General features: G+C 38.8%; 5 protein-coding genes and 1 non-coding gene across 9 annotated transcripts; 1 reads left to right on the top strand and 5 right to left on the bottom strand.

Moving 5' to 3' along the window:
* The first annotated feature begins 5995 nt into the window (after positions 1–5995).
* Positions 5996–7982, top strand: LOC103708930 (transcription repressor OFP3-like). The gene has a single exon (XM_008794043.3). The coding sequence runs from the start codon at positions 6453–6455 to the stop codon at positions 7617–7619; it is 1167 nt and encodes a 388-aa protein (XP_008792265.2). The 5' UTR covers positions 5996–6452; the 3' UTR covers positions 7620–7982.
* A 5011-nt stretch (positions 7983–12993) lies between these two features.
* On the bottom strand, positions 12994–19409 carry LOC103708883 (probable serine/threonine-protein kinase WNK5). Of its 2 annotated transcripts, none has more exons than XM_008793985.4 (8): positions 18710–19409; positions 17578–17615; positions 17199–17426; positions 15860–16083; positions 14829–14986; positions 14430–14739; positions 13978–14331; positions 12994–13711 (listed from the first exon to the last, which is right to left on the bottom strand). In XM_008793985.4, exons 1-8 carry the CDS (start codon positions 18788–18790, stop codon positions 13221–13223), a joined length of 1884 nt encoding a protein of 627 aa, XP_008792207.2. In that variant the 5' UTR covers positions 18791–19409; the 3' UTR covers positions 12994–13220. The 2 variants fall into 2 exon arrangements, with proteins under 2 accessions (XP_008792207.2, XP_038988321.1); XM_039132393.1 differs by having other exon boundaries at positions 17578–17623; positions 18710–18783.
* A 13174-nt stretch (positions 19410–32583) lies between these two features.
* Positions 32584–46955, bottom strand: LOC103708884. 2 transcript variants are annotated; one of them, XR_005514343.1, is made up of 11 exons: positions 46478–46955; positions 46119–46349; positions 39888–40073; positions 38260–38352; positions 37891–38073; positions 37662–37764; positions 37391–37576; positions 36026–37254; positions 35131–35558; positions 32871–33086; positions 32584–32757 (listed from the first exon to the last, which is right to left on the bottom strand). XR_005514343.1 is itself a non-coding variant. In XM_008793987.4 (10 exons), exons 1-10 carry the CDS (start codon positions 46499–46501, stop codon positions 33029–33031), a joined length of 2721 nt encoding a protein of 906 aa, XP_008792209.4. In that variant the 5' UTR covers positions 46502–46955; the 3' UTR covers positions 32663–33028. The 2 variants fall into 2 exon arrangements, 1 of the variants encoding a protein (XP_008792209.4); XM_008793987.4 differs by having other exon boundaries at positions 32663–33086.
* Positions 46956–52200: 5245 nt separating this feature from the next.
* LOC103708885 (40S ribosomal protein S26) lies at positions 52201–55618 on the bottom strand. Its single transcript, XM_008793988.3, has 5 exons — positions 55475–55618; positions 55298–55390; positions 54932–55016; positions 54708–54838; positions 52201–52542 (listed from the first exon to the last, which is right to left on the bottom strand). The coding sequence occupies exons 1-5, from the start codon at positions 55475–55477 to the stop codon at positions 52477–52479; spliced, it is 378 nt and encodes a 125-aa protein (XP_008792210.1). The 5' UTR covers positions 55478–55618; the 3' UTR covers positions 52201–52476.
* On the bottom strand, positions 53558–53660 carry LOC113462842. Its single transcript, XR_003386029.1, has one exon. It is a non-coding gene; the product is annotated as a small nucleolar RNA snoR99 (small nucleolar RNA).
* A 1084-nt stretch (positions 55619–56702) lies between the features above and the next one.
* Positions 56703–65481, bottom strand: LOC103708886 (UDP-xylose transporter 3-like). 2 transcript variants are annotated; one of them, XM_008793989.3, is made up of 9 exons: positions 65180–65481; positions 65026–65099; positions 64727–64870; positions 62081–62265; positions 61439–61506; positions 60157–60289; positions 59152–59313; positions 58798–59070; positions 56703–57138 (listed from the first exon to the last, which is right to left on the bottom strand). In XM_008793989.3, the coding sequence occupies exons 3-9, from the start codon at positions 64836–64838 to the stop codon at positions 57025–57027; spliced, it is 1047 nt and encodes a 348-aa protein (XP_008792211.1). In that variant the 5' UTR covers positions 64839–64870; positions 65026–65099; positions 65180–65481; the 3' UTR covers positions 56703–57024. The 2 variants fall into 2 exon arrangements, with proteins under 2 accessions (XP_008792211.1, XP_026661129.1); XM_026805328.2 differs by having other exon boundaries at positions 65208–65481.
* Between the last annotated feature and the right edge of the window lie 6076 nt (positions 65482–71557).

Raw genomic sequence — 71557 nt, 5'->3', positions numbered from 1 at the left:
ATGGACTATTCTCTTCTTCCTCCTGTAAGTTCCTGATACACGGAGGCATAAAATGGCCTCTTGCAAAAGTGGTTTGAAAATCTCCTATTCCCTCAAAAATTAAGGGTTTTCTCTGGTTGGCTCTTTTGAATAGACTCAAAACTCGAGACATCTTACCGAGGAAGCTTGGTAAAGACTCTGGGATCTGCCCCCTCTATGATGAGTCCCCTGAGTCAATTTACCATCTACTCATTTCCTGCCCCTCTGCACTTCACATTTGGACGCATTCTTGTGATTCTGCTAGCGATTCATCTTCTCCAAGGGCTCTGAAAGACTTTTTTACCTCATGGCATAAGATCAGCTTCCCCTTCGGTATGCATGCTGCAGCACTGTCTCTCTTGGATGCAATCTATTAGTATAATTTCCCCATAAATCTTCTACTCCTCTTATTACAGCTGCAATAGAAATTGTTAGTATAATTTTAGGGATCACATAACAATCTGTATCTGTTCATAACATTTTTTTTTGTTAGTGTAATTCTGTATTAGCATATATTATTTTTTTTGTTAGCATGATAGTGATTTCAAGGATCATATAATAACCTATATTAGCCTGTATTTTTTTTTTTTTGTTAATGTGATCCTATATCAATTTATATTATTTTCTTTATATATAATTGTACACTAGCATATAATATTTTAAGATGTACCGAATGTAATAGAACAAAGATATAATTTTTTTTTTCTTTCTCTTTTTTTCGAGACCTGCCTATCCTAGCCAAAGGAAAAGGATACGCCAAGCTTTGCCAAACTAATCTCTAAGACGAAGCATTCCCCCCCTAGATTTTCTTAAAGTTCCCATCCAGCAGGCTGCTCCTCGTGTTACCTGTTTTTTTTTTTTTTTTTTGAATTTGATGGAGACTATGATGGAGAAACTTGCAGCTCTGATCGCTCATGGGATCTGGCACCTAGCTGCACTCTGGCTGCTTTCAGATTTTCCTTCTCCTGAGTCTCCTCATCACTGTTTCTCTTCCTAAGGAGTGCTTCTCGTGTGCTGGAACAGCCCTTTTGTAACTCTTTTAACCCCATTAGTCTCCTTATTTCTCAAAAAAAAAAAAAGAAAAAAAAGAAAAGTGTATGCATCGGCTTCATGCTTCATTACACGTGTTTCGGCTTTCATGCTTCATTACACGTATGCCGTCGCGCCAGCCCGTGCATTGCTGAAATATGAGGACATAAGAGTCACGCTGCGAACGATCAACTCCTTCCTTTCATACGCACTTGAAGCAGTCAAACATCGTTAGGTTTCCTTCCACTACTCGCCTCTAAAACCCCCCTCCGCTCCACCGGCCCCCTCAAACAAACACTCATCTTTCAAACCTCTCCACTTTGCCCCCCCCTCTCTCTCTCCCTCGTTTTCAGCAAAACCTTCTTCTCTTCCCTTCACTTACACAAGCCTATCTACTAACAAGTCTTCAGACATCCTCCTCTCTGCGGATGGCAATCCACCACCAAATTCACCCTTCACTCCTCTTCCTTTTCCTCCTACTCATTATTCCACAATTATCGACTTCGAGACCTATAGATGGATTTCACTCCACCAGTACACCGGCCACAGATCCACGATTAAATATCCCCCTCCCGAAAGAAAGCCACCACCAAATTCCGCCTCATGAGTCCAATCCTCTGAATTTTTCTCCATGCAGCATGGCATCACCAGTGATCCCTAGGAGCTCAGCACCATTAAAAGTGGAGCTCAAGGAGAAGTATAAGCCACTCTTGCTCAACCTCCTTCCTAGAGGGAAGGTGCCGCCCTCCGGCCCGAGCAAAGGTACCAACGACCACAACGGCTAGAGGAAGCAAGATTGCAGAACCTTTGATCTACAGCTATACTGCCAGGAAAAGAGATGTATATATATATATAATATCAGATTAGAAATCCTGATCTGATTTTCTCTTATACGTATTTTTGCTCAGTGTCACTGTTTTCGGCATATTGATTTTACGTTCCGAGAAAAAAAAAATCATTCAATATGGACATTTCTTTTTATTAAAGCTAGCACACTTCTAACACAATGATAATAAGAAAAAGTAATATTGTTTTTTTAACAATATTGGCCTGAAAACTTTTGTGAAATTGCTTGAGATCTTCAGGCAATGAATGCTTCTGCTTATAGGTCTGAATGGGGTTCTTTTCTTCACTGCTTCTTCTTATAAAGATCATTATTTTCTGTCCTGATTAGCAGATACTTGGTTTGAAGCCATTTAGCTTCTTTTTATAGTATTTGTTTCTCTTCTTCCTCGACAATATAACTCATCTCTGCTCCTCATCTCTATTGTAAATATGATTAATCTTCAATAAAAATCAGATATCTCCTTTTTTGCCTCCTTTTACATCAAAAAAAAAATTGTATATATTGAGCATAGTTTTCTCTCATATTCCAGTAATTACAACCTTCCTGAATAGATTTTGAAAATATTCTATGAGAAACTATGGAGACGAAAGGACGAACACCAACAAATAGAAGGGATAGTATGGGAACAAAGAGGGACATTCTGGGAAAGAGATTCCCGGACCGTCCGGTCTTCGGGCGGCCGTTAACTATATCCAAGTCCAACCGTAAATTTTTAACCTTTTCCATGCTTCGGCCTCCTACCAACGAATTCGGGTATCAGGGCCCACACGCCTTTCGAGTGGGAGCCGGTTGCGTTCGAGCTTCGGATCGAATTAAACACCGTCGACGCGTACTCATTTAATTCCGGGCACTCAAGTTTAAATAAGAAGACCATCCGTATGGACTCTTCGTATATATATTATATGGATGGAATGCGCCCCAAAAGGTGACTATGATCTGATAATTTTAACATTCTTAACCTCTCTGTTCCATAATGCTTTTATTCGAGTTTTAATATACTAATTCATTTTTTGAGGTGAAAGGGAAGCATAGAGCCACCCGAATTTATTAAAACAAAAGTATATATACAGATTATTTATAAGGAAAATATCAGAACGTAGAAAGGGAATGCAAGTTATAGTGGACAAGAGAGCCAAAAAATAGCTCAGATGGTTGCCATTTTGAACGTCAGCATAACACTCATTACAGCAAGGGTCAAAAGCAGTTCATTCTGAGGATTGAAATTTTGGTGGTCAGTAAACTTCAGGAGTTGGAGTGGAAGCAGCATGATAACGTACTACATCATGGTTGAAGTGTTAGGCCGGTTTCTGAGCCAAAACACTTGTAATAAGGCTTAGGCTTGACTTGAGCATTGGTTATGGTAGGCCCGGTTACACCATGGGCATCATGTGAGAGCGAGACGAGTCCTGGCCAACCTAATAGACCCTGGCCCTGGGTAGGCTAATCCCTCCTCGGCCATGTCACCTCTTTGGGACCGCTTCAATCCGAGCAATTTAGGCCTTGGACAATGTGTTCGAGAAGTCTACCGAGGACCACTTGAGGACGAAATCGGGAAGGTCGTAAGACGTGAAAATTCTGAGATCTATCTCGAGAATAGCTCAAGCATATGCACAAGTTGGTGCTATAATCTTCGTATGCTTGGTCCAAGTCTGAAGCACATGGCGTTGTCTGTTCTCATATACACGCATCAAACATTTGCGTTCTACGTTAGCAATCATCTAATGATCATTCTCTAGAGAGTGTTATTATGTTGGTATTCTGTTCATATCATTCTTTTTTATGGAAGGTATTCTGTTTGTATCATGACAACAAACTATTACCATACCATTCTGATATTGCAGCTGAAGAGTAGCACCCAGTGTGACAAGAGTAATAGCAGCCATAGCATTTGCAGTTGCTTAGAACGAAGGTCTTCCATGGGATACTTGAGTTCCATGAGTATGACTTCTTATGGTTTATCAACTCGTACAAGTTTGGGGCTCATCCATGCAAAAAGGATTGTTCTTAGCCTGATAAAGATCAGACCACAGACAATATCTTAGAGCCCGAATCTCTTTTTTTTTGGAATAAAGGAGGTCAAAGACCACCAAAGTTTATTGACAGCCCGAACCAAACATATTTATGTGGCTGTTCCAATGCCATGTGTAGCCAAGGCATTACCTCATGCTTGCTCCACGACCATTTCTGGCCAAAGCTATAAGCCGGATGCTCTCTGTTTCCGTTTTAAAATAAGAAAGCTGAGCTTAGCGAACCAGCACAACTCTTCTGGTTCCTGCCTGCATGCACACGGTGATCCATCCGACCAGCCCGGATGATTAAAGCCATCCAATTGAGCTGGAGGGTGGCCGTCCCAAGGGAAACTGGGCCATTCCAATTGAGCTCAAGAAGGGCTCTCTCTCTATGATTAAAGCCTTGAAAAAGCTTATGGGTGCAGGCTTTTCTCTCTTTTTCCTTGGTAGATGATCCAAAGCAATGGTAGTGCATGGTTTATGGCAGCGAAGGATGAAGAAGCCTCAATGGAGGCAGCAATCCATTTTAGGCGACTAAGCTCTGGAGGGGAAAAAATGGTGACATGGGATTTAAAAGCATCTCAAAGAGACAGTTCTGATTTATATCTGTTCTCTCCTAAAACACTTTAAACACAGATTTAGTAATTATAGTATCGTCGAACTTAACTAGATTAATAGAAAATATTTTCCTTCGAGTATAACCCCGTTTCTTTTTTCAAGTAAGGATCGCCCCATTTCTATTCATGAATTGTGGAGAAAACAAAAGATCCAATCAGAGTGGGAGAGATGATTAATCGTTGACTCATGTTTTAATAGTTTAAACTTTGAGGGTCGAACCGTTTGCTAACGAGCATGGTAATCGAGCAAAGTTTGCTAAAGATCATGAGTTCATTTTTTTATTTATTTTTTAGATCACTTATTTATTTTTTAGATCACTTATTTATTCAGTTAATCCTGTCATCATTTCAATTCTTATTTTCACTTGCTATAAGGTTTGCTTTTATTCTTTTCTAGATAAAATCTACAAAAGGATGTCCCATCTTTCTTTTTGGTCATGGTATGGCTTCCCAATGAGATTTATTTGAGATGCTCTGTGGCCTGAAGCTCAGAATATGAAATTCTCCGAAAGTCACATCAACTAAACAAACAGAACATGAAAGTTACTTTCAAATCTTATTCAAAAGTTGCTACCAAATTGCAGAGCAAATCATGAAGTTTTATAAACCAAACTACAGAGCTAACTACAGTCCTACAGCCACTGAGTAGCAGGTAAAGCAGAGCAGACCTCCTTTACAATTGTTTGTACCTCTTCTTAGTATTTAAAACTGCATATATACCTCTGCTGCCATCTTTAGTTTCTCAGGGACTGCCATGTTGAGCTAATCTTGATTTTTTTTTCCACATCATCTACAGACCTATCCATTCTTCCACTTTGTAAATCTCTTGTGCCACTAAGCAAGAAGCACATTGTCACAAATAACAATACTCTATATACCAATTTAGCATTTACTTATCAAACCAATTCCAAAACTCCAAGGGCAGCATTCACAAACTTCTTGTCTATGGCTACACCGTATCGAAACAATCTTATGTGCTGATGGTCGAAACAGGATTGGCAGAACCGTGGTTGTTGGAGATGCATTGCATTATTTCCCCCGACAGCACCGTTAAGAAAACGGTATTTTGTGGACTCAACCCTAAGTTTTCTGTAGGTTATCTTCATTATATATATAAAAAAAAAGCATGGTAACAACCGAATTAAGTGAAATACCGGCAAGGTTTCATTAGGTATAAGAAGGGGAATTGTATGAAGAACCCAACCCACTGTTCTGTTTGCTTAAGGTCCACTTCTCTCTCTTCTATTCTCTTCTATTCTTTGGACCCTACCATCGGCTTGAAGACACTCCACGTCTCTTTCCTCTCCCTACCACCACCTTTCTTCTTCCTATTTATCACTCCCTCCCTCCTCCATCCCACCCCCTCACCTTCACAGAGCATTTTCACACACACACACACAGAGAGAGAGAGAGAGAGAGAGACAGACACACACACACACACACACACACACACACACACACACACACAGAGAGAGAGAGAGAGAGAGAGAGAGGGTTTCCTTTTACTTTGTTGTGTATATGACTCTAAAATAGCTTAGCCTTTTCGTGATCATTGTAAGTGCTTTCAAAAGAAGAGATTGGAATCTTTACAGGAATGGCAGGTTCTTTGGTCCTTAGCTTCTCCTTTCTTGTGTGTAGACCCTGAACAAAGGAGGAGGAAACAAAGCTAGAAGAACAACCACGAGAGCTTTTCTGCTTCCTCTTGTAAAATTGGTTTCTCTCATGGTCCTCTTAGGTCTTTCCTCGTGTCTGAATTAGATTGCAGTAGGTTAGCTTTTGTGTGGTTGTTGAGAGTTCTTTCCAAGCTTCAGCAGACGGGCGGGTATGCCAATGCTAGATAAGCAGACTTCCTAGCTTTTTCACTCTTGTGCGAGTGTCGACCCCCTACAGAAAGAGCTTTCTTATTTTGTTGGTGAAGTTGGTGTCTGAGAGATGGGAAACTATAGGTTTAGATTATCTGACATGATGCCAAATGCTTGGTTTTATAAGCTCAAGGACATGGGAAACAGAGGAAGGAAGAGCCAAAGCAACTCACGTTCCATGAAGAAGTGCTATCCTACTACAAGGACATCACCACCCACACCACCAAAGCCATCCACAACACCATCCCCCGAACCCAAACCGGCCTTTCTTCCCAGAAGAGCCTCTTACTACATCTCCAGCAGAGCTGAAACGGAGAAGCTCCCCAATTCTCCCTTCCACCTCAAGGCTTCCGAGACCCACTTCCTCATAGACCTTCCACGGAGATCCAAGAGAAGAAGCAGAAGGAAGGCCGTCAAGCCTTCTTCGCCCACCACCAAGCTAGTCACCTCCTCTGTCTCTGCTTCTCGTAGCTGCAGAGCGTGGAAGTCTGAAGCTGCGACCGACTTCCCAGTGGCCTCCCTCGAGAGCCCGCCGTGCGACCGCCGTCACTGCATCGATGGCTTCGGCAATGACCTCCACAAGCCCATTATCAGCAACAGAATCGAATTCGATGGTGTTGACGGCATCGCGTCATGGTCACGCTCTTGTAGCTTCTGGGTCACCACCTCTGCGACCGATATAATCATTGAATTGGGCACCAAGAGCTGCATCTCTCGAAAACTCGAAAAGGTCAAGGACTGCACCATGGTCTCAGAGCACGAACTCCCGCTGATTCTAACAAAGCCGGCGAAGAAGGAAGCCGGCGCTGTTAAACTTGATAATCCCAACATGTATGCAAAGCAGGAGATCTACCGCCATCGTTGTTCTGTAAAGGAGCGGAGCAAGTGCCCAGTGAAGAAGTCCCCGCCTGGACTTCATCGACTCAGGATGCGGGAAAGCTCTCCAAGGCTCGTCGGCGATAGGGTCCAGGCCCAGCGCAGCCGGTTGTCAACGACAGCGAGAATGCAGAGGAAGGCATTACGGGAGAGTTTTGCGGTCATCAAGTCATCATCAGACCCTCAGAGGGATTTCAGGGACTCAATGGTGGAGATGATCGTCGAGAACAATATCCGGGCATCGAAGGATCTGGAGGAGCTTCTGGCTTGCTACTTGTCGCTGAATTCGGATGAGTATCACGAGGTGATCGTCAAGGCATTTGAGCAAATTTGGTTTCATCTCACTAACATTAGATTGTAAAGAAGTAAGAAACAGAGTCCATCAGCATGGGATTTGTATTAATCTATGTTGAATAAGTTGCTATTACCATGAAACGGAATTCTCTCCAATCACAGGACTTTAATTTATTGAGATATTTTGGTTTGAGTGTGCTTTCTTTTGGTTTCTAATTTCCCAAGTTACAGCATTAGCCTTCTTGAGCTCCATGTGGCAGACAGAAACTCGACAAAATCAAATGAATGAGCTACATAGCAAGAAATAAATTTAAACTCTAGTGATTCCTAAAAGACAGTTTTTCCAAAATAGATTGCAGACAGATGTTAGAGCTCAATCCTGTGTACAGATTATTGACAAAATCTAAGCCTGCATTAGTGCTACAGTTCACGAAGGCTGCATTTAATTGAGTAGATCCTTCTCGTCAATACATTGCATCTGTCGCTCTCAAAATAGAGAGGTTCAATCAGGTTCATGCACAGAATACCAGTAGTTATTATGAGCAAGTTGTATATAGCGAAGGCTCAATGAATTTTCAAAATTGAAAAAATCTTGATAGAGTCGTAGACACCCATCTAGTAAATATGCATGGCAAGTAAAAAACTTTAGGGCTATTAATCCACTAACTTGCAAATAAGAACATATTTCTGGAGAATTTCTGTCTCCAGGATATATTAGTAGCTCATGTTTAAATGGAGTTTTATTTTTTTTTCCTCGCATATCTAATTTATCTAAATGGCCTCGGCCCAAGGCATGCGGTCATCGAATAACTTCTAACTTACCGGGATATCTCTAGTGCATAAAACATTTCATCAAAACAACTCATCTTTTTTGTCTCTATGGATGTCCATAAGGAGAGGCAATGACAATGGGTACAGAGACAAATATACTCTCCAAGGGTTCGTTTAGCTGTCACCTTAAGCTGTAAAGGATTATTTGTTGGGCCTACAAAACGTACCATGGTAGCTGACTCTCGTGTAAATGAATAATATACAAGGAAAAATCCCTAGTGTGCGCTAAGATGCATCTAACAATCCACTAATTTTAAGTAGATCCGTAATTTACTAGAAATCAAAATCTTCTCCTCGAGGTTCTTTGACCGGTGACATCATTTAAAAATAGCTAGCCAAAAGATTATTATATCGGTTCATAATTATTTTTATCCTGTATAGTCTATATTTGATGCAGGACTAAACATCTGGCTGCATAGGCCGTCACATATATATTTTTGTTTCAATTTTCTAGTTCTCTATAGATATCAAAAAATTTTCGGTGCAAAACCAGCGTCGAGCTAAACAAAAAAAAACCTAAATGAATTCTTAGACCAACACTATTCAACCATGTATTATAATTTAAACTCATCATTGAATTAAACTAGATTTGAAACATATAAAACCAATATTGAAAGGTTCTTCTCAACCACCGGCTCCAGCCACCATCCAAAAGCCCTTCTCCTGACACGTGAGGACCATTGCATGCATGGTATAGCTGGCGGCAAGAAGTCAGTCGAGATGGTCATTGCTCGCATCCTTCCATATCTCGTCTCCAACTACATCAATGGAAGACGCAAAGCTTGAACAACAACATAGCTATAGGTAGCCTTCGTCGTCTAACGAGTACGTGTACGAGAGATGTGGTCCAATGTCATCATGTGAAGTATTAAGACCTTGGAAACGGAATGAATGACAAGCCACGTTCACATGGAACCCCCCCGTCCTATTGAAGGACCCCAAGGTCACAGCCAAGCCGATCTGCTGCAATTTCGATTGAATGATAGCTTTGCACTTCCACATGTTGATCACCAATTGATCGGCAGAAGCTAGCTACACACGGAGGCTATTAGAGTGACAGTGATCGCTTGGGTCAATTATTATTATTATTTTTTTTTGATGAAGAGAGAGGCAAAGCCACCCGGCCTTTATTAGAAAAATAGAATTTACAGAAATTATTTATAAAGAATTTGCTAAAAAATAATAAATTTTTTTTATAAAAGAATAGATCTGTTGATGTTGAACTATTCAACAAGCTGAATAATCTCATAAGTGATTTGAAGGATCTCTGTATCTTCAATGTGCAACTATATAAGCTATGCATCCTGATGTGAGCCAGTATTTTTCTAAAAAGATAGATCAATATTTCTCAACGTGCGGCGCCAATACTCTGAGGTTATTCGATTAGGATTGCATTCTATGTACACCATACGTACATGTAAGTAAACATATCAATGCGATAAACACGCGCAAAGCTGTTTGATTGTCCCTTCTTATTACGTGGACTGCATCCAATTTAAGATAAGACAAGAAACATATGAGTAGCATTCCGTATTGTATTGCTTTTAACATTGCCTATATGGCCAGTGCTCTATTTCTAATTTCATTGGATTTCCTCAGGTTTAAAAGCGATTCTAATTGGACTACTTGATCATATTTTCATTAGGATTTTGGCATATTCTGTTCACTTGCCCGCATTGATATAGCAGTGCAAAAGCAATATTTTGGGATTCCAAAGCGAATAACAAAACTTCAAGGCACCGGCATCTTGCTGCAGATAAATAGGTGAAATATCATTATTAAAAAATTATGAGAGCAAATAATTTAGAAAAATTAAAAATTCTAGCTAAATGTGGATTTAAAAAAGTTATTATGATACTTCTGAGTGTAGATAAATATTAAAAAGCATAAAAAAGATTATAAATAGACAAAAAAAATATAATTACTTTTAATATTATTTTCCATAAAAATTTAAATTTTTTTTTCTCAAACTTGCATTGCATGTGATTGGTGCTAAAACTAATAGCAGAGAAAAAAAAAATCTAGAACTTGAGGATTAATAATATAAACAAAAAAGTAAATGTGTCTAAGGGTTTGAATCAATTTATGTACTAAGACAACCAAGTAAAACATAGTTGAACAATTATATTCTTCAGTTATCTCAGAGATTTTGGGTTCAAATCACAAGAAATCTTAGGCGTTAGGCTTAGACAATTTTCATATCATTTTTTAAAATTAATAAAAAATATTAGCCGATTCCTCTTTTTTTAGAAAGAAAATGGGAAGGGATTTATTAAAGCTACACTGAGATTGATTCGCATGCCCAAAACTAAACACGATCAAGAGCAGTAAACCCTATTTTTATCCCACTGAAAGGTAGTTTATGCCACCCAATTTATTAAGGGCCGGGGAAAAGATACTGCAACATCAAGAACAAATAAAAAAGAGAAAGAGGTCAGCTGGCCCTTCAATTTCAACTGCGCTGCCGTTGTTCCAATCTCTTGCACCATAATTTAGAAAAACAAACAAAATTAAATTCGATTACAGTGAATAGATCGGTCCTTGAAGACTTAACATGGATTTCAACATTTGTATAAATTCAGAAATTGGACCAAGAGCAGCACTAAGCTGTCATATTTGATATGCCTATTGATTGCCATTTGGCTATTGACGAACTTATTTACCTTTTAAAAAAAATCAAGCGGCCTAGGATTCCATTAGGGTAAGATTATTGGATTGAAACCCTTCGGCAGTTAGTGAGACATTGTGGAAGTCACGTAGTTATGAAAAACAGCAATCCAGCTGTTGTGCGAGCTCGGCTTAGCAATCCTTATGATTTGCTCACTATTCTCATGATAGTTGTGGAATAGAAAAGGGCCTACCATACCTTCTCCTCTCCCTCTCCTTGCCTATGTGGAGGTGTACAAAATAGCAACGGTCTTTAACTCGTGTGGCCCTCTAAATGTTGACATTCCACCAATCTTATGATTATTTAGTAGGGTCCAAATCTCCCTCTCCCTCTCTTCTATATCATGGGTTGGTTCTAGTTCCACTTATTAATTAATCCATGTCATGCAAAGATATGTATAGCAACATTCATTAAGTTTTGGGGTGAATTCAGTCATATTTTCCATTCAACTTGAAATTTAGATATATAGTCACATTACTCTAAAAAATTATGTACAAAGCGATAAAAGCCATATGTCGAAGAAATGGTCCATGGATGCAATATTTTCAAGAGATCTTTATTATAAATGTTTTATTAGTATAGATGACAGAAAAGACTTCTCATATTTTATAATAACTCCAAAGCAACATGTTTTCTGCTATAATATATAAAAAATGCAAGCATAAATGAGAGCTTTTAGATCTCTGTATTGTTCCAGTTTTATCGGATGTCTTCGAAGAGATATGAGAGCTTTTATGCAGATTTTTGACATAAAGTTTATACTGAGCCAGTCCTCTGTTTAGTTTTCAAACCAAGAAGTACCAAAGCTAATGCTACAAGGTGCCATCCTATTACTATTTTTTCTCTACATGCACCAATGGCCTGCCATGTGAAACAAGGGAATTATTGCAATTCATGAAAATGGTGGAGGTATTCGAAATGGATTTATTTTAATGCATTCATTAAAATAGAGGTTCCACCCTTTTACTTTTATTTTAATGCATTTGTTATGTCCGCAGGTAATTGCAACTACGGCCTTCCACGCTGTCTGTCTCCTGCTTCGTCTCATTTTGGGGTTTTACTAGCGTTGCTCAAACTATATACAAAGCACCAACCTTGCCATGTACCATTCTTATTTTTTTTTTTTCATTTATAAAATATATTATGTTAAAAAATTAGAAAATAAGCCGTTCGCGTGACAGAGGGATCCACCTTTCTCCGAAGTACCGTCGAATCGAGATCTTATGACTTGCCAATTAATTTTGGAAAAATAGGCAACGGAACACTGGTTTTTAATAAAACCAAATTTTTTAGATTCTATGACTCGCTGGTTTTGGCAAAAATAGATTTTATAAAAAACGATCAAACAATCATATTCACAAAGCTCATTCTTTTTTAAATTTTTTATTAACTTGGTTTAGTAGAACTTGTCAATCAAGCAACTTCGAAAAAAAAAAAATCTTAGGGCCTGTTTGAAAATTTCAAAAAAATCAGTTGGATCTTCTAGTTGGATTTTCTATAGGAATCAGACCTGTTAGCCCATTCAGAACAGTTTTTCTTAAAGGGCCATTCTAGTTTTGGCCTGTGTCCTATCTATGAGCATATTGGACTGCAGGATTAAAAAAAAAATTATGGAGGTTTTCTTTTTTCTTTCTATAGATTTAGGTTTAGAAAATATTAGGTTGATATGTGCTTTACTTAAATAGATTGTATGTGTAATTCATAATTTTATAGAAAATACAGTCCAATCTTGTTGAATTTTCGAAAGAAGCTCCTAGTGTATGAAGTTTACAAAAGTAACGGTGGTTGTATATCATTATAATGGACTGTCAATTTCAATGGGAGTCCGTTTTAATGGAAAGCCGACAACATTGAAATCTTGATCCATAGGAAGGCAATGCCTTGGCAATGGAAGAGGCTGAATCGAGGTCATGGTCTCATCAGTTCCCATGTACTGTTGAGGTTGCTAGAAGAGACATGCATTCTCTTATCCAATGGTGATCCACGTAACAAGCATTTTGCTCGACTAAAAAGCAATTATTTGTTCAAGCACCAGAAACGTGCTTGCTGCTAGATTTTCATCACTAGCACACTAGAGACTTATTAGTATCACCTCAGGTGTCAACTCCAAATATCATGAAACCATATCATCACAAGCTGAGCCAACAGGCCGTCCTCAACAAAGAGTTTTTAACTCCTTACCCATGTATGGCCTACCTTTTGTTTCCTGTGATCTCTTTTCGAAGATGATGAAATATTACGGGAGCCTTCTGTTGGATCCTTGAAGCCTATGTTTTGGAATGCTCCGACGGTCTTAAATAGCCGTTTGTTCACCTCCTCCACGAACGTTCGTTGCAGTAGTTGGCTTCGTATGTCAACCATCGAATAATTCCTCATCATACAACAGCCATCGACTGCCCTCTTGCCTGCACGAGAGCTGGAAGCTCTTGAGGATTCCGACAATATTTCATTACATTGCCTGTGGAATTTGCTAGCTAGAGAGGCATCCACTGGAGGGCTTTCTCTGGTACAAAACCTTGTTGACTTGTGGTGGATGGGCTGAGTTTCTCTTCGATGACAGCTTGCCTCGCCTTCTAGTTCGTTATCTGAGGTGTAGTTCGCAGCAGAATACTTATCAGAGTGCATGGAGCTCTTGTCGTCATCGTCAGAGTATAGATCATCTGCATAATTAGAGGTAGATATCACTAAAATACTTCCTAAATTCCTGAAAGTTTATGAGAGCCAGTGCAGGAACAGGTTGGGGAGAGCAACCAATAGAGTCTAGATACCAGAGTCGCCCCATAAATTCCAAGGTTATGAAAGCCCATGTCGCATTATAACTAGCTAGTTTCAGAAGACATCTCGGCACCCGAATTTTGTTCACTATTTCATAGCTCAAGCATAAGAATCGCACGTATGGAGTGCAGTAGAAGAGAGAATTGCATACCTCCAAACCAGTCTTCTTGGTGAGACTGGCGCTGCTGATGAGACCACCCTTGAGAAGGCCTCGTCCCAAACAATGATCCCTGGGAGGAAGTAGGGGAGGATAGATAGCAGAAAGGGTGATTGCATCCATCCTCCTCATCGTCCCCAAAGCTGTACACATGATGGCTGTTGCTGTTCTCAGGTACATCTCCTTCATTCCAACCCGGCACTAAAACCGAGATCTCCTGAGCTATCATCTCCGCTATCTCTGACGGCTCCCGATCGGTTATCTCCAACTCCTTCACCATCTCGTTGGCCACATCACTCGGTGTGTCGATCACGATATCGAAAGGAAAATATATGTTCCTTACGTGACCTGACAAGTTCAGTTCCCATGCATTAATCTACACCCTAGAGGCACTAAACTGTTGATATGATCATGCCTATAATACGGGGGCGAAAAAAAATGCTTACCTTCTTTATCAGCTATCTGAACTTTGAGGAAGATGGTATCATCTTCTGGATTCAACTTCCCGGTAATGGTCATGTCGGTCCTCTTCTTCGTGGGCTTCAGGTTGTAGATCTCTGGGGCGTCCTTAATAACCTTGATTCTTGAGGCATATTTCTGAAGTGGAACAGGATTGTGATGGTCGTCGGATGCGAGGAAGGGATCGAGAAGCAGCTCCTTGGCCGATGGCCGCCTCGATGCGGTTTCTAGACACCTACCAAGGAAACGCCGGGCCTCAGGATCTTGGATCCGATGGAATGCATCGGGGAGCTTGCCCTGTAGAAAAATGAAGCGATGCAGGCGTTGGGCAAGAAGCTATTTGGAGAAAAGACGTCATGCTACTCGGGACTGGATAGATGACTCACCGAAGTGACTTTCTTATAGATTTGGGCAGGGTTGGAGCACTCGCTGTAGGGGTACTCGGAGGTAAGCATTTCGAGCACGCACATGCCGAAGGAGTATATGTCGACGAGCTCGTTGTAATCCTCTTCGTAGAGCTCCGGTGCCATGAACTCGGGCGTCCCTGAAAGAAAGAGCAGCAGCAGAGGCCATTATTAGCTGCAACAGCCAGACTTTTCGTACGTAGCTCACTTTGCATTCATTTTTATTTCTTTATTTATCAATAAAAATCTGGTTGACTCAGACTATGGTCAGCTATGGTTCACAAAGGAACCACTTCCGCACCTACATGCAGCCTGCTATAAGCCATTTGCTTACACTCTAATGAGAAACACACAATTGAGATTGTGCACCTTACCACTGGTCCATATCACTGAGTGTGAATTCTCTGCAATCCTAATTATAGCCATTTGTAATAACTGGAATATATAAATTGTATTAAATTAGTTGTGTAATATTGGTTTATGGATTGGAAGTGGACCAATTCTCAAATACAGATGGATCGGCCGACCGACCATTTCACGAACAGCCCGTGATTCCATGAGCAATGGCAATTTGATCAATTCTACAATACAGGCCGTTCTACTATCTCACAGACAACATGGTTGCCATGCCTTACATGAGCAATCGTAATTGAAATATCTGAAAACCATTGAATCATAGATCATCAGTGTGATAAAAGATCTGTGTTTGAGAACTGTCCCTCTCTAATCCAAGGTTGAACTAAAAAAGAATCCTGGTCCATAAACCAACTTTTATATGGCATCACCCCTTGCCTAGCTAATTTGCACAGTACCATGACAGTTATGAGCAATTGGACAACAAGATAGATAGATGCAGGTATATATATGATTACTTGCACAGTTTGCATACTGTTATTAATTATTAATAAAGGTGCTTGATATTCTGACTAGTTCTAGGAAAGTAGGATTGAAACTATAAACGAAAACTAAATACATGAAGAAATTAAATTTAAAGCATGGCAAGGATTACTTGCCTATAACACTGTGCGCAGATTGGGACCCTCGGAGCACGGCTGCTAACCCGAGATCGCCGATCTTGACCTGCCCGAGATGGCCATTAACAAAGATGTTGTCACACTTAAGGTCTCTGTGTATCACCGGAGGATCATGGCCATGCAAATATACAAGCCCATGCAGGATCTGGCAGGCCCAGTTCTTGATGGCTCTAATGTCAACTCGTCGATATCTCTGCCGGTACCTAAATCCCACTTTCTAATACTCATCAATCGAATGTTTTGTGAGCTAAACACATCATCAAATTAGCTGTATGTTCTATTTCTTGATCCTTTTCTCTGTTTTTTTTTTGATGAAAAAACATAATAGTAAAGAGTTGATCGGTTTGAATTCTATGCAGGTCATGGCCTTTGGGAACCTAGACCTTCTTAAGAAATACCATTCACAGGTTTTTATCAGCAAAAATAAAAAATGAAAACTCTGAAAATATTTTAGGGTTTTCATACATGGGTATTCTTAAATTAGAAGCTAATATTGTTATGTATATGAAGGGAGAAAACGTTAATGGTTGTTCCAAAGATTATAAGTATTCATAATTTCAAAATAACACTATAATGTTAAGAACATGTAGATTCTACTACAATTATAGTTTTTAATAACGTTTATTACTTATCATATAAGAAAGATTTATTTGGTTCTTTTCGTGGTTAAATTTTCAATTGGTCCGATACATATCAAATAAATTTTAAGGAAGACCTAGAGAGAGTTGTTACTACAATTTTCAAACTTTAGTTGTGAAAATGGGGAGAGATATGTTCATCACAAGCTCCTAAATCTCATGTACTACGAGATTTTTTACCTTCCTAAGTTATGGTATTTCTATTTTGTACTTTCCTTCTTCTGTCATTTGCTATTTTTATTTTCCTTTTCCTTCCTCTTTCTTTTTACCTTTCTTTTTACCTGGTTTTCAAGTCTTAATTAATTTGATGCTTCCTCCTTTTCACCAAAATCCTTTTCATCAAGAAACAAAATGAGCTTTGATGGGCCTGGGCCAAACAAGCCCAAGGCAACAACAACAAAACTAGATTGCATCCAACTTGGACTGCTATCGCTATTGGGCCAACTCTTGTACCCAAGAGAAAAGCCATAGCTAAAGAAATACTAGGTTCAAGCTAATCTACCATTCAAATGGAACTGTAGGATCTAATGAACTACCTGCACCAAGAGAACACCCAGATCTAAAGTAGCTCTTTCTTAGCTAAAATTCTCAGCCATGAGGGCAAATCTGGATGAAGGCCAAAAAGGTGCAAGTCCTCCTGCATGGCCTGACCCTAGCAGAACAGGTTCAGCAGAACTTACTCTCGGAGGGCGCCGGAGGTGAACATCTCAGTGATGAAGTTGAAGGTCCTCTTTCCGACATCGATCCAGGAGGTGTGGTAACTGATGATGGACTCATGGTGGAGGGTGCTGAGTATGTGGACCTCGGAGTACATGCGCTGCAGTGCGTCCGGTGATCGCAGCACGTCGCAGAGCTTGGCCTGGTTCCATGCCACCTCCATCCCATTTCGCTCATCAAATGCTCTGTAGCTGAGGTCCTCAATTAAGGGAGACATGTCACACAACCCAAGATGTTTTGCCTTGAATTAATGCCTATATATATATATATATATATATCTAGTTCATTAAGTTGTACGCTATAAAAATTATCAAATAATGAGCTACATTTAAAGACGGATACACTGTCTTCATGGCTCCTTTTCCAAGTACCTCATCAAACTGCAGTGCTTGTAGCAGCAGAAAAAAATGAGAATTTAGCATCAGTCATTCGAAAATGAGTTTAAAGGATCAGTCGGATCTTAACTATTTGTCAATGGTATAGGAATGTGAGAACCGCTTAATTAAGAGAAACAGAAAAGAATGGGGAAGAACAAGAGACATGAGTGGAGTCCACCATAAATTAATTAAAAGTGTATGCCGTCTTAGCAGTTTATACTTTGCAAGGATTAACATCAAGTGTACACCTAAAGGTTATAGTGGTCTTGTAGTTTTGAATTTTACTCCATCTTAGGACTTGCAATAATTTACCGTTACAATAAAAAACATCAACGCTTACCAACCATACAAGAACTACAGAATCGTGATGTTTAAGATAATTCACAACGAGGTCTACAACTTTGCTTTCAGAAATCTGTTGACTAACACCACCTCTTATTTTTTATTGAAGTAGTTTGCATTCACAAGTCTAGAGCCAGAAGCACAAAAGAATTCCAGTATTGGATACTAGCATGGCTAATCCTCAAGCTCAGTTATAACTTATGGATGGCCTCCTGGATTCAGATGTAGAGAAAATTTATGAAAATGATCTAAAGTACTTCATCAAAAAATCTACCAGAACCATCCAAATCATATTTAGACCATAAAAGATGGCATGCAATTCCTAGTTTATCATATCAAATGGATGGTATCATGTATTCCTCCCACAGAGAAGGTCTAGACAAAGCATAATTAAACCAAAAGCCAACAGCCCCAAGTCCGATTAAAGATGGGGAAAGCAAAATCTAAAGCACACTCATACTTAGCATGTTAAAAACCTACAAACATCAAAGTACAAATTTGACGACAATCTTTAAGCAAATTGGTATGGGCAGAACATGCACATCGCAGGAAGCTTTTCCAGAGGAGAACAAAATAATGATAGCATAACACCAACCACTTGGGCAATAAAAGATCTCATAGCTTCAAAGTATAACATCTTATAATTTCAAAGTATAAACTCATATACCTCCTCATCAATGGTTGGCAACGGAAAGCAAAACTGAGCAAACTAAATTAGATGGATTTAAGAGATAAGATGCTTGAGGAGAACTTACACGTCCATACCGACCGGCGGGATCGATCTCGACGTACCCACCCCACTCGGCGGCCCGCTCCCCCAGCCGGGACTCATACATGTTAGCCTATCAAAACTCTTGCAGCTTAGAAGAAACCAAGAAACAAAAACCAAAGGCAGCTTCCCGAGTGGTCGGATCGCCTATCGGGTGAGTGTCGAGTTCTGCGGCAGAAGCTTTGCTAAATCCGAGGCTTCCCTTCATGGTTCTCGTAGGAGAAGACGCCGAAGAGGAGCCAGAACAGCCTCGAGTAGTCGATTCTCAGCATGATCCAAGCCATCTCGACGACCGCCGCACTTGAGAAGTCGAAGAAGCTTCCGATCATTGATGTAAACCACAAGAGGGTGGAGCAGGAGACTTGGATGGACGAGGGTGTGCAGATCTTTTCCTCCTCTTATCTGTCCCCTCAGGAGAATTTTCCAGAGGATTTTGGGTTGGTGGCTGTGGTGGCGGGCTAGATGGGGGCTTTTTGGCCTGTTATGGGAACGTCCAAAGTTTAGAGATGGTGAGGAATGAAGGAGTTCTGAGAGTGTGAGGCTCTGAACTTGAAGAATCCGTAGCCACTCTTTGATAACACCATTTGTGGTATGTGCCAAAGAGAAGAGAAGAGAAGAGAAGAGAAGGAATGGAGGCAGCGACGGGGGAGAGGATTGTGGGAAGGAAACCTCGGGAGGTGAGGGGGATAAAGGAGGTGGTACTCGGGAGGCGGGGGAGAGGAGAGGTGGCTACGTGGCGTCGATAAGAGGGTGGGAGACGGCACTCAACCTTGGGGCCCACGCCCGTTACGGGTTTGTCGCCATTATAAGCGGGTGGAGGAGGTCAAAGGTGACATCGAGATGTGACGGCGTTATTTGCCCATCCGACGGAAGATTCTCTTGGCTCGTGCGGCTCCTCAAGGACAAGTGTACGTTGGTGTCTCGGTCAGCCATTTGTTTGGCTAACCCATGTATTAATTTAACTTAGCTTTTGCCTTAATCACCTTTCGATCTCCTGTAAACCTTTTTGAGTTTTTTGACAACCTTCGGCTCGTTTATATGTGGATCATTTCCTTTAGTTCTTACTAATACCTGATTTTCACCTACATCTATTATTTATCCTTTTGTTTTTGGTAAAACCATCCTACTGCATCATCCTAGAATAAATACAACTATTGATCGCCATGAAACATATCAGGAAGTTCAAACATGGGTAGCCTCAAAGAAGCTCAGTATGAAGACTATTTTTCTTATATCATCCAAAATAGAGTAAGAGATATGAGGATCCATCGAAAGATAGGACAACTAGTTGAGGACCCTTCTTGAATCTTTCTTTAAGATTATGGTAGCCGTTGAATGAACCCACCACACCGAGAGTATTAGATTTGGGCGCATATGATGCCCATCAGAGTTGTAAATTTTATCATCTCGCTATATATATATATATATATTTCACTGTAACTTACCAAGTGGCTGTATTAGGTTTCTTTTCTTTTCCTTTCCCCTCCGGGTTTAAATATATGGAAGCCACAAAAGAAAGGGATGTATTTCTCCTTACGAAAGACCGTGACCATACAATATTAGTGCATGGTGTCAACGCATGTACCAACCACACCATTTGACATGATATCGACCGCGACTGATTGGATGGATAGTCTTTTACGTTAGATAATTGAATAATATAGATAAATTGTGTTTTGGTTTTGCTTACCATCAACTGAAACCTACCTTGGCACAAAAACTTATCTTTTATTTCATTTTGAGGAATTTTATCAAAAATATATTTTGAGAAGCCTCTAAAAGATGCTCTCCATCCAGAAGAGTTTAAATGGTATAGGCAGTTATGGTAGGCTTTCATTCATATCTCATTTATAAGGTTTTGTTATGAAGTGTGAACCATTTTCTCACTAGGTTAACTTGTCCAAGAATCGTGTATTAGCTCGTAGGTGCATCTACGCGCTCAAGAATGTGAATTATTACACCTCTCTATTTAACAACTAAAAGTTTTTATTTCGAGTTTTCAGTAACGCATTCAAGTATTTTAGTCTAGATGACTAATTATAATGCAGGTGCACACCTCCCTCCCTTATTTTTCAAAAATGGTGTGGCCAAGAAACAATCATAAGAAGTAATCAAACTGCCTCAATGATTAGATTAGACAAAAAAAATAATTTTTTAACCTGCTCAGCTCAAATTTTTTAAAAAAGATTAAGAAAATTAGTAAAATTGATGAAAGCAGGCTCTAAATCCTTTTCTTTCATAAATAAATAATAAAATTGAGTTATATAGTCCTATTTATAAAAAAAAAAATTACTCTTGTATAATTCTGGTTGGATTCCTTTTTAATTAAAAGATGATGCATGTTTTCTAAAATAAATATAAGTACTAAAAATAATAATAATAAAGATAAAATTTTACAAAAAAATAGATCTTTAATTCTACATTGTCTTTGTCTTCATTCATTTTGTCTATTTTTCTCATATTAGAAGATATGTCCAATCAAAACTTTTTCTAAAAAAAAATTGTGTTAACCAGCCCATTTTGTGGTCCAAATGATAGAATTTTATTTTGGTCACTTAAGGCACCACACTCTCAAAGAGAAGCGTCATACCGTAAAACTCGAAAATTATCTAATTTTAAAAAAATAATACTTTAATCGGATGTCATATTGATAAGTTAGGGCTATTAGAAATTTGGCACACGATTCAACATCCGATTACGCTAGGTTTTACTTTTGGATCATATTGAGTTTGATAATTTTTTTTGGATCACTCAGTATGTTCTGATTTATCAAATTGATCTAGAGTTTGCTCAGACTTTGTCTCAACATGGTCTAATCTATTAAATTGATCCAAATATTGATCGAATGTTGAGGTTTTATTTTTCTTAAAAAGTGTGTTGTCAAGAATCAAACATAAAAAAGTATTTAAATTATCTTAATTTTATTTTTCTTAAAAAGTGTGTGGTCAAGAATCAATCATAAAAAAATTTAAATTATCTTAAATTTTATTTTTTAAAAAAGTGTGTGGTCAAGAATCAATCATAAAAAAATATTTAAAGGATCTAAACATAGTTTGATCTATTAAATTGATCTAGAGATTTCTCAAACTTTGTCTCAACATAGTTTGGTCTATTAAATTGATCCAAATATTGCTCCAATATTGACGTTTTGGCGTTGCTTCATAATTTATTACAATCTGGTGATATTTTTTTATTGAACTACCAAAGCACGTTGACTGAAAAAATACTCTCAGTTTTATTTACCTTGAATTGATATGTTGATCATTCATGTATTTATTTAACTGGAAGGTGTGTACTTCTAAGATGGCAAAAGTAAACATTGCAATTAATTAGGAAGTTCTGCTTACCAAAGAAAAAAAAAGGAATATATATATCTGTAGCATATTTTTCAATATCATGATTTCTTTATTCCTTGCTCCATTAATCATTTAGTTTGCTTAACAACAGTATATGCGACGAAAAAAATCATTACTTTTTTTTGGTAAAAAAAATAAATATCATAATCATTACTTTCAAAACAATAAATATCATAATCATTAAACAATGTAATGCAAGAAAGCATGATTTTGCAATTAATAAGGGTAATATCTTGGCATGCATGAGTCCATCTTTCTAGTCAAACCTTATGATATTTTAACAATATTTTAACCTAAAAAATATTGCAAATGGAACTATATTATATTGCTGCTGATATAAGAATCTTAAAAATTTACCATTGGTCCAAAATTTGTTGCCACCAAGATGTGAAGAGTTTAACCATAGATAATCTCTTAACCATCCCATCAAATAAGTGGAGGATTCATTAAATTGTGAAACGCGCCGGTTTTCTTCTAGCATCTACGGTTGGAGGTTGGTGGGGGCCGGGCTAGGTTTTGCGTGCCATCCACTCTTCCGCTTGAGGGCTTCTTTTCTTCCTTAGTCCAAACTTTTTCACAAAGTCTTTTCATTATGTCCATATAAAATAGATCATGGCCACTGAATCCTAACAATATAATCAAATTATAGACATGAAAACTTCTTGAACAGTGCCATTAGTATTCCCACCCACTAATAGATTGTTTTTCCCCCTTTTTTCTACAAATGTTATGTTTACGAATCTTCGTTCTATCGCTATGAAAGTGGTAGCTAAATGATATGTTAACTAAATCTTAATTATGGCTGAAGTGAAAAAAAACTTAACAACATAACCGCTAAAAATAAAATTGAGTATTGATGAGTTGCCCTCCTTCTGGATGAAGAGTTTCCAAATGAAAACCTAACCCTTGTTCCCTTCTAACCACTTGCCAGAGACCTAGTCTTGATGCCTGTTGCTGGAAATTAGACCCGGGGATGGCCATCGGCTGAGAAGGTGGAGCTCTGGCGAGAGTCGGCAGGTGGTATTCCGTCGGCGGGCGGCATCCTCCGGGGAGCCTGCAAAAAAAAACCGGTGGCCGGAATTTCCGGCGCCGGCCCTCCGATGCCTAAGTTAGAGGGGGTAAACGTATAAGAGAAGATATATGTCCAGAGTTTCAGCGTCCAGCCCCCACTAAGATGGGAGGGTTCCTCTTTTATAGAGGGGTACTGGATTACCTGTGATATGACGGGGCGAAGTTACCGTATGATTGAGCATATCGTATGAATTAATGCACGATCGTATGAATTAATGCCTTACCGTAGGAGATCAGGCCGAAGCCAAGGAGTTGTCATGGCTGATCGGACGCAGCGGAGCAGATTTGCCGTGGATGGCTTGAGATCCGTAGATAGCGGAGACCATGCACATTAATTGTTAAGTAAGCCAGAGGCCTGCAGAGACCATGCGCATTAATGGTTGAGTAAGCTGGAGGTCTGCAGAGACAATGCGCATTAATTGTTGAGTAAGCCGGAGGTCTGCAGAGACCATGCACATTAATTGTTAGCGGCTGTGGCAGGGCATGGTATCTGGTCGAGCTGCAGAAGGATGTGACCACGGCTGGCGGATGGTGAGGTCGGGTTTCCGAGGTCGAGAGCTCCGAGGTCGGGCGTCAAGTCGGGCGTTTTGAGGTCGGACGTCTGGTCGGACACCAGGTCGGGCGTTCGAGGTCGGGCGTCCGAGGTAGGGCGCTTCTGATCACGTGCCGGCGATGTGCTCACGTGCTTTGGGGTGATTTACATTTCCCCAACAATGCCGTTTGCTCTTTCAGAAAAGGTCCCCCCTCTTAATAAATTCTTCTACTCTCAAATCAACTTTTTTAATATGCGGTTCTCATGCATTAATGGACAAGCTTTTGACGATCCAAATTTGAGAGACGAGGGTTGACTAATCAAGGCTGCGGCGCGTGCCGTTCTTACTGCTTAGTCCAAACGGCTAGCCCATAAAATCCTAGTAATTAACACAAACACATGTAACTAATTAACCTTAATCGAGCTTTACAGAATCTAGCAACCTCTCTTTAGCCCAAAGAATTATTTTAGGGAGCAACCTTTTGCTTTTATTTCGTATTTGTATCACGCGTGATTTTGGTTTTACTCCAATCATCTCATCCTCATAAAGTTGCTGGAAGTTTATTGTCGACTTGTCTCTCCTTGATCCTGCATCCTAACATTTATTTTTATTTAAAGTGTTTGACCTTTTGTTGCTTGAAAATATGATGCATATCCGATGCACTTCGCCTTAGGTTGACAATATCAGGCATACTTAGCCTTTAACTTGCACATAGCCTGGCCTTGTGGCTGCCATCATTCGGTGCAAGAAATAATGCAATAATGTGGAGGATGGGTCCCATGTCTCGACAATAATGGAGTTATTTGGGACCCACCATTTTAGATAGCGGTGGGCCCGCACTCTCGGACCTTTTATTGTAATTAAACAACGGTCGACAGTCTTTCTGGCCATAAGGCCATGCTGTAGGAGTGGCAATCCGGTTGGATTGGATAAATAAAAAAAAGTCTATCAATCCATATTTATTCTATTTGTTGAATAGATCAAAGATATCGGTCAGAATCTAACTATTTTATTAAACAAGTAATGTAGCCCAATTTTTAATAAATTAAAAGAAGTTAAACGGATTGAACAGCTTGATATTGCGGCTCTAATCTTATCACCCTACACTCTTACTAGGGCCACTTAGAACTCGTATCCTAGTATCAACCAACAAGGGAGCAACCTTTCATAGTTATTAGTTGTTGATTATTAGGGGAAAAAAAGTTACTAATTGTTATAGCACCCTAAATTATGGGACCCATGCAAGAGTTATGTCAGAATTAACTAGCGTGCGAGCCATAGCGTGGACCAGAGTTACTGCTTTAGGAGGCAAGCGACCTGGCGGGCTAAAAGGTAATGAAGGCCTTGGATTGTTGACTTAGCATGTATCCCAAACCTAGGTTGAAATTTTTTAACTAGATTCGGACTACAGTGGGAGATTTATTTGGTTTTTTTTTTTATTTTTTTCAAGTTTTGCAACATTTTATAGATCTCTTTGTTTTGACTATTCGACGGGAATGTGCCATCTACTAATGTAACTGTTGCAGTATGGGTGGTATATAGTTCTAATATAATCACATTCTGAAATTCTTGTTACATTTTTATCACATTATGATGTAATTATTTTGGAAAAATGGAAAAGACTAGCTCCACCGCACTTCCTTAAGATAATAAAGGAGAAGTACAAAAGTAGTAGTGTATGATGTACAGCTTAGAATAGAGAGTGGAAGGAGGGTTTGGCTTTGTCTCTTGTGATAACTTCTCAGCTTCCTATGGATGCCCCGTGAGCTGGAGACCTTTGAGGAAGAAGATTACGTAGCTTCTTTCCCTCGAGAGGGATAAACAGGAAGAATGGTAGTCCCACGCAACCAAAAAGCCTTTTAGCTTCTTCATATCTGTCCATATGTTCCTCCAAAACCGGGAGTAACAGCAAGAATGGGAGTCCCACGCAACCAAAAAGCCTTTTAGCTTCTTCATATATGTCCATATATATGTTCCTCCAAAACCGGGTGGCGAAAGAACAACCGAGAAGAAGGTAGTCAATTGATTCCAATTTTCAAAAAGACACTGAAGGCAATTGAAATCCTAGCTCCAACCCTATTTGTTTATCATCTCTCCAGTGATCAGTTTGTTTTTCAGGGCTAACCTCAAAAGGTTTTGACCATGTCATTACAATGTAACTATTGTGATAGTAAATGTCATTGTTAGCTTATTTAGTGAGATGATCTTGTTTTCATATTTGGGAACAGTGATCCTAATAATTTATTTCAATATTTACGTACACGTAATATAAGAAATATCAACATGGGCACACTCTTTCAATAACATATGCATATGTGCGCGCGTGCGCACGTGTGTGTGTGTGTATATATATATATATATAAAATACGCATGCATATGCATATACATAGATACATCCATACATACATGTATACATATATCTATATGGCATGTAACACTAAGCATGTATGTATTGATTAAGAAGCATGAAAACAAGTTTATTCTCCACAATTTGGAAGGCCCATCTGCTCTTGGAGTTTTACATCCTCAATCCACTTTTGAAGATTTATGTTCATCTTGGAGAAGGAGATCATTCTCTAAATCAGCCCGACCTATCATTCTTATGCTCTTTGCGGCTATGGTGCAAGCATGTTGGGAGGAAAGGAATGCAATAGTCTTCCTCAATAAGCAGGCTCTAATCATCTCCACTGCATTTGATAGGGCTTACTATATGTTTGATGGCTGATCCTCCTCCCTTCATTGCCCTCAGCTGCTACCTGAATTTGGGAAGATTTAGGCTAAAGTTAAGAACCTCTCCTCACTGTTGAACGATGCTGGAAGGTCGTCTTCTTCATTGAAATTTTTGGCAATCAAGCTCGATCAAAACATAGCGGCTCTCTTCGGCTGTACCATGGCATCAGGTTCCGGTTGTGTGCATGTCTCTTGGTCCCCTGTTGCCCTCTCCACGGTTGAAGAAGTATTGCTACTCAGCTGGATCTTCGCCTCTGAAGCTATGAAATCATGTCCATGCGATGCCTGTATTTATTCTAAAATCCTGCAACCCAACCTGATGCTGTTCCCCTGTTGTCCATCTTTGAACAGAGCCTATTATCTAGTTTGCAGAAACTAGTTTTTTGGAGTCATGCAACCCTACGACTTGAGTCAGCTATTCAAATGCTGATCCGCTGATGTATATTCTCTTTGCCTCCTGTTGTGGGGGGTTCTCGAATTTAGTCCCACATCGACCGAGTAGCGGAAGGGTCTGTGCCTTATAATGAGGAGGTTTAAGCCTTTCCTCTCGAGGACCCTTTTGTGGGACAAAACCGTGAGGGGCGTTGGCGGGTGACCCCTGTGCGAGCTCCGCGCCCATAGACAGGTGCACCCCCTGCGCGAGCAGGGCATCCCCAAAGCGGACAATACCTCGGAAAGGACGCAGTCGCTTTCGCTGCTCGGATCGGTGAGGGGCTATGCTGGTGATGGGGTGCAAATCCCGCATCAGATGGCGCTAGAAGGAGGGCCTTGCCCTTCGCCTTCCTGGCAAGGAGCCTCTAACCCAGCACAAAACTTTCCCACTGGGGGGGCTGTGTTGTGGGGGGTCCCCGAATTTAATCCCACATCGACCGAATAGCGGAAAGGCCTGTGCCTTATAATGAGGAGGCTTAAGCCTTTCCTCTCGAGGGCTCTTTTGTGGGACAAAACCGTGAGAGGCGTTAGCAGGTAACCTCTGTGCGAGCTCCGCGCCAGCAGGGCATCCCCAAAGCAGACAATACCTCGAGAGGAATGCAGTCGCTTTCGCTGCTCGGATCGGTGGGGGGCTATGCTGGTGACGGGGTGCAAATCCCGCATCACCTCCTCTTCTTAACAAAGATTTGGATTGGTTAAACAGCCTCCCTTAACATCAAAAAGATAAAATAAAAGAAAACAAGTTTGTTCAAAATTTTAATTCTTTTTCTCCTTTTCTTCTTTGAGATAAATGACTAAAACCCAGCAAAACTTCATTTACGAACTTGAGATGTATAAGACTCTCTAAGATGTTGACCCAAAAAATAAAAAGAACTCTCTGATATGAACAAGGAAGGCTGTTACAAAATAACGAACTATTTCATTGGAAGTAGGCTCAGCAGCATGGCATAATAAAAAAATCATGTAGGTCAAATTAAATTGATCTATTAAGTGAATTCTGATTTTCTAATCTTCCTTCACATCCTCTCTCTCTCTCTCTCTCTCTCTCTCACACACACACACACACGCACGCACGCACGCACGCACGCACGCACGCACGCACGCACAACAACAAATCCAAGTGCTGTTGGCAGCAAGAAATATATTACTGGATAAAAAATGTTTGGTGACACGGAAATGAAACGCATGAGCATGAGCAGAGTTACAATACTACTAAAATAAAGCGTGGACTTGAATATGGAAAAAATAATTGGTTTGTAGCGTGCCTTAGCGGCTGCAAAGTGTTTTTAAATCACAGTTCACTCAGATAAGATAACTTTATAAATCTAACTACAGTATTAGTTTCTCATATTTATATAGTTATGATGTAGTCTTAAACTATGGTATGATGCACATGACGAATAGTTATGATGCGAACAATTAATGAATTCTAAGAAGATTAATCCATAACTGCATCATAAGCTCCTCATAATTATTGCTGTTATTATATTCAGATTATTATTATTTTACTACCAATAATGCAACATCATCTGTTATAGAAATTACTTTATCACACCCCGAACCCAACACCCGGGTCAGCTACGTGACACTGCCGCGTACTCCCGAAGGCAAAGTCCTAGAAAATATTCAAGGCTTGAAAATGTATTACAACCTCAATGTCATTGAATAATAGTGATCTCAATTCATAACAATTAACAAAACTGGTACTATTACAAAATTTAATCATCCAACTAGTACCAAGCGACCTGAAACTCTAAAAGAAAAAGAGAAGAGGTGGTGTGAGCTTTACAACCCAGTAAGAATCTCCACACATCCACACCAATATAATAATAATGTAAGTTTAAAAAAAGCAAAAAATCGTTGCATGCATCATGAAATCGCAAATCGACTATCAATAATGCTCTAATAAATAGTATAAATATATACATCAAATATCAATAAAAATCTAGCCACTCAAGAATCATACATCAATAGTGTTTTCAATACTTTTCATTCCATTCTTTTTTAACTTGATCCGGATCCAAGATCAATTATTATTTTGACTTTAGGCCAAATCTCAATCATGTTTCCTGCCCATGATGGGGTAATCAAAAGATATCACATTTCTCTCTCGTGATGGGCGATCAAAAGGTGACACATTTTCCGCTTATAACAGGGCAATTGATAATGTCACATTTTTTGCCAGTGTCGGGGCAATCAATGATAATGAGATCGGCCCAAAAGCTTTGTTCATTCGATCAATTTCACATCCGCACACCAATTCTTTTTATTTTCGACTTTAGATTAATCATGGTCACATTTTATGCTTGTGATGGGGCAATCAAAAGGTGTCACATTTTCCGCCCATGACAGAGCATCTGATAGTGTTGCATTTCTAGCCTATGACGGAGCAATCAAAATAATATAGTTAATCCAGAATACCACATCCATTAATCTAATTATGTAAGTATAAGTTATACTCATATATGCATCCATCATACTATCAATCACAAGCATACATGATCAAAATATTGTTTAATACATATAAAAGAATTCTTGCATCTTACTTATCTTAATCAATAGCATATCATATATACGTGCACAAATAACTATAATCATGTAGGCAAGTGTACAAAGATTTTTACCTCTTTTCTGACAACCCAGACAGACTAATCACTTGTCTACACTGCGATCTACGAACTGAGGTGCGCAGAATCCTGCTTGACGTCCTCTTTTCCTGAAGATTGTTCTCCTACATTTTATTACAATGCCAAGTGATCGTACACCTAAGCACTAAATTTATTTCCTAGTGATCTCAAATGTTAGGCTCTGATATCATTTCTATCACGATTTCCAGTGATCTTAAACCTAAGCTCTGATATCATTTCTATCGCGATCCAGAACTTCACCCAAAAAGGCTAGCTGGAAGATATCTTTTTGGATTCTTTGATCCTATATAAGTATCCAAGATCTACCTAACGAATAACTAATGTGCAACTAAACACACGCTCACACCCGAGTCCTGACATACTCCCTTCATTTAAGCCCTAACATCCTCGTCAAGCTAAGGGTCTAAATCCGTTCAAATCTAATCATAAGCACCATGATTAGCCTATAGTTAGCATCAAATGAGCTAATGCTATAGTGCCCCCTAGTCTACATGGTCCATGGGTCGGGTTCACTTTGATACTATTTATAATAACTCAGGACCTTACCCTTAAAGGCTAACTAGAAGGTATTATTTGGATTTTTTGATCCTGTATGAGTTTCCAAGATCTACTTAATGAATAACTGATATGGGACTAAACATACACTCGCACTTGGGTCCTCACATAATCCATATTTCAACATCTTGTAGATAATCATTGTACAGCTACTTGCTCTTGTTTTGTAATATAAAAGTATCGGTGCCATTGGATGCCAAGGATTCTGCTTGCACATGGATGGCATCCATGGAAATTGTTGCCACCAAAATCCGCCTGATGATAGTGGAGGTCTAGGAAACACTAGTCAGCCTATTGTAGAGGATGGAGTGCCGGTCTATTCGTGGAAAGATGTGAATCTGTACACAAAGAAGCGAACAAAGAAGATCGCCGGAGCTGATTCGGCCGGGCGGGGAGGCTTTGAGGAACAACAAATAAGAGAAAAAATAAGAGAACTGGGGAATAGTCTTATGTAGAAATCTGGTGTCCTAGATCCATTTTTACGAATAGTGAGTCCTTGTTTCACTAAGGTTGGACGCTGTAGAGTTCAGTCCAATAGAAGACTATCTCTTAGCTTTTTTTATTCGGATCAACTTTGGGAACAAGTCAATATTAGGCTACATCAGAAATGATATAAGATACCAAGTCATTGCACACGGACTTCTCTTGTTTTAAGGTTACAACTGACCATGAGAAGCCTTGAACCCGATTCACCCACTAATTATTCCATGTGCTATTACTCTCCAATCAACTGCGCCAGTCTAACCAGGAATCAATTCACCCACTAATTATTTTGTGTGAATGTAGAAATCCAATTCGTCCACTAATTTCTCCACGTAGGATTGAACCTCATGCGTGATCCTCAACACTCTCCTCTTCACATAGAAAACCATTTTAATTCTCCCTCGAATTTGATCCATTACTGCTTTTCAATCCCTCCTGATCCAAGAACCAGGCTTCACTTCACTGCCTCTTGGCTCTCACACCACTTATAGGGAGAAGGTCTAGATATACGTATCGGAATCCAATTCAACTTTTAAAAGATAGTCATTAAGTTTTGGATCCATTCCCTGGACATTATATTATTTGAAAAAAGAAAAAAAAATGAAAAAAAAAACTCGGCCCAAACCGACCCTTTTGCCATTTTACCAATAATTTTCCCTGCAACAATAGTGCTAGGAGATTGATTCTTTAAGCCACCAACTCCTTGAAAAAAAATGCACTAATCTCCTTCCAGGCTTCTAGCACCTTGCATCCGAGCGAAAAAAGGTTCGGCCCCATTAGCATACTCATCCAATTCTCACTGCCGCTTATTAAAAATTTTAATGCGAGAAAAATAAGTGGAGTAGCTTTGGTCCACCATATATATCTTGGATCTGATCTGAATCAGCTTAGGGTTTCGAATCAGGTCTAATAAGGTCTAGCTGCCAATCCCGTATATAACCTGGATGGACCAACATTTAATTCCCAGTTCCAGATTAGAGCACAATATCAAGAACTCACAGAGAAATTTCTACGCGCGCAACATTTGGAAGATATCTTTGTCCTTTTAAATGGCATATAACAGCTAGGATTGAAAGCGGGTTGGATTATATCCGATTATATTCATTTTCGAATCCGATTCGGGTCGAATTTGGATACTATTTTTTTGGTCCGGTCAAATCTAGATACGGATTCGAATAGTCAATTTAAAAATTTTTCAGATATGGATACAAATAAATCTTTTTTTTTTGATTAAGATCCGCATATCCGTATAAAAAGGATGAGTGAAAAGAAGAAGTTTAAGTTAAATTAAAAAACTAATTTAGTGATTAACCAAATCTAAACTAAAAGTAACCCAAATATCATATGGCTGCCACTTAAGACAACAAATGGAATACGGAATTTTTCGAATCTACTTCGGCGACGAGCAACTTTTAACACTATATTCTTTATAAAATTATTACTTTTTATTATTAATAAATACTCATTAAAATTATATTTTTAATTAATTTTTTTTTAACAACCGTAACTTCATTGCTAATTTTCATCATTAAATTTTGCTCAAATTTGATATCCATATTCGAATAAAAAAATATGAATATTTTTAATATTTAATTTATATCTATATCTATTAATAATAAATATGAATATATTTAATATTCGATTTCCATCCGTATCAAAATAATTCTGTGAATTTCTCCAGAGGGAAAAAAGAGATGGCATTATCGGCGCAAGGATGGTTGCACGTCACACGGTTCCGACAAGACCGCAACGTTCAACATTCACGCACTGAAGAGATTAACGCACTGGGGTGAGCATTGCCAAGTTCCCCGCTTCCGTTTCACACCCACCGTCGCTGCTCTTTACAACGACCTACCAAGCACTTCAGCTCTATTTTTCGTCAAAACAACACACATTTTACCGTAAGCCATTTGGAAATGAAAGGCTAGCTTCATGTCAAAGATGAAACTGCATACCTTCCTGGGTAAAATCCTCTCGATACTAAGCTAGCTGCGGTCTGTCTCACAATTTCTCTTGGGCAACAAACATGGCAATCAGAAGCTCAAAAACTGTGGTTCGAAGAGACTTGCTGAACAGAACTGAGAGCAGGTCCTGCTCTCAAAAAGTTACAACTAGAATGCCGTCTGCCATGATGAAGAATATGATGGGAACTCATCGCTCAGATGTCTCCAAGAAAATTATCTATTACAACAACAAACTGATATCAAACATGAGTGTTTTCACCACCTGCATGGGGTTGAAGCCCTGTTAGAAAGGGGCAAAAATTTAGCAACCTGTTTAAAGCCACCTGATGCGGTGGCCTTGAGGGTTAAGAAAACAGAAAAAGTACTACAACGTACAAAAGGCTAATTCATCACAACAATCAGAGAAAACACTCCTTTGTACGCCTCCCGCTATGCTGCTCAAGCATGCATGCTCCAACTGTTTAGCATCTCTCTGTTTCACTTCTTCCTATGATATTTCATGTAAGGGGAAAAAAAACCACTCTCCACTACGCTCAGCTGGCTAGAGGGGGGAAGTCGGCTTCATCTTTCAGCTGATATGGTTGAGTTGGCCTGCACATTTAATTGATGAAATTTTGAATATGTAACAAGAATCCCATATTTTAAGTATTGCTGCATAAAAATTCCAAAATCCATTGCATTTGACTAACAAATTTGCATGCTATTGTAACTCTACGTGGCAGAACCACCCAAACTATAATAATCAATGCACCACCCAAGAACCGAACCCAAAACCTCTAATCGCTAAGCAAGGATGTGACTACTGGTACAAGTCGCAGTTCACAGATGTCTTTCATATTTTAAATGTGAAATTTGTACATAACAACATAATTCAGAAAATCAATAATATGTGCAGCAACAGTCTATCTATTTATGTATACAAAAATAGAATGGATCCTGCATTAATGAAACTACTTAAAATTAACAACTAATACTAGTAGATCGTAGTAACTGGTTAAGCACAAAGTATCAGGAAATGGAATGTTAATGTCTACATATAAAATGCATGCAATTCGTGTATTAGTGCATGCAGTAATCCTTCTTTATGCAAGGAAGAAAGTACCAGGTAAAGGAATGTTAACCTCCACACAATCAATGCACGTAATTCATGTATATGAATATATTACCAATACATTTTCATAAATGGTAGCTGTTCTGATATGTGGTAATCCAATTTATGTGTGTCCACACTAATATTAAACTCCTGCTAAATTCTTGGACTCCCCAACTCCACATCCACTAGGAGTTGGATGTGTCCACATCTCTTGCTTTCGCTTTTGTCTAAGCCCCATTGTTTGTGATGGAAACTAACATACATTGACTTTGCATGATCTCTCTATAAGTGTGTGTGTCTGTGTGTGAGTGCACGCGCACAGACTTAGAGACCCAAAATGGATGTCTAACAATCAAAAGAAAACTCGAGGACTTTATACTCGGAAAATAGACACCAACTTTCATGATCTCTCGCTCATCTATGAGAACCATGTGGGATGTGCTAGTCCCTGTCGACTATGCACTGAGTAGATCTTGGATACTTATACAGACCAAAATACTTAGATAATACCTTCCAGCTAGTCTTTTTGAAAGAAATCCTGAATTGTTATATATAGTATCAGAGTAGACCAAGCTCATAGCCCATGTAGACTAGGAACACTGCAACACAAGTCCTATTAGGACTGATCATGAGCCAATCATGGTGCTTGTAATCGAATTTGATTGATTTTGTGATTGGATTTAAATCCTTAGCCTAGCAAGGATGCCAAGGCTTAAATAGAGAGAGTATGTGAGACTCGTGCGGGTATATGTTTAGTCCTACATCAGCTATGCACTAAATAAATCTTGGGTAAGGGCCAAGGAACCCAAGTAACACCTCCTAGCTAGCCTTTTTTGCTTGAGGTTCTGGATTGTTACATCACCACCGCACTACCACCACAACAACTAAAGAGCAAAGCAGTCCCTTTCTTGGTCTCTGTAATTCCATATAGTCCTCTCTTTCTTCACAGCGTACAACAGCAACTCTTTTAGCTTGAAAGTATACAAGAAAGGTAGATGAAAATTATACAAAACATCATACAGTTCCAGCACAAAGGAGATCTCAAGAGTCGGTAATATGCCAAATGCCCACTTTTTTATTCAGTATGTAAATAAAACAATATAGGGAACTGCACGGGTGTCAGCTCAAGAGTCAAACATACAATTTTTAGAAGGTGCCTCTCCGTATGTATTGATAATGGACCTTGCCTAGTATTTTTTTAAAGTCAAAAATCATGTAATGAATGTGATGATAATATGTTTTGTTTATTAATATTTGAACTAATTATGACTAGTTGTCTGTTCCATGATTTTTTTTTCATATACTAATTTTAGTAAGCAAACAAGTAAAACTTAATGTCTGCTATAACTTATATCTTCTCTCCTTCCACTATGGTTATTTGTCATGGGAGAATCTAGAAAACATGGGGCATTGTTGCACTAGAGTCAATTCTCAAGTTAGACAATATATTCAGGCACCTTATTATCCATGTCTGATGCCAGTGTTTGCAAAACTACCAGAAACTGTATTATGAAAACTTACAGTTTAAAAAAAATGGATTACCTTTCACGGCTTCGGCCCATTTGAGATCTCTGCTCTGTTGATACAGGGAACGCTGGTCCAGATCCCTGAGTACCGAAAGATTCCACTCTGCTGCCTCTTTCTGGTGAGGACACTTCTACTGGAACAGCACCAAAGGATCCAAATGCAAGTTTTCCATCTGGTGGATATCCAAAGCCATTAGCATGGGAGCCACCCCTTGAGGCAGTACGTGAAGACTGGGATACATCCAAGGGAGCTGGCCTCCCACGTCCATTTCCACTAAAGACGGGAACTTGTGCCTGTGATGGTGGTTCCTGATTGCTCTCCTCTGATAAGTTCATGTCAGTGAATGTTTCCACTCGGCCATTGTTGCGGGATCTTGGCTGGTGATTAGCAAGCGCTGAATTCCTTCCTCTGGGTGACGGCCTTTCTCTGAATGAACGGAAGCTCTACAAAACCCAACGAACAGAAAAGATATTGATATGAGATGAATGAAAACCAATGAATGAACAAATCAGCAACTGAAGGTTATGCCAGCCAAAGATGGGTTTCTCACCAAAAAATGAAAATAAAAAAAATAAATAATAACACCAATACTCCAAAGGGACCCCATCTTACGTCTGCATATACAAAACCTGAACTTAGACCAAAAAACAAACAGACATGGGATTAAAATTGGATATTTGGTTATAGGTCCATATGTTGGGTCCATTTTCTAGGAGATCTGTTTAGGACAAGAAGAAGAAGAGGAAGAAGAAGAAGAAGAAGAAGAAGAAGCAACATGGATTCAATGGAGCAGGCCAAGGTAAGTAAAGGCCTGATCCATACTGACCAATTTGCAGTTCTGACTGCAACTACAATAACCAAAATATTGAACTTAAACAAGTACCCAACTATTTAACTCCAAAAAGCATACCATGTTGGGAAAGTATGTCCCTGTTCCTCTTGGTTTTGGGAGATCTTCCATGCCATAAGCACTAGACATTATAGGTGAATTTATCAGGTAACCAGGAGGAGAAAATGGTGGCCCAGGGATTGCCCCATTTGCACCCATATGCGTATACATATTCCGCTGATGAAAGGTATTCCATGAATTTTTGTTACGATAATGGGAAGGGGACAGTTGTTGAAATGGAATAAAAGAAGTGCCCATAAAGAACTCTTGGCATTCCCGAACATATAGAAGATTTTTAATATGCATGTCATAATCCCCAGAGAGATCTGATAAGTCATTCAACTTTGGACTTCTGTTATTTCCATTTCTCTGATTTCTTGCCATCAAGTGGTCTGCAAGATGTGAATCTTCTGATAAATAAGTATTCCAACTTGATCTCACAGGCCCATCAACTGAACCAGCAGACATAGAATTTACATGGCTTCTGCCACTTCTTGATGACTCAGTCTCATAGAAGTCTGACCGTATAAATTCCTCATCAGGGGATGGAGCCCTGGTTGTAAACACTTTGTTCATTGCACCAAGGTTTGTTGAAGTCACTTGATCAATTACCTCACCCTGAGCACCATTTTCTGGATGAAAGAATAGATGGGGTGCATGATAAGCTTTTCCAGATGGTGAGGAACCTGTTTCACTACTTGATGGTGAAACCTTATAATTTTCGCTGACAGCTCCCAAATCAGAGGCTCTTCTGGTAGCAAGATCTCTGGCATCACCGGCCAAACGTTTGCCTGAAACAACATTGCCCTCCATGATGCTATTGGGTTCTGTCTTGGGACACTTCTGCAGCCAATTTGTCTCCAGAAGATGATTGAAGGGATGCCTGCTTAATTGTGTTCTGGTTCCGTTCTCCTTCTCTGAGACTGAAATCTTGATGTTATTAATTTTCCCAGACAGTGCTTCATAGGAATTAGTGGTTGCGGAACCTGAAATTAACTTATCTTTGTCACATTTTTCAACCTTTAAGTCCGATGACATAGAGCCAAGACCATCATGATCAATCATGGAACTGTCTGAATGACTGGGAAATACATCTTGTACATCAGGCCTGTCACCGCTTCCATGTCTGTCCAGTGTGTTTGTGAAGAACATTGTAACTTCATCTGCCATATTTTCAGCTGGTAGCAGAAGTATCCTCCCAAGCTTTCGGGCACCATATGTAAATGCACTACGTATGCGGTGAAAGTTACCTATTTGCAATAATGACCGCACATGAAAGCACATATAAAAAAAAATAGAAGTCAACTTTCAAAAGATATGGTAATCAACAGAAGGAATCATCTTTCAATCAGGATTCTGAGAAGCTGGAAGGAAAATACTACCAACCTTTGCTGACGCTCCGTCCAAGATTGTTGTTCTCTTTCAGTGGATCAACTATATTTAGATGCTTCTGAGAAAAAATTCTAGAGTTGTTCTCTGATCCCCTTGAGGGAACTGAGAACATATCCACACATTTTTTGAGAAATTCCTTACTGAGCAGTAAATCACTCTCATGAGTTTCTGGTGGCTCAGCTGTGACAGCAGAAACAACAGATTGCCAACTCTAGACCACATATTTTATTTAGGAAAATTGGAAGGCCAATGAAAAGTCACTTACCCACTAATTCTGGAAGAGAAGAAATAGGAATTGGACCGTGTAAACTGATGCAATAGTTATCCCAGTCAAATTTGCTGTAATAATCCAAAAACCTATACAGAACCTGCAAAAGGGCAGTTGTCCTCGTATGACCGAAGAAAATTCTTTTATTGATATAGACAAATTCTGTAATGAACCAACAAATTCAGAATTCTCGCACCGTGATGCTTGTGTCCCACCATGAACTTACCGCTAAAGGGCCTTCCAAAGATATATGGAAGAGATGGAAGATGTACAACACTAAAGTTTCCAATGCATATGTAGAAATTAAACCATGATGAGCACCAAGAATGCGACTTTCATAATAACACCAAGCTTTGATCAGTATTATGCTACGCTTGAAGAGGTGATCTTTTCCAATTTGGCTGTCAACCTAGAGCAGCAAATGAGAGATTGTGTATAATTTCCTACCAAGGACCATAAAACCAGGAGCTAGAAAACAATGTAACAGAGGATGGGATGTCACACATGATATGTTTATAGAAGTGCCATGAATTCTGAGGAAAATAAAGAACAAGTTTATATTTGAAGTTGTATGGGCAAGATTTAGCCTCCATACCTGCTCAAGAAAGCAAAGCGTACAGAGTCCACCAATCTGATTGAACGAGATATCTACTACAATATTCTGAACAATGCATTTCACAAGTTTGACCTGCCATCAGAACTCAGATTATCAATACAAAAATACACATTCAGATACTGCACATGCATAACATACATGTATATCCAAACAGTAGAAAGATTTGTTTAGACAGGAAGCTTTGATATAACGAATTTTGACATATGACCTGATTTCATCTATGCAGATGGCAATACACATGTACTTGCATATCATTATAGATAGTTTTTAGCAAACAGGTACAGATACACTCTGGCATAGAAACTTAAGAGTGGCATGCAGCTTAGTCCATATGAGTGTGACTTTTTCTATTTGACCCAACACCATAGTATCAATCAATATTGTAACACTACGAAATGGAAAGGATACATTGAAGCTGTAAACTCTCTCTTCCAGCTAGAAATCACAAAAGTATTTGCAGGCTATCAATAGAATCTTGATTGCCTTAAATCCTATGGACCTTAGATTGCAATGTGCAAGAATAAATAACCCTACCAACAATAATTACGAGTCACCTTTCATTGCAACATTTTTCACTCTTGCGCCTAGCTGGTTTGCATTGTATGCACAGAAAAATTTTCCCATAATTGACAGAATATTTGCCAAATAATATACCAAAAGGCTACAGGAAAGAGAAGAAAAAGATATTGCCTAAGGGTTAACATAGAGGTCGGACACACATATCAAACAAAAAATGGAACATGCCGCAGTAGCGATAAACTTGAGTGGGGGAGCTGAAGCATCTAGAACGATGATTTTATGAGAGTCACAGCATAACTAGGATATACTACAAACAACTCAAGGCACGGAAACCAAATCTTATTTAGGAGAAATTAACAGCATTTTCCTACTGAGTAACAGGCTGCATTTAGAGTTAGATACTTGACCATGGCATGACAATAAAACTTTAGCAGCATGAGGAACTAATGATGCTAAGCACATCTAAAACAAAACTTTAATAAATTATTTATTCATTAAGCAAGTATCCCCGTGCTTACTAGCAATTAGAAATGAGGACGAAAAGCATCCTCCCTGTACTGTGACACTTAAGAAAATTTATGTCAAAAAGTACATGAATAAAGTACATGACATACAAGAGAATAAAAGGAAAAAAAATGAAAGCTTAAGCAGATAATAGGTTTATGTATGTTTATGTAAATTATCAAAATTTTGCGCATAATGGTGCTTAAGTAGCCAATCAAGTAAAAGCAATCCCTCGCCTCCTACTTACACAGCTGAATCGGTTAGAAAAAGGCAGAAGATGAACATGGAACCTCCAGTTTAAACTAAAAGTTATATGATACTTCTAGTTCCTTACAAGAGTTTATGTAGATAGGATGCAAAAATTTCTATGTAAGTGACCCAAAAGATCAGCCAGACAGTGCGTACAAACTTCCAATGCTTCAGGATTTATCTTGAACTCTTTTTGATTATAGCAACAAAGATTTGCAGTATACCAAAAGTTAGCAAAGATACATAACGGCACACAATTAGACAGAAGGAAAACCTATAAATCAAGATGACCATTTAAACAACAAAAAAAAGTGAAGCTTATTAGAACATAATACATCTGCATGAATGTATTGCACATCCTTCACTTCAAACTCAGCATCCTTATTTTGTTCCTCAACTTCAAGAACAGAACGCACTTCATTGGCCAAAACATCTTCAGAATTCGGCACGCCAAGTGCAGTCAGGTCAATATCTCCATCAGGAAGATATGTCTTCAGTGGGACTGATCCAAATGGAAATATCTGTGGAGAGATTGCATAAAAAAAGTCAAAAGTGATTCTTGACATAATATAAAAAGAGCATCAAACATCAGAAGCATTCAAAACATGTGAACTTTTTATTAAAGCAAAAAGGCAGCAAAAGACCTGAATTTCATACAAAGGGTGTCTCAATGCACGAGGTCTAGGGAGGATCAGAAGTATGGCCTTACATTGCGTGCAGAGAGGTTGTTTCCGCATTTTGAACTCGTGACACCCAAGTCACAGTGAAGCAACCTTACCATAAAAGAGACTCGAATTTCATAAATAAAAACTCTTCCAAATATTCCAAAGTTATTTTGCACGAATCCAACACTTAAATATGCCACTCATACCCTTAAACACTAAGGCAAAGTTTACATAATTTATAATGTTTGCATATGGATTAATAATTAACAGTGCCACCAACAAGACCATCTAAATTACATGATGAAAAGCAAAACATTACAGGAGCTGTTTTTTAAATCAGCTTCGCAAGTATCAAAACTACAATTTAGTGAAATATAGTTTCACTACCAACATTTGTTTAAACGATGGCCAAGTGCACGAGGCTCCCACCAGGGAGGATTAGATGTACGCAACCTTACCCCAACATGCAAAGAGATCATTTCTATGCTTCAAACTCGTGACCTCCATGTCACAGTGGAGCAACCTTACCCATTTTTCCAATGCTCAACCTCAGTTCCAACATTTGTTTCAGCTCCATCAATCATATTTGATCTATAGTTTCAATAATTGTGAGTGTTTGTTTCAAACTTATGGATAAGTCACCTTGTTGGCTCTATAGGTCCATCTGGCCAACTTGTGTTTGTTTAGTAAATCAATTTGATAAAAATATTTGCAATTGAATCTCATGTCCTATCAAGTTAGATTACAACAAAACAAGTCAATTCAGACCAGTTATGGCCCAACCAGTTCAGGTCTATAAAATGTAGGTAGGTGCATTGTGTTAACTATTCTCGCTACAATTTTCGCATTATGTAAAGCAAAAAACAATGATTAGAAATAAGTGATGCAATAGATGCAAGTTTCGGGCTGAAAAGCAAGAATAACAAGCAAGGTTTGCCGTGTTGGTATAGGACCTTGTACTAGTACCATTCCATTACAATATTGGTATATGGTACAGTACGAGACGGTGAGACGTACCAAGTGTCAATACAGTATGAGACTACATAGCAGCTCGATACCGGTACGGTACAATACGATATTAACCGATACCGCAAACCTTGATAACAAGATTAAGACTTAAACTTAAGAAAAAAAATAGGAAAGAGAGGAGAGAACTGGAAAATGCTAGATTTCTTCTCAACTGACCAATGATATCAAACAGTGAGCTTTCAAGGCCTCAATTAACAATGCATGGCAGCTCATCATGCGAAGGAAGAAAGTGAAATTGCATTCTAGAAGAAAGGGATATCGTTGATGACATAAAAAGTGGAAGAGTGCATGGGTATACATATTCTCAATAACTAGGAGTTCTATCGCCCCTTGAAAGTTGAATTAGGTCTATGTTATTGTAGAATAAACAATGTTAAAGGGCAATATATATTAATTTGCTTCATCTTACATATAATTGACAATTGCTTCTTTTACGTCAGCGCTAACTTATAAAAAATTAATTAAATCATATAGCCACGATATTGTCACTTGATTTCATGTGTAGAAAGTTGTCACAAATATGTTAAAAAAAGAACTAATGCTACTAAAACTGATGATGATTCATAGCCTTTAAAAAGTGGTCACCAGGATAAATCATTTAAGATTTATCATTTGGTATCTTTATCTAATGTTGTCATCAAAATACACGTTCCTACGTAAAACTCCAAAAATCTAAATAAAGCATCAAAGTTGTATGAGAATTCGCAAAGCCTTTGATGCCTCCATTTCTAAATGAACTCCATGAACAACTAATTAAAGTCGGCAAATATCTAATTATGCTCAACTTTTGCAAATAAGATATAGAGAACATCAACAAGAAAGATGCTTATTTCTTTACATATTGAGAATAAACGATAAAAGTTTCTATACTTTGTTTGCTTGTTTCAATTACCTTTATTCAAATGTGGTTTCTTAATAAACAGTCTTTGTTTTGGCTGTAATTTAGCAGTAAGAAAACAAAGTATTATCTGTACTTGAAAGAAATCATCTCCTACGATACATTATGTAGCAATTGTAATATGATGTGTGGGTGTGGATTGCCGACATGACTCACAAAGGGCAGAAAGGGGGAAAATGGCACAGACCAACAAGTCACACTCGATAAGGGGAAGTCCACAAACTGAATTTTCTCCATGCCCTTGTTCTGAGAACAAAATCTTCCTCGTGACCTTATTATTATATAACAATATAGAATCATTAATAGATAATAGTATTAATCTTCTCCATGCCCAAATGCCATCCTGGTTAAAAGAGCTCTATTAATAAACCGGTACTGCCATTATATTCAGAGAAGATGATGATGACGATGATGATGAAGATACCCTCATGCCTCTATTTCCTTATCCCCTTGAGGTAAGGTGCAGTTAGGGCACAATTACAGGAAAGAAAGGGAGCTCATGGACCGCATTGCTATAGACTGAGGAGATGGAGGACCAGAAATGAATGGTTAGTGTTGTAAATGGGGTGCCAGCAACCATGATGGTGTGCTATAGAGGAAGGAGGCTGTGGTCCTTGGAGAGAGGTGAAGAGGGTGATAGTTGTGGCCCTTAGACTTCACTGATTGCCAAGTCTCAGTGGACTGAGGTAAAGCTACTGCTATGGAGATCGAGAGGTGAAGTGATAGGAGCAATGGGAAAGGAGAAGAAGGATTTGGTACCTAGGAAAGATCGAGGGATTTGGGCTTGAGGGGATTTGGGACTTTTTGATCTGGATATCCAGATATCCAAATTAGTGTCCAAGAATGTGACCAAACCCGTACCAAAATCCGGGAAGTTTAAAAGAAACGCATTATCCAGATTCGTGTCCAAATATGGGTCGGATATACAAACTAATATCTGAATTTAACCCAATTAAAACATGGAACCATATCCGAGAAGATCATATCTAGCCAAGTTTTAACACTACATGATGTACTCTCAGCTATGTAGTGGAGGAAGAGAAGCAGATGTGGATTAACTTGCTTGAATGGGGAAAGAGAAAGGTGCAGGGGGGGTGTGGTAACAACAAATTTGGGAACGAGGAGGATATCATTCATGCAAGGGAGACGTGAGGTCTAGGTATGATGCTGTGATGTATATAGGCTATTGGTTTCTAGACCCAACAACTAGCAGAGTGGTAGGATTTGCCTCCTCAATCCACTAAAATCCAAATGCGGCTACAATGTATCTATATAGGTATATTACATAAGTATGTACACAAAGGAAGACTCACAACTGCAATGTTTACAGTACATTTCCATCATGTAGAGATATCATTCTATTCCCCTGCTAAACTGACTCATGCATTGTAGGCTACTTCTTCATAGAGGCTTTGTCATCAATTCAATATTACTAACAACTAATGTCAACCTATAACTTTGAGTCTCTCTCTTGACAACCGAACTTTATATTGATGACTTGAGGTCATATCTTTCTCAAGTAACTCATCTTTTCTTTTTTCACCCTAATAAGAATTTAGTAAGATCAATGTGTCATACAGGAATAAGATAAATGAACTCAACTATCCTGTAGGTGCAAATGATGCACCAAAACTTGTTTCCAAGTTAAAAATAAAAGTGATCTATCAAATCAATCTAAATTGGAGATGTCAGATGCACACATTGGTTCAATGAAAGAGTCAAGTGCAAGATTTAGAAAATCTATTAAGCTCACATGTCATTAGCCTCGAACATGCTATTTAAATTTCAACATCAAGCACATTTGGCCTAGAAAACTTATACTAGGAGCACATCAAGTATGTGCAGATTTTTTTTACCGAACTTTTAACCTTGTATCAAGTGAAAAAAAGGTGGTTTCATCTAAAACATAATTTCAACTAACAAAAGAATATATCAAGTAATTGCCCAGATTATGGGGACATATGCCCATATCTTACATAACTAGCTACTTTTTTGCTTTTTCTAATGTATTTTTCCCAATATATTCATCTTCACTATGTCATGTAGTATCCAAGTTACAGCATACAGAATACTTATACCAAAATCAATTATTACAATAGCTTCTTCATAATCCTCACAACTTCTCTAACAATCATTTTCTCTAATTTATAAACTTCACATTTTTACTTTTCTCAGTTTTTAACAGTTCTGGTCAGAGTAGTTTATTGTCAGGTAAAAATGACAGAATGGTTTTGCCAAAAGGTGAAACAAATTGTTCGGCATTAACATTGGCCAAAGCATGCTCTTAAATTGATAGTATATATATCAAGATGCACGAACAAGGCAAGTGCCAAGAAGGACCTCAAAAGCTCCAATCAAGCAGCAGAATAAGAATCAAGCACTACTTCAAACTTTAGCCTACATATTTCATGTTGGGGAAAGAAAGCATCCGACAATTCAGATTTCAGAATGCAGATTAGCCTATTTCGAGGGTTGTTCTGTATCGAAGAAAACATAGACTCTTACTTCCAAAATAGAATTGCTTTGACGAAACAAAAAGATCAGACCCAAAATAACATGGATCCTCTCGAGACACGTGTCCATAAACTATACTCCTACATTTTTCCCCTAAATACAGAGGAAAAGGAAATTGCTAAAGCAACCTTAGATCAACCACTATATTGTGTTCAAAGCGAAAAAAGCGAAGAAACCAAAAGGCAGCCCCAAGTGAAGAGGCATAATTTTCTCGGTTTCCAGTCCAGTATGGTGAGAACAATACTATTCAGCATGCAGGATTCCAGATTTCAAGTGTTACGCATTCATGAATGTTAACTCTTTTGTTGCCATCAAAAATTGTCTTTTTTTCCCTTGGCCAAAGAACTACAGAAAAACAATTTAGTTCTTTACTGCACAACTTCAATTTAAACATAAGACATCCAACTGTAATTCGAACATGAATTGCTCAAGAATTAAAAATCAATTACATTTGCTAGTTTTGAAATTCAATTTTTCTAGCATTTGCCCTTGAGTAGTGACAATGTTAATTTTGTACATATCTAACATATATATTATGTTAGGTTTATCACAATTTGTCCAAAGAAAATGTTAATGTTTTTATGATCTTAAAAACAAAAAATTAAAGAGTAGAATTTGGAGCATCTTTCGGGGGGCGGGGGGGAGCTGAATTAACTATGTGCTTGACATGAAAATTGTCACAGCATAATTTGAACATGGACTGTTTAAAATATGTGTGCCAAATATCAAGATTGTATTGTAACATGTTATCAGCAGTTCTTATAAAAGAAAACACCAGACCACGATAGATAAACAGAGTCCTTCCATGCTGGAGTGGAAATCTTGAAGTTTTCTATTATTACACCTTCATATGCTCAAAAACAATGCCAATTATATAGAATGTGTTGTCAATATCGACTTTACCAGGAGGCAAGAAACATGAAGAGATGATAGAAAACATTCACTTAATCTGATGGAGATCTTGACATATATTATTCACATTAGGTAATATTGTCATGCTATAATACAGAAAACACTCTGAAGGTCTCTGCAATTCAGAGCTGCAAGCAAGAAACATCAACAGGCACCAAGAAACATTCACTAAACTCAGTGGAAATCCAATTAATGCATAACTCCAATCAGACAAGAACACCATGAACAAATCAAAAATTTTGCAACTTCCCATATTCAGAGTCAAAGTGAATTCTACGATTAAAGTGACTAAAATGAGGCTGAACGGAACAGGCAGCAAACCCCAAATAAGAGGCAGGCCCCATAAAATCAAAAGGACATGGAAATCACCTATCTAATCTCAAATAGAACACAATTAACTGCATCCAAGAAAGAAAATGCAATCTTGAATAGAATTTATATCGAGCGAAAGAACTCCAAGACAGTAAAAAGTAATATGTAAACAAGAAGAAAGACATTATTAGACACCCCGAATCGAAAGAAGAAAAGAAAAACAACAAAAAAATCACCTCGGTGGCCAGATACCCTCGGATCAGTTTCTGGACATACTCCAGCACGGCCCTCCTCCGCTGCTCCGAGATCACCGTGGGCTGGATGCACTGTATCACCTCCTGGGTGGCTTGCTCGGCTTGCCGCCAGCGCTCGGCGCTGATCGCTGACGGCTCGGGGTTCGACTGCTGCGCCGAGGGTGGCTGGCGGTTGCCGTCCCCGGCCGCGCCGTTCGACTGCGGAACCCAGGCCTGCAGGTCGTCCATGCTAAAGAATTGAACCCCAAAAAGGAAAATTGAGAAATTTCTCAAAACCCCGATACCCAAAACGGCGAAAGAACCATCCGGGGATCGAGGAATCTGTTCTTCTAGAGCAAAACCTCATCAACGGCGGCCGGAGCCATGCCGGAGCCGTCCGGAAGGGGATAGGTTCCGGCCGTAAGAAGGACCGGCGGAGAAGCGCGAGAACGCCTCAGAAGGCAGGAAAGGAGGAATTTTTCTTGGAGGAAATGGGGGATTGGAGCTGAGGGGAGGGAGGATTTGGATTGGGGACCGATCCGAGGTTCTTTAGGACTTGGCTTCGCTCTTAGAATTTGGGGGAGAAAAGGGGGAATTGGCGTCGCGTCCTCGGCGAAAACCCCCGGAGGAAAAAACCCAAAGCGCTGTGTCTTCGTTTTTATTCTCTCTCCCTCTCTCTGAGAAATTAGGGGAGAAAAGGGAGGAAATGGTGGGTTTGGGTTGGTCCTAGTTTTTGGTCACCTCCCTTTTAACTCTGGTGAAATGGTCCGTTCCTTTCCAAGGGGCTACTGGCCGGAATCCCTAGCTCTCCTCAGCCTTTTGCTCTGGCATGGGAGCCACATTTATTTGACGACGCCCTTAGCTCCCAATTCCCTAAAGAAGGAAGAGTTTGCATTACTAACTAAAAAAAAAAAAGAGCAAAAGACAGGAAGATAAACCCTAAAAAAAATCAATATATCGACAAAGGATAACATTTTTAACATTAAGAAATAAAAATAAGGAATTGCCAGCAGAAATGTCTTTTGGAATGAAAGAGATATCTAAGAAATTGCAGTAAATGATACATGATGCCACTCCGACAAGGACTTAGAATCGTGTAAATATGTATTACTTGTCGCAATCTTTTCTTGCACACCATGCCAACCGTTTCATTCATTTTTGTTGATAAATCTACTTCAAGCTAAAAGGTGAAAGCTATGATCATCCAAAAGTATCGTGCGGTCGTTCTTCGATTAGAGTTGTTATATATAAGAGCATGTGTAAAAGAAGATTAGTTGTATGCGACGCGAGCCAATAGATTTCTTTTTTTTTTCCTTCCCCATGCATTCAACGATTCTCTAAGTGGAACTCCTTCGGAGGTAGAGAGCTATAGAATTTTATGTGATTTCTAAGATATCGCACATAAGAGTATCTATATCAAGCTGAATATATCTAAACTAAATCTTAGTAGATAATGGGCTTTATTCAAATTTGGTATGAAATCAAAATTTTTGATTTTCTTGGATGTGACTAACAAAAAAACAAAACATTCCCTCCACATTGCTTTTGCTTGCCTATCAAGCACACAAAAATATGAATAGTAGGATTCACAATTTTTTAATAGCATATAATTAAGATGTGAATTAGGGTTTGCTCTGGTGGTCGCATTCTCTGCCTAGTAACTAGAGGTTCAAGAATCAAACTTTAGGTGGTGCATATTCCAAAATTCAAACCTCAAGATTATGTTGCCTTTCTTAAAAAGTAATTACAGTATGAGTTGTTCTATCTTCCTTTCTTGAAAAATAAAAAAGAATGTTATTAAAACATTATGTTGCCTCAAGATTGAGGAACCATGTACTGTTTAAAAAATATTTATTTCAGCTCTAGATTATCTCCTATTTTTTTTAAGCATGTACGGATGAAGCATGTAAAGGTCCAACTAGTTTCCCTAATATTAACACAAACTTTTCTACAACTACTTATTTTTTATAAACATAAAAGTTGCATTGAAAATAAATTGAAGTCTTATGAGAAAGTATGAGATGTTTTTTTTCTTTGCTAGGAGCATATCCTAAACCTTACTAAATTTAGATCACATACAAATGCCTCGTAATGCAAGAAAACTCCGTATTCGTGATATGATGTGCTTGTCCTAGGTCTAATAGAGCAAAACTAAGCTAGACTTCTCGATTGGAGATTGTAAGGCCATATACCTAGAACGGGCTAAGGGACCATCGCCCTCTTCGTTAAGTCTTCTTCTATACGTGTGGACGGATTTACTAAAGCTTTTTGTGTTAAGTGATTAGATGATATGATATCAAAGCCAAGTTTACAAGAAATGGTAGTTTCAAATCCCTTCTAAGTTAATTATTTATTTAACTGACTTTATTGTCATTTTAACCAACCACTTGTTTAATATCCATGAGAGAAGAGGGGAACCAAGTGGGGTGGGGATGACATTGTTAAGCTTAATATATGATGTAAACTGTAGAAACATGATATCTAGATTCAAGGATTGCTTCTCTTTGGGAAAACAATTGCTTGCCTCCAACGTCGCAATGACGTATACTGTTCGAATCCTTCAAATGGTTCAAAATTTAAACAAGTTTTTTGAAGAGTAGAAAGAGAATGTCCGAAAACTTTGCTATATACATATATATTTGAATCATCATTTCTTTAAGCTTACTTCTTTACTGTATATTAAACTTCAGCCAGATATCAGTAGACTATATATCTTCATCATGAATCAAGGAGTTGAAGGAACATATTATTAGTTAAATTTATTGAATTCTATCCTGAGTGGTAACAAATGAAAACCTTTACAAACCATCTAGTCAACAATATTGTTCGACTTTGCATATATCTTGGAATACTTTCAACCTTGTAACCAAATATAATCTTTCAGACGAATAGGTTTTCACGAGTCCTATATATCTCGACGTTGAAGATAGACAATGACAGCACGAGGATTTCAGGTCTCCTTCCTCCCTACTCCCATAAACGAAGCCGTAGCAATCAAAGCAAGGTGTCCTGGTCAATATATCACTAGGCCAAGCCTCCAGATTCATCTCCTCCGAACCCAGCCAAGGCCCAAGCCTCACTTCGTTCTAATATTTGTGTTAAACTTGTTCTTGCATGCAATGGCATATATAATACATTAATATACAATTATGTATTTCAAATTTTTGTTGAGCTTCCGGCATGTTTCCCACAATTTTCTTTAAATTCTGAGATTTTCTTCTTGAGAAACTTAATTCTGCATAAAGATGAATGAGAAACGCTAGAGAGGAGAGCAGGCTCGCCAAGAGTACCTCAGTCTGTTAATACCGTCATGGCAATGTGATACTAAAATACTTCCTATATTTCACATAATTCTTTTAAGCTACAACATTATCGTGGTATCGCATGTCATGAAGAATATTTCCTGTGCACGAAACTGGTTCCTAAGAGAAAGGACGACCCCTTCTCCTACCCACCCCAATCTCGAGTCCAGATCCCATCAAATTTGAGAGCGAACTTGATGGTCCCATGGTCATCCATCACGGTCGTGCAGTGGGGCTCATGGTGTTCGTGGAACAATGACCCATGCATGCAAAACACAAGATTTTTTGCGTGTTGCAGAGATCATTGTTCCATAATATAGCGAGACCTGCTGCTGTATCACTATCCTCCGTGAAGTATATGAAACGTTGTGATTATGAAACATGATGTCAACAGAAGAAAGAATTGGTCATCACGTTCTCATCCTATGCTGCTTTTTTTTTGTTTTTTTGATTTGTGTCCGTCCATTCAGCATGTGTGACTCCAAGGCTCGCCAAAAAGATTTAACAATGAGATCCTTGATTTCACCAAACGGATTCTAGCTTATTTTCCCCCATTTAAATTCGGATAAGTTTATTTTTTTAATAAAAAATCTGATTATTTAAACACGCTAGTACTATAACTGCCCCATTCGCGTGGACCACGGACTTACCCATGCTACGGTTTATCCTAGCCAAAAAGAGATCAGACTGAATGAGCTCTGATGTGACTTAATTAACCTCGCACAAAATGGTTAGTCTAAACTTACAGATTGAGATCCGTGTGAACTCCAGAGTCCGGAGCCGCCTCGGACACCAACCTCGACCTGTAGCATAAGGATGAAGCCTGTTGAGAAAGACAACAAGGTACACGAGTAACACGACAGACTTTGATATTTTTTTGTCCTGAAGTCGTGATCTTCTGCCTTCCGTGGAATAAGACAGCAGCAGGAAGCTTAAAAAGGAGGAAAAATGAAAGGTGCAAATCTAATACGCCTTATTCTGTGGCCTATAAAAATACTACGCAACAGTAGCCTGGAAACCCATGCTTTGAGCCGGAGTGTGGAATTCTTGTTCCTTCCTCCTCACCGTTGGCGTGGAAACTCATTATTTCTTATTGTCAACAGCAAATTGATTGCCCTACCTAAGCTTTAGATTGGAAGCCTTCCGTAATGCACTTGATACATTTTTAAAATTTGGTCACTTCAACGGAAGAGCCTTTGAAACCCATAGTTTATCTGAAAACCACGTATGGTTCCTTCGTAATGCAATTCAGCTGGTCGCTTAAACAGCTGAGCCTTTGAAAGGCATAGTGTTATCCAAGGTCCAGGTAATACTCGTTTCAATAATATCCATTCAAACACAATACGGTAACTAATCATAAGAGAACCCCAATACACCGCCTTAACCATACTGGAACATCGGTGGATATCCTCGAGGACAGCTGTGTGACTGAGCTATCGATTGGTAGACTACCGACTATGGTGGACTCGGGCAGACTGATGGGACACAGGGTTTGTGACTTGCTAGTCCCAGATGAGGGGAGATGGGATGAGAATCTAATACGGAAGGCTTTTGGATAGCAGTTGGTGCAGAGGATTCGGATTTTACCAATTCCATCTCAAGCGGAGCCAGATAGACTGATTTGGTTTCCATCAGGTCGGTCGAGGGTACGAGCCAGAGATATTCATGCTTGGGCTAGTAGAGAGCCGGATAGGCGGATTGATGGTGGTTGGATATGGAGGATGAGGATGCATCCCCAGGTGGCGCTTTTTTTTGGAAGGTGGCCTGAGGCTACCTTCCGACCAGGAATATGCTGGCTAGGCGGGAGATGAGGATGGATATGCGTTGCGAGGGGTGCCTGAATGCCGAGGAGACTATTAGCCATGTACTTCTTCGATGTCATATAGCTGTGCAGTGTTGGAGATATGCTTCTGCGCTACTCCTTCCGATGCGGGAGTCGCTGGAGGATATGCTCTGGTACCTGAGTGAGTCTACTCGGAGGCCGAGCATCACTGAGATAGGTACTATAACGGCTTACTTAGCCTATCACATATGGCTGGACAGGAACGACCGCCTTTTGAGGGCGGGCAGTCGTCACCACAGGCTGTGATGGAGAGAGCACTACGACAGATGGCGGAGGCATCTATAATGGCCACATCGACACCACTTGGGAGGGCCAGGGACATCTGAGGTACATGTACTGCTGTTTCAGCATTCAGGATCAGTTACTTCTCTTGGGTACCCCCACCCCCTGATTATCTTAAAGTGAATTTTGATGGTGGTATGACAGAGAATGGCACCTCTGGGGGCGTAGGATTTGTGATCAGAGACCATGTGGATAGTTTTATTGCTGCTGGAGGGTGGAGCACACCTGGCATGACGGCTGTGGGAGCGGAGCTGCGAGCAGCCTGGAAGGGCCTCTTGTACGCGAGACGGATCCTGGGGGTTGACAGGCTTTTCCTTGAGGGTGATTGTTCCACGATGATTGACTGGATACGAGGAGTGGATACGCATGGAAATAATCATCCCCTGATACGGGACACTCGCAGGCTGGTGCAGAAGCTGATCACCTGTCAGATTGTTCATATATACCGAAAGGCGAACGGTGCAGCAGATTGGGTCGCCTCCTATGTTGCCCGGCATGCTGAGGCGGTCCTTTGGACTAGTTTAGACTGTATCCCACACGCTTTATTTTGTTTTCTTTCTTTTGACATGTCTGGTTGTATTCACGTTAGAGGTATATGAATGAAATACCGTTTTGAACAAAAAAAAAAAAAAAAAAAGAAGAAGAAGAACGCACCTCCTTCAGGCAGATCCGGTCCTACTGTTATTAATGAGAAATGGATGTGGCTCAAGTCTTTAAAGATCAAGAATCGAAATAAGCCACAAATAAGGAAGAAACATCTGATCAGGTACAATCAAAAAAAAAACTGAATCACATAAACATCAAAATTGAACTAACTTCTTTACATTAAGTTCAAAATTTTTTATTAACTTGCTAGTCAAGAAGACAGTTCAGGATTGCCCGCAGGAATCGACTAAAGAGAAACACTCTTGGGATAGCCATGCACTTAGAAGCATCATGGGCGTCCCAAATTAGCAGCTCCAGCAGGACGTGGGCCTTGCCCAGGCCTCGCCATATCATCCTGCAAAATAAAATTCATATACAAGTTCTGTCAACTGCTAATTCAAGGATTATAATCAGTGTACAAAGCAGGGTCCCAAGCCCGGATAAAAGGGAAGGTTGCAACAAACTTAAAACTATAGCCATATCCTTGAACATGAATCCTAAAGGGAAAATTATAGGAACATTCTCTATTAGCAATGCACTGCATCAAACTCCAGGTGCAGCAAAAAATGGACTAGGGTTAACTATGGCTAACCCCAACTAATTTGGGATGAAGGCTTATTTTAGTTGAGTTGCCAATTCAAGCATCATATTAGAATGATCATTGTTTATGAAATGCCCTAATCTCAACATAGGAATGATGCCAGCATAGTCCACTCATGGAGAGAACGCTTAAAAAGTTCACAGAGGTAACAAAGTATCAAAAGCAACCATCAAAGTTCACAATTCTAGTTATCCAATGACCTAAAATATTTCAAAGAAAGCAACGAGGAAGTCTTAGGGCCTGTCAAATTTACCCTTGTAAGGATCAAATATAAAACCTTATCATATAGTAATCATCACCAGAGTTAGTTTTTTAAAAAAGAAGATTCACGTTTCCATTTCTTTCAAGTTTCCCCCACGTCTATCTTTACTAATCGAGTCCTACAAAATACATTCACATCTCTGACATCAATTCAAAATTTTCATTTTATTCATACTATCTCTCAGAACTATCCAGAATATGCATTTTTATAGGTTTCATTTTAAATTAACTTCAATTATTAAGCTAAAATTTTATTACAAAATATATTTGGACTCATTTTTTCTAGTTTTATTTTGCTTCATGCTTTATATCAAATGTGCACCAAGCACGACAAGTACGAAAAAACACATGACTAATGCAAAATACATCTGGAGTTACAAGCGGGCAATTATACTAGATCTTCTAGATCATTAGATTGGCAATCTGAAGCTAAAATTATTCATGCTTCCCACGAATAGTTTAACTAGTAGAACCACGCAGTACTTGGCTGTCAGAATTATTATAATTTTAATGTCCCATCCTTAATGATCAGCTAAGATTAGAACCAAGATAGCTGACAAAGTGAAGAAGATGGTGATCACATATCAGGGACCAGTTCATCCCAAAGGTATATGTAACAACCAGTGGGGCAGACATCCAGTCCCACATAATCACAAAGTAACATGGTTCCAACCAAGATAACATACTTGAGAAGCTACAGTATCAACTTTTTATAAATGCTTGGGCATACAAATATCATGAAATGGGTTAAACTGTTGCCTTATACAGCAGCATAACTGAAAAATGAAACAGCATTCAGTACTAATTGCTACCAACTTCAATAAATTAGAAGAAATCTAGTACAAGACCTCTTTTAAAATAAGAAAATTTTATCAACAAAACAAATAAATGCAAGCAGGAGCTCAACAACTACAAAAACATTAGCTGTCAAGTTTATATTCCTGTACTGCACCACTAAAACGTGTTAATTTACGCTTTTGTTGACACATCCATTGTTAAAAAAATCCCAATGAACACAACGCCTTGCAAAAGCGATGGCTTAAAATTATTTTGTACTTAAAAGGAAATGTTTCATAGACTCTGTTTTCAAAAATGAAAAAATTGCAAACATGTCTTCTTCATTATGGGACATCATTTCAATTTTAAAATAAGTGAATATGCAAATCATATATACAAGCTCAGCAAGAGTTGAAGCAGCAAATTTAAATCTCAATGCCCCCTAGCTATCATGTTTTTTTGAAGGAGAATTGGACTTGTGAATTCATGTTTTCATTTTTCAGAAACCTCATCAGAAATTTACTGGAAAAATGAACATCTGAAATCATACAAGTAACAATCTAATAGTTTGTAACAAGTGAGGGTTGACAAAGCAAGTAAACAGTCCAAGATTTCAGATAAAACAAAAACCGGCAGAAGTCACGGAACCATAAACTGTTCTCTGTACTTATAAATTAGAAAAGCGGTCGTTGTTGCCACTCATGAGTACAAAAATAAAGCTAACATGTGCATTTCAATTAACAATGTCTTCTCAATAAAAAATTATTGCATTTCTTACCTGAAAAAGAGGTCATACTTCTAAGGAACCAATGAACTATATAAAGCACTAACAAATAGCAGCGGTAATTAAAAAAAACGACTTTAAGATATAGAAAGAATACCCTGCGTCTGAAGCGCTGCGGAGGCTCGCGGTTCCTCCTGGCCTCGCGAGAGCGAACTCTGACTACATGAGAATGGATGGCACAGGAGACGCAGTACTGCATCTTAGCATAAAGCTTCGGAAGAGTGTATCCTAGGAAAAAAAACAATTTTTTCGTCAGAAAACTGAAAGGAAAATATAAAACTACGAGAATGAAGAAAAGACCAGAAAAAGGGGAAAAAATACCATCATAAACACAAGCCTCTTGCACGTCTCTCACTGCAGCCTGCTCCACAATATTCCTCACAAGAAACCTCTTGATAGCCTTATCCTTTAACACAATCCAACAAATAATCAGATATAGGGTTCTAATAACAACATTACAGTCCAAAACAAAACAGAAATCCATATAAAATATCATCTGAGGCGTTATTTGGGCCTTTCTACAGATCAAACAAAACAAAGATTGGTTTTTTTTTCGGTTTTAAAATTAAAAAAGACATACAAGAGATCAAGAACAGCATCGCGATTTAATCTTCTTGATCTCCAAGGATAGAGAAATAAAGGGTAAAACAATCCAAATAGTATCTGAAAAGGGAAACGAGACCGGACCTTGGGGCAGCATTTGCCGCAGTTCGAGCAGCGGATGAAGTTGACATGGCCGCGGCCATGCTTGTTGCGGCCTCCATTCCTACGCTTGAAAGTCTGCGAAACAAACCAAAGGAATCAGGTCCACGGAGGGTAGAAGAAGGTGAAGGAGGGAAGGTAAGCTAGGGTTAGGGTACTTAACATCGCCGCCGAACGCTTGCTCCTCACGAAACCCTAACCTTAGATAGGGGACGGCTTTTTCGCTGCTAGTTGTCTAGGGTTTTGGTGCTCGAAGCGGACGAGCCTACGCGCGGTAAGCGAGTTTTTATAGGCGATCGGCATATACCGGGGAGGGGCATCTTAGCCGTCCGGCTAGTTTGATCCGCTGAAATTACTTTCAGATTCGTGTACGATCGATGATGCTAATATTAAAGTATTACGGTGGAGTTGGGAAATTAGTAGCTGGTAGTTAGTTTGCTTATTTGGATAATGAAACAGTCTTATAGCGTGGTATTTCTATTTTGATGTTTACTCTTTCTTATACAGAGCCCAAGTATTCTGCTTTAGTAATAAGTGTTGCATTTTGTCACACAAATTCAATAAATCCTTGAGTATGATTGGCTTTCTAAAATACATCAAACTCTTTAAATGAAAAACCTCAGTCAGAAGTATTATTAGCTAAATTCACACCCATATTACCTGAAACGGATGGAACTTGTCTAATTCGGAACTACTTGCAACAGCCCCTTATAGTTTTGATGTAATCTATGTTACTATTTTGCATCAAGAAATTGTTGTATGTTGCTCTTTGCTGAGTAGATACATCTATTTGTTTGGTGAATGATTAGGAGAAAGGATCCAACATACCACAATTTAAAGAATTTTCCATCAGAAAACCAGCATCAGGCTCGGGCCATAAGTGATATTGAAATGTCACATGCTTGAATGGTAAAGCACAGTAGAATTTTCGTTGGAGTGAATATTGCAGCAAGGATATTCCACTTATGCCTTGTTCATAAAAGAGATAGTTCATAAAAGAAGCTGGTCTTGTTGGTATTGTTATTGGCTTGTTGCCTTCTCTAAGCTTGTTTGAACAAATAAATAATTATAGCACCAAAATAATTTTGCATCTCTTGTTTATGATATTTGATCAGTTATCCAAAATCTCCTGAGTTTTTTTTTAATGCTTGTCTCCCTGAGCACAGCGAACTTTTGACCACGATCCAGTAGAAATTACTACGAGGAATGCATACATGACAACAAGATATCAGAGCAAGCAGCACAAAGAAGAAGAGGTTAACATTTCACAAAATTTTGTGAAGACCTTTCAAATACAAAACAATATTCGCATTGAGATACAATATATTTTTGGAAATACAATGCATGCACGCTTCCCTATCTATCATTACAATTGATTAGTTACCGAATATTGGGAAAAACAAACTCGGTTTTTAAAGAAAGTAGATATGAAGCTTCTACCCAGATCTAAGAAGCTGTTCATATTTGTGCAAGGGCAAGTTTGGATGCAAGTCGGCCGACGACAAGAACATATACCTTGAACAAGAATCAATACTCTGCACATTTAATTAATAAAACAAATAAAAATTGTTATGAAAAAGAAAGATACACCATCCGACTCTGCCAAGTTCTTAAGAGTCCTAATTGATTGTGCGATAGAAAGAGGTCTTTCCCCCCAACCACCTTCAGCATCATGACCTCCGATAAAAAATAACTTGCAGGTATAATCAAGTTTATGCTTCAAAATCTTTTTTTAAGCTCCATACTGGGGCTTTGGGGGCTCCAGGATCAGCAATACTGGTTCCATTTTCTGCACTGAGTAGAGGATCAGACTCGCTTTCCTTCACCTGGCATCATTGGCCAAAAAGGAAAGAAATAAGAGAAAATTGATATGACCATTCACTAATGACGATCAGGAAGAATAATTCTAGTTAAAGACAACCAGTGTGGGGATGAACATGAGAGGAAGGAAGTCTGGTTGTGATTTGCATCTGATTTATTCTTTTTTCTCTTTTGATAAATGAACTTTTTTTTGAGAGGTTTTTTCTTTTGATAAACTTCTTTTGAGAGGTTACATTCTCTTTCTTCCCTCTCTATGAGTAAGAACTAAACCGAGAGCGTGCGCATGCATGTGTTAAAGATACAAGTTATAGAAAGTGAAAAGTGGACAAGGTGCCTTCTGCATGGTTTCTTCCTAAAAAAATGTCAGTGAGAACCCTTTTTTTCTCTATTAGAATAAGAGATGATGTCAGTCATCCATGCAAAGGAGGCTCATGACTTTCACATTATAAACAATAATAGACAAACTGAATAGCACTTTTCAATATATAGTAATTCAAAAAAAAAGGAATAAGTGAGCAACAGTCATACAGTTGTGTCAATTTTAACCGAGAAAGCACTGGACTCGTAACATGAAAAACCAGAACTGGAATATTTTTGAGATATCAAACATATGTAATGCCTAACAAACACAAGTAAAGAAGGTTTGGACCCTATTAGAATCAAAATAAACCCCATTCTAGTCCAGATGATTTCAACCCTAATGATTCTAAGCAAAAAATTGTCAAGACTTCGCAAGAACTTTCTCTCATTTTGTATAACCCCACAGCATAAATTACACTTACTTGAAGTTACCAAAAGTACTGGACTCTCTTGTTATCTTTCCCTTTTTTTGTTCTTTCTTTTTTCCCCCTTCCTGTCCTCTCTAATAGAGAGAAGCGTCTGTTCTTTATTCCTTTCCTGGTGTTCAAAGGGGCTGGGTAGAAAAACTAATCACCCTTTTGTTGAATATAGAATAACAGCAGAATCTTACATGTGCAGAAAACTTTCTAGATGGCTAATGTCTCCAAGAAGCATCTTGTTACTTATCTCAATCCTGGACTGCATCATACAACTTATAAGTTTCTTCCTCTCTAGTCAACGTGTCAATATCAATCTCATAGACCCAAATTCTCGTTATAATTGTTGAACTCATTTCAAATGGTTTTCCACAACTACAAAAATTTCTTTATAAAAAATTGACATGAGTTTGTTTGATGCTCTTTTCTGCCAAGGAGAATTTTTTTCTGATCTTCATAATTTTGTCTTTGGTTGGCTAACCATATTAATGTACTAATTGAAACCTTGAACACAACCAGACCCACAACCACGAGCCATGTCCCATCTATGTAGGGTTAGTTTACCATATAAAGCAAAATTCAAGCATGAGTAGTTAGGTTTAGTCCAATCATAAACTAGCCTTTGAAACTAATTGACTTCATATATAAACACTGGTTTAAACATGAAAAACTATAAAATAGTGCCTTTAACAAACCATTTGACAAAAATAACATTCATATAAAAGCATCTAAAGACCAAGAAACATTATTTAGAATGCTATGAAAAAGGCCTTAAGCATAAAACAAATGTTTCAAGACATCTTCAAAGAGACATGCTCAAGTAAATGTTCAAATGAGCAGTACCTGATGAGTGATTTAACAAATGAAAAAGATAAAAATTAGTGATACCTGTAATAGCTGTGCGGATGCTTCTGTAGCCTTTTGTTGGTTATCAACCAAACAGAAGTAAGAATAAAGTATCATCCCAACTACTGCAATTAGAATTCCAAGTATATTTCTCCAGCTAAATGGATCATGAAGTAAAACATAACCAAATGCCAAGACCAGACAAGTTTTCAGATGACCCAAGACTTGATACGTCACAGGGGATGTCTTTCCAATAACAAGAAATGTGCTGAAGTTGACAGAGACAGATATGAGGCATGACAGTACAATGAAAACCTGCAACAAATTTAAAACAGTTACAAGAAATCTTGGTAGCAGAATGTAAAGAAGTAAAATATTGAGCCAAATAACATTTACCAGAACTTGAGGTGTGTAATTGAAAGCAAAGACATTCTGATTAGTTAGAAGCCCATCAAGAAATGGACCTGTTATAAATAGGGTCAACGCTTGATAAGGGCAAGATTGATACAAGAGTTGAGTTGAAGAGACTTTAAATCTCTTCTGGATAGTGTTTGTCATCTGTTAAGAACTGGTCAAGGTCTAAAACAAAAATCAATATCCAGATATAGACATGTTTCAAATGCAAAAGTGTATAAGGCCTAGATACTGGATGACTAGACTAAATCAGCTTGTTTTAATAGTGAAGTTCCTTTATTACAAGATTATACTGCAAACTTTTTTCTTGACCAACTAGTCTTGCTTCATTACCTATTCTTGTTCATAAGAATATACAACATTAGTTAATGTTTGCTCTGGACTCAAGTAGAATATCCATATTCAAGATAAGTTATCATTCAATCACCACCAAGCAAAGTAAACTTCACCTAGCTAAAATGTCCTTGCATTGCTAGTTTCCTTATCTGTACAATGTCACTTTTCATGACTACCTCATCGAGGGAAATAGGATATCATGTCAGAAGATATTTTTATTTTTAAAGGGTCAAGCCAGAAGAGAAAATCATCTGAATATAAGCAAGTGAACCATCAAAGACATCCAAAGGGCCTCTATAATAATACTATCACAGTAAAGCTGTTGGCATTGCAAAGTCAAATTTTCTTGCTCCTCTAGAATGCCCATATAGCTGAAGTGATGCAAGAGACATTAACTGGTGACCACAAATTTAAATTCAGCAGTGTAGTGTCTGTTGCTGTCTGAAAAGGCATATTTCAACTGTCAACAAAAAAGCACACTAATGTTCCAACATATATAATAGGCAAACACATTTATTTTGATAGAAGATCCTGCTAATCTGAAGATTCAATTTTTTTTCCCAGTAAAACAGCTTTTGTTTAATTTTGCCTATCATGATTGTGAAAGAAAACAAAGCAAGAACTCTATCGAAGGTTGTTGATGAAGGATACAATTTGTGCAATGCATGTTGTAAAAACTGCAAGCAGAGATAAGACAGATCCCAGAACATTGAGTTGTAGGTCTGTCACAGTTGCAACGCCGACACCAAATAGAAGGATGATGAGTGAAAGCTGGATAATCCGACTGCAACAATAAGCAATAAAATATGAATGAATAAAATTACAATCACCTCAGAAGAAAAAGGCATTATAAATTAGTTATCATAAGCACTCAACAAGGACTAACATCACCAATGTGCCGAATGCAAGGTTGGAGCTCAAGGAAAAATGTTTGAAATGCTTTGGAGGATCATACCAGAGGAAATTTTCTAAGTAGTTTAATGGCATGTTAATTATCACATGGACAAACACAGGCATGCAGGCATACAAGCAACCACTAATGCACAGCCTAGTGAAGGCATACAGGCATTGCAGTTCCAGTGAAGATCCAGCTAAATGCCAAGTAAAATAGGAGCTATTTATTCAACAGAGCCTAAAGAATCCTTGACCTATCAATATATGATAGCTAATAACATGACGCATGCTCGGGGAACATACTAGTCAGCATTTACGAATGGTCAAAGAAACAGATAATTTTAAATAAGCATTTGGTTAATGAAACTTAAGCAAAACTGGGATTGAAACCTTATTCATGATGAAAAATTATGACAGTTAATATTGGTGTATAATTTTATTTATCTGAAATATTGCATTATGTTTATAACCTCCTACAGTCTTCTGTTTTTTTTTTTGGTTCCATAGACGATAGTTATTAAATTATACTCATGTTACTACATTATCAAAGAGATAAAGAACTTCATAATGATACCCTAGTTCGATGTGAACAATTAAGTGGGTCAGATAGAGGTTAAGAATAAGATAGTTGGTGACCAATTGATTAAGCAAATGCTGGTCAACAAGGAAACCTGCAAAGGAAAGGGGTCAAAAACAACTACCTACAAGTTAAAGTGCATCCAGGTTAAGCTTGCACATCTTCGCATGTAAAGCTAATCCAGCTTAAGGCCAACATGACCTGACCATTGCAATCCCTATATCTTCCAGTTAATAAAGCAATGCTCTTATCAAGATATGTGATTCTTCGAATCTTTGTTCGAGGTAAGAATATATCTATCCTAGAGCAAATATTCAACAAGGTGTCATACTAAAATGATCCTTCGGATTTTTGGCTATGATGGAAATAAATGGCACTTCATATATAACAAGATTGTTGGAAATCAAAGAACAGTTATATTTCTTTAATAATTTTAGTGTCAACAACGTACTAAAAATTGACCTGAATCTCTTTCTGAAGAAAAGAGTCTCCAATAGTACAGTGCAAGGAATGATCGCCAGCTTTGTCATCTGGAACATAAGGAGTATGCAAGAAAAGCATCAAATTCATGCAAATAAAATTTGTATTGCAGTTTGAAGGTAAACTTCTTTCATTCTTTTCCAATATAACATGAAAGATTGGTAAGTTCAACAATATTATCATGCTATATTGTTTTTTCATATGAAATATCGAAGAAAAATCAGTCTTGTTGCCAACAATGAGAGTAAACAGTGAAAATATTGAATCCACTATCCTTGCTTTTAAGCATCAACATCAAGATGCCAGCAACAGTTAGCTAAGCTGGTTGGCTTGACTCTCATAAGGGTGGCTTACCACTGAATTGCTCTAAAAAAAACAGAAATCAATATCAAGATTTAAAAATGAAGTGCAATCAAAATATGCTTGAATTTATGCAGAACTAAAATTACAAACTAAAATAAGTTTTAAATCAAATTTTTGAATTTTGATGATGAGATTATCATCTGATTAACAAGTACATGAATTCAGTAAAAGTTCCTAATAAATGAAGAATGATTTGTCTAAGAGAAAGATGTTTTTACGAGCATTATTGCAATATAACAGCTGAATAAGAGAAAGAAGCACCTGATAGAAACCAACAGAGTTGAAACCCAGGCTTAAGTTCAATAACCCAATAGAGATTCCGTTAAGTATTCCAAAGCCCATTACCGCCCGTGGATCAAAAGGTTTGTGTTCAAATAATTTCATCCACAGTGCCACGTGAAGGGAACAAAATGTGACCAGAAGATGCCAGCTTGTCAAAGTAGTAGCTGCAAACAATTGACAGGAGGTAAGCACATCATAATACTCAAACCATACCAGGCAGCCATATATTTCTTTGGCACGATAGTTTTTGAATGTAAAAGCTTCAATGACACAATTGAATCCAAGAGATACATCCAATGCACCTCCGAGTAACGTGTTTTGTGATGAAGGGTACAACTCTGTTGGTAACAGAATTCACTTTGTAAGCAAACCATAGTTGCAGTAGTCAGGCAGCCATTTATAATATTCATATATAACCGTCCAGCATTGCCCCAACTATTTGGTGTTGGCTCTACAAATCCTAATTCGCCAAGCATTCCTATTTACGACTATCTTTGATGTTAATTTGATGCCAAGGGATTCCCTAATATTTGTGAAGACCAAATGTGGATCTGTTTCATAGTTTGACATCCTTCGTACTACGGTTGTGAACCAACTTTTCCCTTTTTTTTTGGTGGGGGGGGGGTGTAGGGGGGAGCGGAGGGGCTTGGGACCAGCATTGCCGGCATTTTAAGTCATTTGATTCAATATTTATCTTGAGCTAATATTAAGTAAGTCTCTACTACCTTATCTGCCTCCATTATTGGGAATCACTCATACATAACTAGGTTTGCCACTAATATATATACATATATATAGTGTTTGTGTATGTGCACGTGTGTGCGTGTATGTGTGTGTATCAGCAATTTTTCAGAAATTTATCAGCAGTTTTAAAACCTGATCAAATCCATATGGCAGACATTATACTGAAACTGATTTGCAAGCACAGGCTGAGAATCTCAAAAGGAACAAGTTTAGCAGGATCACGTTCCCAGTGATTTGACCACTTCGGTCAAAGGGGTTTGCCCCCCTGCGGAGAATTAGATGAAATACTAAAAAGGGGTCACTGCAATGAAACAATTCTTGTCTATGTAAACATTTTTATATTATATTTTAGTTTTGTGCTCATTATGCCATGTCATCAAATAATAAACAGAAATTCTGTGATAGTCCGTATCATGTAGCCTTCGCAGATCTTAGGCATTTTAAAGAATATGTATGTTTAGCATGTATGCCTATCTTACTTTACAACTTCATGTGAATAATTCGATGATCTTGCATCAAGTGTCAAGGAGTGCCATGAAATATCCCGATTGTCAAAGCACTGAACATGTCAAGAAAACCAAAATTTAAAGTGTCCAGTTAACACTACAGTTATTTCACTCTTTTCTTAGAATATAATCAATAAAACCTATAATACCCAAGAAATTCTTTAATTTTCATTATCTTTCCTTCATAGAACTCTAATGCACAGCTAATTTTTACAAGTCCTAAAATCCCGGATACCCTTATTCCCCCTTTAGCTTTTTTTGTTTAACTCTATCGAAATAAGATATCTAGAGAGGATCCATGAAATCTTTTAGGCAATTGCTTTAGATGTGAACACTGAATCTTAAGGAATCATATCAGGTTGTGTCCCAAGATACACATACATACACCAATCGTGCACTGCTCAATGTTAACTAAGTTTAACAGAATCTTATAAGAGCTTTTAGTTATACGGTAAAGGTTTGGGCAGACACAGGAATAAAGTTGAGAAACTCAGAGCAAGCAACACTAACATTTTCTTGGACAATCTCCAAGTTTTACCATGGAGAACTCACTCTCCACCTTGCTAATACTATTGCACGCTCCAAAAGTGTGATGGTTGATGATTATGTGTTCATTCCGATCTCTTTAGAACATCAAGTCAATGGGCTATCTAACAAGCATGGAGCAAAATCTGAGCATTGTCATTAGCCTAACATGAGAAGATGATATTTTTCTTAATCATCTGCTACAAAAACTAGCAGTAAGTGTATAATATCTTATCTATAAAGCAACACTATCTAAACATTTATCATAATATATATTGAGAGTTCAAAGCATGAAACCAAGTATAAGAAGGAATCAGGGAAATGACTTTTATGTTGGTTACAGTTTACAATGGCATAAGGAGTGCAAGCAGAGGTTAAAGCAGCTCGAAAATATACTCGAGACAATATCTACTATCTAGTGATCCTTACTTCCAAGATCTAATCTATTATAATACTGTCTATATTCTACTTTTAATAGATTATTCGTTAAGAAGGTTTGGAAAATCACATTTCAGCATAAATTTAAGTTATATTATTGTTTGCACGCTAGCCAACAAAATATTGGTTATAAATTTAGGACTCGATCATTCTTTGGCAGAAGAAATTACTGGCTGACAAAGAGTTGAAAAGAATGATGCGTAATCCTGCAAGACATACTGCCAGCTAATCCCAGCCAATAATCAAAGAATGCAATGGAAAAGCCTCCAAAGGCAACAAAGATCTAAGCATGGACAAGACAGCAATATCCACAAATAAGAACCAACTGACCAATGCAACCAATACATTAAATTTCTCAAAAAGCAACCCCAAACAAACTACAATCTCATTGGCTCGACTTTCGCTTTCTCACCAAATGTGAACCCGAGGGTACTGATGAGCGCCTTGTTGCAGATCACAATTGACACCGACGACACCACCGACAGGCTCAGCGCGCCGACAGTCCCCAGCCTGCTCTCCCCCATCCCCTCTCCAAGATTGACCTCACTCCCGCGATCTGGAACACAGGCACACCCCAATTGTCAGATCGAATCCCCCACCCCAGAACAAACACCAAATCGAATCGAAAAACGATCATAAAAGCGAGGAAGCAAAAAATCACGAAACATCAAAAAGTTGGAGCAGAAACCATAAACCGAGAACAAAACCGACCTCATCCGCAGAGATATCAAGATCGAATCAGCTCGACCGACAAGGAGGAATCAAGAAAAGCTCCAGAACATGAACTGAAACCAAAAACTCAGTAGCGAATCCAGCATTTCCAAGCCCTAGATCTGGTGAGAGAGTGAGAGAATCGAAACGCTACCTGTTTGTTGGTAAAATCGAAACACTACCTTCTTGATCTCTTCTTCTGGCGATGAGCAGAGACGTTTCTATAAGTATAGAGATCTGTGAGCGAAGCGGGCTTGTTCCCGTCGCTTTTTCTCTCTCTTTTTTGTAATGCCTCCCCCCCTTTTTCGTCGCCGGCAACGACGGAGTTCGGACGAGGAATAAAAGAGAGAGAAGAAGATGGAATGAATGAAGATTGAAAGCATGCGTGCCGGTAATTTTGAAAAATGCAACTGGAAATAGAAAGTCTGGATGCAGCTACAAAGATTCGGAGTATGCAGCGTTGGAAAACCAGCATGGACAAAATGAGATTGGGTTTGACTAAGATTCCGATTAATTAGATTCAATCGGGCATAAATGTAATATGTAAACAATAAATCTATAACATACATACATATACATATACATATACATATATATATATATATATATATATATATACACACACACACACACATATACATATACATATACATATACACACACGCACATACATACATATACAACATACATACATACATACATATGTATGTATGTATATATATGTATATATATCTAAGTATATATATCTATATATATATCTCTCTAGATATATGCGTGTGTGTATCTATATATCTCTCTCTAGATATATGCGTGAGTGTGTGTATATAGATTACATACTCGGCATTAGTTTATTAAAATAAATTTTACAACACATAATGAACAATGGACAATTCAAATTCAAGATTCAATCTATTAAATTTGAGCCTCATTGCAAAAAAAATTCTAAAAGTTAAAATTCATGTATTTTTAGTAATCTTTAAGCTAATCATCAAATAAATATCAAAATTAATAATTTTAATAGCATGATGCAATATTTCATTATGAGATAACCATCAAAGTCCAATAGATTTAAATCTATCCATATTTTATGATATACAAATCATCGTCTCTAAAGTAAATTTGTAATATATATGTTCTATTAGGTATTTTACCCTACTAGCGCAATAAATATCGCTTATTTTTGTATGATGTGTAAGTTAGAGATCATAAAAATATATAAATTTTGGTTCCTAAATGCTTTTGCTTGTTTGGTCAAATACGGCTAAGAATACCAAACACACCAACTTCTGATTGGAACCATTTCTACATCCTCATTGACATTGGTATTGCCAAATTTAGGTCAATTTAAAGTAGTTTTATCCTAATAAAATTCTTCCATCTTGTTTTGGATTTATATGGGCGATGTTTTTCAATTTAAATCGGCATGCCTTATTTTTTCTCATGCTTTTTTTCATATGGGTCCTACCATGGTTGCAATAATTCTCCTAATTTCTGTTCTTATCTGAACACACAAATCAGTCCTTGTTGCTTATGCAAAGGTAATCCTTCTCCTTCTTTCTCTGTGCTCCCCTAGTAGTTAGGTTAGGACTATAAGGGTAAGTGGCACCACAAATGTTATTGATGAACTGAGCAATGGTAGTATTCATGATGATGTTGTTGACTGACTCTCATATGATATAACTTCATTGATCCACATGATCTTCATGGCGGCTGTATATCTAAATCTGAGTAATAACCTAGCAGGGGCAAAACCATGATATCGAAATCTGAGGAATAAGCTATCAGGGAAAAAAGAAAAAGTCCCCAGTACTTCAAAAATTTTGATTAATTACCCATACTCAGCAAATAAGAGAATTTAATGTTCATTTATTAGAAATTAAATATACGTGCGAAAAAATGTGGAGAACTGAAGCAACAGTTTTCTACCACAATTTTTAGACTGGCCCTCTGTGAACCTACTGATCCTTTGAAAATATGGGTGTATCACTTAAGTTATTGTGGTTTAAGCTTCAATAGTTTGAAGTTCTCCTAACCTATTAATTTGAGTTCAACTTTACTATTCCCTTATGCGACATTGGCCATGCAAATCTCTTCCAAGTACCTCTGGTCACAGTTAAGCCCACTATCAAGTATGATTCAACTTGATCATGCAACTAGATTGAGGAAAAAGTTTTGAACTCCAATGACATGTCAAGTGTCCAAGTTATGCAAGATGGATGAAGGCCAAGAGCCTGAAAAGTTTTTATTTATAGTTCAGTAATAAGGTGTGGTTCAACAGGTGCAGTAGTGAAAGTAGATAAAGTCTAATAGTCGAAGCCAACGATTAAGTGCAGTTCGGTAAGTCTAATAGTCTATTGGATGATGCAGTGGTCGTAACCTACGCATTACACGACCAATGTATCAAATATATATATATATATATATATATATCGAAATATGTAAATATAAACTTTGTTCTTAATGATGCTTGACATGCTTGACAGGCTAGGCTTAAGCTTAAGCATGCCTTTTTACCTTTGTTTGGTCATGAAATGATGTAGTTATACAGCTAGCTTGGCCCATGGACAATTCTAAAAAGGTCCTCTAGATCTAGCTCAAAACCAATTCATGCTTCCAAAATCAATCAAACAACTGATTCTCTACTGAGATATTTTCTTTTTTACTGATATATATCTACTTTGAATCAGACCACAAACAGACCCTGCATTAATAATTAGTACAGAGCATACGATTTATTTTTTACTGCTTTATTTGCCGATAGATGACTTATAGTTCTCTGATTTAACAAAAGCAAAAGGGAAAAAAATAAGAGAAAAATGAAATTAGAAAAAAAGGACTATTTGTCCATACTTTCTACAAACGTCCCTACTCACAAAGACAATCTCACTTAGCACCTCTCTAAAAATAATGGCTAATAGGGACCATGATTTTTTATTATTATTAATGATAAAATTAAAGCTCCAAAGCCTATTAGCAGGAACTTGCTGGTAACTTCTTTTGCTAATTGCTAAGCACTATCAATGTGTGCATGCCATTTCTTAAGAGGGGAAAAAAACCTCCCAATTAGTCTTGTTTGGTGATATACCATATAATGAACAGTAAATCATGTCATGTTGTTTGCAATGATAAATTAATTTATCATATCAAAAATTGCCGACAAAAGAGGCATTATTATAGATGGATCAATGGATGTTTCACTTCATAGCAAAGGTCTATGATGGTAGTTCCCATGGAAGGCATTGAAGCATGACTAAATAACCCAAGTTCAAACGATCAATCCCGATCGGTTGACATATGTCTTATTTAATTTTGTACATTTTTATCTTGGTTCATACATTTAGCCACCCAATTTGCTACTCGGTTTGGTATTTGTGTTTGTTCTATTAGACAAAAAAGATCGTATTTTTTGCACTTCGTTCAAATACGGACCACATATATGCATAATGTGGAAGTCTTCTAATGTAGCCAAAGCTTTGCATACATTACTTGAGGACTTTGCATGTCATGTGCTATGGATTCCACAAGCTTTCATTTTCTGCAGTCTTACCACTTAGTCTCGAGGACATGACCATGAGACATGTGGTATAGCTGATCTACAAGCTTCCATCTTCCGTATTTTTAGGTGCCAACCTTTGGCTAAAGCACTTCATATGTCAAACTTTTTTGGAATTCTACCATGAAATTGAAGAGACTGAGCAAATGAGAGTGAGAAAGCAACAACCATGATCTAGACTTATCAAATGGAACATGCGACAACATGAAGAGATGAAAGTGACTCCCTACCAAATGGCAGCAACGAAGAAAGAGAGAAGCTTTTTTTTTTCTTATAGCCACAAGCATGGCGACTTTTGTGGGATCCTTTTTTTTTTTCTTAGGCATCTACCTCGGAACGCAGAGATAGATAGCGACGCCATCCAACTCGATTATAGCTTCTCTACATGCTAAGATTGCTGAGGATGTGATGTTCCACTAGACTTCATCATCTCATTCTCCTATTGATGCTATTATAATTATTTACAGTATAATAATTCAGCAATAAACTATCCAGAATTCAAATGAGGAATTTTTTATTGTAATCATTGGGGCAAACCTTAAAAAAACTCACACCAAGTATAGAGCAGCACAAGAACTTGAAAGGATGTGTTGGTGGAAAAATGGACCACCCCACAAATGTAATCATAGCACCCAAATCCATCAGCAAGCTCGAGCTCATCCTAAGTGATCGGGCTCTTCCGCTCTCGAGATCATCCTAAGTGATTGGGCTCTTCCGCTCTCGAGCTCATCCTAAGTGATCGAGCTCTTCCGCTCTCGAGCTCATCCTAAGTGATCGGGCTCTTCCGCTCTCGAGCTCATCCTAAGTGATCGAGCTCTTCCGCTCTCGAGCTCATCCTAAGTGATTGGGCTCTTCCGCTCTCGAGCTCATAGACCAGAGAGCCGAGACCAGAGAGCCGAGACCAGAAGGCCGAGACCAGAAAGCCGAGACCAGAAGGCCGAGACCAGAAGGCCGAGACCAGAAGGCCGAGCACAGCAGGCCAAGCCCATGCCTTAGCCAAATATCCAATTTCCACCTAACCCTCTAAGGAACCTGACAACTCCACTACAACCTGCCACCATCTTTGAGCCATCAAGGCATAAGATCTTCGCAGGTATTCGGCACGACCTGTCATTAATGCATGAGACCCCCTCAAGTCTCCGATGCACTCAGTTATTTAATGAACACGGCTCAAGGCGATCTCCGGATCACTGAACCATCAAAGCGTATGGCTCTCCCTGACCGCCGGTTCACTCGGTAATAAATGCACTTACCATCCACGGACCCCAGGCCTACCACGGCCGGCGGTTCAACCACCCCAACAGGTCCGATCGACCGTGACAACTCCCTGGTTCCGGTCTGATTCGGCCTTATTTTCCACCACGCCATTAATGGGCCAAATCGTGCCCAATTATTACAAAACAGGACAAACCTCCTGTCACCTCCCAGGTAACAAAAATCCTCCTATAAAAGGAAACCTGGGGAGAAAAGGGAGAAAAAAAACCCGAAGCCCGAGAGAACCCTCCTAGACCGGGTGGAAAGAAGTGAACAGCACAGATACAATTGAGGACATCATCCTCTTCATCTTCTTTATCTGATCCAAATATTCTCCTCCTTGCTCTCTCCACATATTGGCCCCCTCTGACTTAAGCATCGAAGGGCCGGCGCCGGGGAGCCCGGCCACCGGTTTTTCTTGCAGGACTTACGCCCCCCAGGAGGACGCCCCCCGCCGGCACGCCATCGACCACCGCTCCTGCGGCGGAGCTCCACCCTACAGGAGAATGCCAGTAGCCGACGCACAGTCATCCACCGTCCCTGCGGCGGAGCCCCTCCTCCCCGGACGGGACAAGACACCTTCTTCACCGCTCACCAGTAGCCGGCGGACTTGCACCCCTCCAGGAGGACGCCACCAGCCGGCGCACGGTCATCCACCGTCCCTGCGGCGGAGCCCCTCCTTCCCCGGCTTCGCGGCGGCCCCCGGGTCCAATTTCCAGCAACAGTTGGCGCTAGAGGAAGGGCCCGAGTTCGCTGCCATGAAGCTAAGAAGCAAAGGGGCTTCCAATGCCTCTCGACGTCCTCCACCCAGTCCTGAGCATTCCGTCCGGAACTCACCACCTCCGGCTGAGTCAGTTCATCAAGTTCGGCCGGAGCAGTTTGATGCCCTGGTGCAACAAGTGCAAGCCTTGGCTACCGCTGTCCAAAGCTTGCAACCCAGGGGCATCCCAACGGCACCGCCTCCTCCGGCTCCAGTTCAACCGGAGCCCCCTACAAGCGGGTTTCCCCTTCGAGTATTATGCTCCAAGTCCCAAACGCTCAGTCCAAAATTCACCATCAAGATCTCCGGTAGATCAAGTTCCACAAGTCCAACTCGAGCACTTCGATGCGCTTGTGCAGCAAGTCCAAGCGCTAGCTATTTGCAGCCCAAAGCCTGCAACAAGTGGAGGCCCCTCCTGTGCCGCCTCCACGGAATCATGTTAAGTAGAGGAAGAAACTTTCTCCTGACTCCCGAGCCATCTCGAATCAGGCATGGCTCCCGCTGCAACGACGTATGTGGGGGCAACCAGTGAGAAGTAGTAGTCCAAGTCTCACGTCAACGAGTTGAGGGGAAAGAGAAATAAAAGCTGAGGTCTGGAGAAGGAGAGTTATGGAGCTTTAAAATGGGATTGTAAGCCTCTGTGACAAAGGGTACAGCCCCATTAAATCCCATTATCCTTCCAAGTCTTCTGTCTTCCGGCAGCAAGCAAGAAACCAGCATGTACTCCCCCCTTACGGGCGTAAGTCCTTGGGACGGCGCCCGCAACATTGCTCCCCTTTCAGAGCGTCGCCATCACTGAAGCCCCCGCCGAGCTCATGCAGACTGAGCTCAGAAACCCGAGCGCAAAACACCTAAAAAATCAAGCCAAAGAAGGCCGGTGCCGAACCAAGCCCTGAGGGACTTCAAAGCTCGAGAGCTATCAAAATATCTCCAAAAGGTACAGGACGCCACTTTGGCTTCAAATA

Source organism: Phoenix dactylifera, chromosome 12, assembly GCF_009389715.1.
Source record: "Phoenix dactylifera cultivar Barhee BC4 chromosome 12, palm_55x_up_171113_PBpolish2nd_filt_p, whole genome shotgun sequence".
NCBI classification, from domain to species: Eukaryota; Viridiplantae; Streptophyta; class Magnoliopsida; order Arecales; family Arecaceae; genus Phoenix; species Phoenix dactylifera.
This window is presented reverse-complemented; position numbering and strand designations above follow the sequence as displayed.

Coding starts and splice junctions, on each gene's coding strand:
- LOC103708930 (XM_008794043.3), top strand. CDS start 6,453: ATGGGAAACTATAGGTTTAGATTATCTGACATGATGCCAAATGCTTGG.
- LOC103708885 (XM_008793988.3), bottom strand. Junction 55,017..55,297: donor GCGGCAAATGCTGCCCCAAG/GTCCGGTCTCGT, acceptor ATTGTGTTAAAG/GATAAGGCTATCAAGAGGTT. Junction 52,543..54,707: donor CGCAGCGCTTCAGACGCAGG/GTATTCTTTCTA, acceptor TTTATTTTGCAG/GATGATATGGCGAGGCCTGG.
- LOC103708884 (XM_008793987.4), bottom strand. CDS start 46,501: ATGGCTCCGGCCGCCGTTGATGAG. Junction 38,353..39,887: donor TGCAATACATTCATGCAGAT/GTATTATGTTCT, acceptor TTCTGATGGCAG/GTCAAACTTGTGAAATGCAT. Junction 33,087..35,130: donor ATGGGCCGAAGCCGTGAAAG/GTAATCCATTTT, acceptor TTAAATGTGCAG/GCCAACTCAACCATATCAGC.
- LOC103708886 (XM_008793989.3), bottom strand. CDS start 64,838: ATGGGGGAGAGCAGGCTGGGGACTGTCGGCGCGCTGAGCCTGTCGGTG. Junction 61,507..62,080: donor ACTCTGTTGGTTTCTATCAG/GTGCTTCTTTCT, acceptor CTTATGTTCCAG/ATGACAAAGCTGGCGATCAT. Junction 57,139..58,797: donor CATCCGCACAGCTATTACAG/GTATCACTAATT, acceptor CAATGATGCCAG/GTGAAGGAAAGCGAGTCTGA.
- LOC103708883 (XM_008793985.4), bottom strand. CDS start 18,790: ATGTATGAGTCCCGGCTGGGGGAGCGGGCCGCCGAGTGGGGTGGGTAC. Junction 17,616..18,709: donor CCGCCGGTCGGTATGGACGT/GTAAGTTCTCCT, acceptor CAAGCACTGCAG/TTTGATGAGGTACTTGGAAA. Junction 13,712..13,977: donor CCAAGAAGACTGGTTTGGAG/GTATGCAATTCT, acceptor CTAATTATGCAG/ATGATCTATACTCTGACGAT.